This window comes from Neomonachus schauinslandi, chromosome 1 (assembly GCF_002201575.2).
Source record: "Neomonachus schauinslandi chromosome 1, ASM220157v2, whole genome shotgun sequence".
Classification (NCBI taxonomy): Eukaryota; Metazoa; Chordata; class Mammalia; order Carnivora; family Phocidae; genus Neomonachus; species Neomonachus schauinslandi.
In genome coordinates this window covers 212,713,083-212,781,383 of record NC_058403.1, presented here as the reverse complement: position 1 = coordinate 212,781,383, position 68,301 = coordinate 212,713,083, and the positions used below count along the sequence as shown (strand labels likewise).

Below are 68,301 nucleotides of genomic sequence, written 5' to 3'. Positions count from 1 at the left end.
GTCAGCTGATGGCTGGTAGGAGGGTAGGGACCCTGTGGCGTGTGCGCTTTTGGCAGCGACAGGGCGTATGGAGCTGGGGTCCCTGGAGCAGAGACGACCCCGGCCCAGATGAAGGGAGGCTACAGAACCTGGTGGCTCCACAATGACCCGCCCACTCAGGGAAAAGGCCAAGTGGGTGGAAACTTCCAGTTCCTGGGTGGAGTGAAGTGGGGGGCAGGCCGAGGCTGACAGCACAGGACACAATGGAAAGGATGATGTCCCCACACCCTGGGGGCCACTTTCCCAGCACAGGGCAGGGTGAGGCCACGTGGGGTTTGGAGATGGGTCCCCAGGACAAGTCCGACAGAAGTTTCTAGCATCAGGCCTGACCGTCCTGCAGCAACAGGGTAGGGGCAGGCAGAGCAGAGGCTGAGGCTCTCGGACACACATCCCCGATCCCCCTGCCTCTTGTAACAAAACTGAAGGAGGCCGGGGCGGTGGCAAAGGTGGTCACCCTGTGCTGGGAGGGGCTGAGTGGTGGCAGCAGGCCAGCCCCTGGGGCGCCCACGTGGCCCCAGGGCAGAAGGGGCCCATGCTCGGGAGGCCAGGAGTGAGGCAGAGGAAGGGGATCAGGGTGCTGGGAAGGCGCGCACCTGGGCCCTCGTGCTGAGGCTGCGAGAGCCGAGCCCAGCCCAGGTCACCGGCCCGCACTCCCCCGGAGCACCTCTGATGGCAAAATCCCCCAGGCAAGGCTTTCGGCCCAGGCTCCTATCCCCGGAGGCCCGCGTCGGGGTTGCTGAGACAACGGGCGAGTTGAACAGAAGGTTGCCAGGGAGCCAGTGCCCAGGGTTGGTGCCAGCCCCACACGCACCCTGAGGCAGCTTTGGGCTTCATCTGCATCTGCGGGGGCTGATTCAGGTGTGTGTCCCCTGCCCCACGGCCCTGGGGACTGAGAACCAACGGCCCAGCCGGCCCCTAGCCCTGCCTGCGCATCTCTGCATCTCTCGGGTCCACTGAGTGTATGGCGGCGGGGGGGTGGGGGGGACACACAGAAGGCAGAGAAGAAGAGGGAAGCGCTGAGGTCCCAGCGCCCCGCCCGTCCCCCTCGAGGCCTCAGGTGGCCCGAGTCAGGGCTTCCCTGTGTGACCGCCGGATGGACGCTCCATGCGACAGAGCCAGCTGGGAGCAGAGGACAGAAGTCTCAGGCCTCCAGATGGGCTCGGTGGCTCGGAGAAGCCACGGTCCTGTCCTGTCCCCAGGAGGGAGTGTGGGGGCGGAGGGTCCCAGGCCAACCCCCTGTGGCTGCCCGGCCCCGCCTCCTGCGTGAGTCATCAGATCCCAATGCCAGAGGATGACATGGCCACACAGCTTTGGTAAACAATTTTAAGAGAAGTATTTTTAAAAGTAGTCGCTGTGCCCCAGGCTCAGGGTGTCGGATCTGGGGCGCAGCCCCTCTGTGCACAGGTGGCAGCCCGGGGCCTGAGCTGCCCCGCCTGGGAGAGGGGGGACCACCTGTATCCGGTGGGCGGGCGATGGGCAGGTTCACCACTTGAGGAAGACCATGCCGGCCAGGACGGCATAACCCAGCACCAGAAAGAGGACTTTGAGCAGACGGTCGCTCTTCTCCTCCAGCTCCTTCGCTAGGATCTCGAAGAAGGTGACAAAGAGGAACGTGCCACCTGCCAGGCCCTGCAGCAGCACCGAGGCCACGCTGCTGGGCACCCCCTGGGCACTCTCGATGCCCAGGCCGATGCTGATGCCCAGGGGGATCATGGCACTGACAGTGACGGCCAGCTTGGCCGCGTCCCTCAGGGCCATGGCGCTCCTGGCCATGCTGATGCCCAGGGCCACGGCCACCAGCGTCTCGTGGATGGCCACCCCCACGAACAGGCTCACTACCTTCTCTCCGTCCTCCTGCAGGCCCAGGGCCAGGCCCTCGAAGATGGAGTGCGCCGACAGGGCAAATACCAGGCTGAGGAGCCGCAGCGGGCTGGAGTGCGACAGCTCTTGGACGCTCAGCCCGTGTGCGTGGGGGTGGGGCTCCGCATAGAGCGTGTGGCCCCGTGCACCCCCCATGAAGGGGCTCTCGTACTCCGAGTCACTGCCGGCGTCCGAGCCAGCATTGAAGGTCTCCAGGTCGATGAACGATGGCTTCTCCTTGCGGAAGGTCAAGATGAGCTGCTCCAGGAAGACAGTCATGAAGAAGCCCAGCATCACGATGGTCTCGGCCAGTGGGTAGTCGGTGCTGATGTGCCCGAGACTCAGAACTTTCTGGAGCTGGAGCAGAAGATGTGCAAGAGAGGAGAAGGAGGGAGAGGGGTTCAGAGCGGGCGGCCTGGACTCCTGCCACCAACACAACAGGGTTTGGGGGAGATATCACTGTTCAATTAGCAAAACACATTATATCCACTAAATCAGCCAAATATTAATTATGCTGTAGTGGGCTGAACTGTGGTCCCTAAAGATATGTCCACTTGGAACCTCAGAATGTGACCTTATTCGGAAGAAAGGTCTTTGCAGATATAATGAACGTGTGATGGGCTGAATTGTGTCCCCCACCAAAAATTCATATATTCAAGTCTCTGAACATCCAGAATTTCAAAACTAACCCTCCTTAGAGAAAGGCTCTTCAGAGAGGTGATTCGGTTAAAATGAGGCTGTTAGGGTGGGCCCTGCCCCACTAGGGCTGGAGTCCTTACAGGAACCACCACGTGAAGAGGTGGCAAGGAGAGAGGCCTCAGAGGGACCCAGGCCTGCCAGCCCCTTTCTCCTGGACCCCTGGCCTCCACAAGGACAGACAGCAAACGTCTGAGGTGTTTTGCTATTTCCCCAGCCCTGGGGAAATCCTACATAAGATAAGGATCTGGATACGAGACAGATCATCCTGACTTAGGGTGGGATCTTAATCCAGTAACGGTGTCCTTAGGAGACACAAAAGGAGGGGACACAGAGAGACACACAGGGAGACGGGCAGGTGACCACGGAGGCAGAGACCGCGGTGATGTACCTACAAGTCAAGGAACACCAAGGACTCTCCAGAAGCAGGGAAATGGCATGGGACAGACTCTCCCTCACTGTGCCATGGACCAGCCTCTGCCGCCCTGAAGGCCTGTGTGGGGTCTGCTTCCATAGGACGCCGGGTGGGGCTGTTTCCAAAGGTCTTCCTGGGTGAATATGCTGGGAATGCGTGAGACTCTGCACATCCACACCCCCCACCCACCGCCAAGGGGATCCTGCCAGCCAGCGCCACCCAGTAGCGCTTTCTGATGACGGAAATGCTTTCTATCTGTCTGATACGGAAGCCACCGGCCACACGTGGCCCATGAGGACCTTAAACACGGCCGGCGTGGCCAAGGACTGGCATGTTGACTCGTGTTTCATTTACTTCACTGAAACTCGACTAGACAGGCAAGGCGAGGGGCTGCCGCTCGGGACAGCCCAGGGCCGGATGCTGCCCGGCAAGGTGGGGGGTGGGCTCCTCAGAGCTGGGCTCGGTTTGCCCGTACTCCTGAGGTGGTGTGCACACACCAAGCTTGTCCAGCCTGGGGGCTGCAGAACGTGCCGTCAGCTGTCTGGACCGCTCCTCCTCCCGAGTGACTCACGGCTGGTCGATGCTCATGCTTTGGGTCTTGGGGTGCATGTAATTCCCAAGTGCTCTACCTGAGCCAGGCGCCCCAACGCTATGCTCACAGCACCCCTTCATGACAGCCCGGGAGCGCGCGCACACACACACACACACAAGCGCGCGTGCCGCGCGGCTACCCCGCCCCGCCAGGGCACACTGAAGACATTTTGGTCATCATGACTTGTTGGGGGGGTAGTGCTGACGTTGGGGCAGCGTCATTCTCAGTGGGGGGCCGTCCTGGGCACCAGAGGGAGGTGGGGGGGTGTTCAACAGCATCCCCAGCCCCACCCACCCGATGCCAGGAGCATCCCCCATCCCGACGACCGCAGGCGTCTCCAGACATCATCTGGTGTCCCTGGGGGCAGGACTGGCCCAGGTGAGACCTCCTGACCCAGTCACCTGCCCTCACTCAGTGTCCCCTGGGCACAGAGTCGACCTGCATGGGAACCCCTGCTGCGGAAGGCTGTGTTTCGCAGATGGGCCATTTCATTCATTTGCTAAGCATCTCCAGGAGGCCTGCATGTCCTCTGCCCAGGGGAACACCAGCCCGAGGGGAACACTAACCAACTCAGATCAGATCATCAGACACACAAAGGCCACAGCTTTCGGGGCTGCTATCTGTGGGGACACCAAGCCAGCAGCTCCCGGCTGAGCCTGGCAGGGGGCCGGGGGAGGGACCTGACCGCCAAGGCTCCGGTGTGGGCAGGGGTACAGCCCGGAGCGGTTTGGGGAGGACCCTGAGAGGGCCACAGGCACTGAAGGGCGACGGGGAGGAGCAAGGCCATCACAGCAGCCCCGGCCTGAGATAGGAGTGTGATGAGGGGTGACAGCATGAGAATGTGGCAAGTGGGGGGGCAGGGCTGGAAGCGGCTCTGGGGGTGCAGATGGCCTGAGAGAGGACTCTGAGGTTTTACCCCCGGGATGCCGTGTGAGCTCCCACGCCGTGTTATGAAGGAACACAAGGTGGGCAGCAGGGAACAAGAGACGCGTGTCAGAAATCCAGGCACTTCCTGATGAAGCAAGTGGCTATTCTGGGGGGGGCCACGTGGCAGGGACTGAGGGCAGCCCTCAGCCACGAGAAGCAAGGCCCTCGGTCTGACAACCGGGAAGGAACTGAACTTGCCTCACCACCACATGAGCTTAGAAATTGACCCGTCCCCGTCAAACCCCGAGGTGAGACCACAGCCCAGGAGACCTGGAATGCTGCCTGATGAGGGCCTGGAGCAGAGGGCCCAGCTAAGTGGTGTGCAGACCCCTGACCCACAGAAACCGCGACGTGGCAAACACGTGCTGTGCTGAGCTGCTAAGCTGTCATCACTTGTTAAGCAGCAGTAGCTGCCTGATACGGGTGCTGAGGAGAGGCCCACGCCGCCCGCTACAGGGCAAAGCACAGCTACCCCGCTGGGCGGTCTGCTCAGCGAACAACGGACCGGCTCACCAGCTGGCAAGCCCAGGTCTAGTTCAACCCCTTGTGTACCAGGTAAGGCCCAGAGAAGCAACCAACTCAGGGTCACACAGCAACCTCACTTCCTGTCACTCCTTTAGTGTCCCGGCTACCCCAAGCTTGGTGGCATCACTGAAAACACACCAGAGACCCGGGGCCACAAGGTGCCACGGGCTGCGGCCACCACCAGGGAGCCCTTACCTTCTCCCTCACAGCCGGCAGGAGAGCGTTGAAGCACGTGGCCAGAAAGACCCCACCTCCAAAGGTGTTGCAGAGTGAGAGGATCTTTTTGGAGCGATGGGCCTTCTCAAAATCCGTCTCGATGATCTTCACGGGGAGCAGGGAGCCAAGCAGCATGAAGAAGAACACGCCCACCATACAAAGGATTTTGGCCACCAGCAGCTTCATCATGGTGGCGGCCCGGGCTGCTGTGGTCGCTGCAGGGCCAAACCATGTGTGGGCGCACACTCCTGTCCCACGGCGTGCTACCGGGCCCAACCACGAAGCCGGGGGCTCATGCCTCCGTCCAGCCACTGTGAACGCCAGGGGCAACCCCGTCAGCTGTTGGAGGATTGAGCAGCTTTAGTGACCAAGCCCATCACCCCCCGTACTTCACTCCATTCCGGGCCTGGCCCACATCACTGTCTCCTGCAGAAAATTCGCCACGGCCGTGCTGTCCAATACGGCGGTCACGAGCCACCCTGTGCATCTGTTTAAATTAATTACAATTCCATAAAAGGCAAAGTTCAGCTCCTCGGTCACACTAACCACATGTCAAGTGCTCGGCAGTAGTGACCGCACTGGACGGCACGGACAGAGCCTTTCCACGGTTGCAGGACGTTCTACTGGGTGGTGCTGCTCCACTGGCTTCCCCCTGCCCTTCCATAAAACCCAGCACCACACCCTGTAGAGAAGGCTCCGCACCATCGGCCTCTGCTTCGCCTCACCCCACACGGGCCTCTGTGGTCCTTGAGTATGCCCAGCCCGTGCCTGCCTCAGGGCCTTTGCACCGGTTGCTTTCTCCGCCTGGAATACGTCTTTCCCCCAACCTCCCGATGAGGTCTTGTCTTTTGGGGTCACCGCCTTTAGGATCCCTTGCAAGACCTCTGCCCTATACTGTATGCCTCGTACCCACCAGGAGCCTGGTGCAGAACAGAGGCTCAGTAACCACTGCAAACCAACAGGTGAGCTAAAGCGTGTGGACCTCAGTGAGCCCAAGTGGAGCCGATTTCACCCTGGAAACCGCACCGTTAGTAGGAGGGCCCTTGGCTGCTCCTGCCCTGTGTTTCCCCCTCTACCCTCCCGGTCCCCACTGCCCACGCCCCACTTGAGTGAGGTCCTCAGGTCTCCGGGCAGATGCCACCAGCTGCAGAGGCCTCTCCCGCCCCCTTCCCGGCATTGAGTTCTGGCATCATTTGTGCGGGAAACTGCATAACCTGGAGTCATTGACTGAGCTCACGCGCTCGAGGCTGCGAGCTCCGCGGGGACTGGGAGTCTGTCTTGCTGAGGCTGGATCCCCCCGCACCACCCGCCGCACAGCCAGGGACGCAGGAGGGACCCAGGAAACACCTGCCGGTGTCCCGATGCCCAGGCTGTGCAGTGGCGGCAGGGGGTGGCCTGCACGCTCTCAACACCGGGGCTGATGGGCTGGGACGAGGAGGCAGGGGCTCGTTCATTCATTCCCCCATCGGGCACTTATTGAGCGCCTTCTGTGTGCACCGCGCTGCACCGGGCGCCCCGAGGAGGGCGAGGCCGAGCGGGCCCCACCCGAGAGGGAGCACTCGCGCTCCGCCTGGGGAGTCGGAAGCAAATCAGCACACATCTCGCCGCCAACGGGGGAACCAGCGGCGGGCGCCGCAGCCCGGCCTCGGCTAACGGGCGGCCCAGCCGCCGTTGCCGCGAACCGCCCCGCCCCGCTCCGGCGCCCAGCCCCGGCTCCCGGCCCCCGGTCCCGGCCCGCACGCACCTCCACCGGGCCCTCGCCCGCCCGCCCGCCGGCGCCGCCCGCCGCTCAACCGCCGCGCGGTCTCGACCCCACAGCCGCGGTCCTGTCCAGCCCCGGCTCCGCGCGCGGCAGCCCACGCCCCGCCTACGCCCCGCCCACGCCCCTGCCCATTAGCTACCCCGAGCGCCGCGGGGCCGAACGCGCCGTGTCATTGGCTACTGCGGCCGCCACTCAACCTGCGACCCCCCCCTCCCCTCCCCCGCCACCGGCACGGGAAAGTAGTTTCCTCTTGCTGAGCGGTAGGTACAGCCAGCAGGTGGCTCCGGCAGGAAACTCCGACCTTAGAGGAAAGGTTCCGACAGGACTTGGCTTCCAGAGCTGTCCAGGGGCGCCTGGTGCTGAATGCCGCTCCTATGGAGGCTTGGCCCGCGACGGGAAACCGTTTCCTGCGGGAGACTGTTCCTCCCCGAGCGTCCACCACGCCGATGCCCTTCCCGTCAGCTTAAGACGCAGATTCATCTGCTCAATATCCCTGCCTACTACGTATCAGGGCCTTTTCTAGAAGAACATCTGCGAGCAAAACAAAGATCACCCTTCCCGCCCTTTTGGAGCTTACATTCTAGGACAAGAGGCAGAAAATAATCAATACACATAATAAGTGATGGAATTATGTCGGAAGTGCTCTGGGATAATAGAACCCACAAGGGACTATGCTGGGTATGGGCTGCTATTTTAAGTAAGATGCTCAAATACGCCTCATAGAGAGATGTTTGAGCAAAGATGAAGGTGGAGAAGTTGGTTCAGTGGGTACATGGAGGCAAACCCTTTCACACATAAGGGACTGAGAGGCAGGTGTGTACAAGAACGTCAGTGTGACCAAAGAACAGTGACCTGGGGAAGTGTATTTGGAGATAAGAGGAGGTAGGTCACAAAAGGCTTTGGAGGGAAATAGGGAGCAATTGCAGAATTTTGATCAGAGACGTGACCGATACAATGTATTTTAACACAATCATTTGGTTATTGTATCAATGCTGCCAATAGGTCAATTAAGATTAAGACTGAAAATCGTTGATTTTTTTTGACAGAGAGAAGGTAACTAAAAAAAAAAAAAAAAAAAAGCGCTTGTTCCATGCCCTATAAAAGCAACCAGAGTTATGAAGAAGACTGTATTCATTTGTTAACTAAAATCTTATTGTCAGCCTACTATTGGGCCAGGCGTGGAGAGAGCTGCTAAGAATAAAGAGCAGGGAATGCTACAATGTGGATGGACTGAGGACACCATGCTCAGTGAGAGGAGCCAGACCCAGAAGGACACATCCCGCAGGACCCCACTCCCAGGAGGTCCCCAGAGGAGTCCTGTCCACACAGAGAGGAGAGGGTGGGAGCTGGGGCTGGGGCAGAGGGTGGGAGTCCGTGCCTCATGGGGACAGAGTCTCCATGTGGGCAGATGGAAAGTTCTGGAGACGGAGGGTGGGGGTGGCTGCACGACAGTGTGTGTGTGCTTCATGCCACAGAGCTGTGCACTTAAAGTTGTTAAAATGGTAAGTTTAATTTTATGTATATCTCACCACAATTTAAATTTTTTTAAATTAATGGAGTAAAAAACAAACAAAAGAATGACTTCTGTCTTCCTAGCACAACCTCTGCCTGCCTTGAAGAAAGAAGCTGAGATGTTGGAGAGCCCCCCACTGCAAGGAACTGAGGATGACCTCCAGGCAATAGTCAGCAAGAGACTAAGACCTCCAGTGCAAGAGCCTGCAAGGAACTGAATGCTGCCAACGACAACATGAGTGGTTTTGGAAGGGGGTCCTGTCCCAGGCCTGCCTTCAGATGGCTGCTGCCCAGTGGGCACCTTGATTGCAGACCTTGAGAGACCCTGAAGCTGAGGACCCAGAATGTATGAAATGCTATGAAAAGAAAGAGAGTTTTGTGTATGAATTAACCAAAGAAACTGGGGAGAAGTAGGGGCAGCAGAGCATAGTTGATGTAACAGTAGAAAAGAGCTGCCATGTTGGAGGAACTGGAAGGCTGGCTGAATGTTAGCGAGCAACAGGGAGGGGAGAGATTAGCGACAGTCCCACAGACCACGTTAGAGTTTGAGTTTTACCGTGAATGCAGTGCAATTCATTGAAGGGTGTTAAGCAGGTGAGGCTTGTAATCCAGTTTATCTCTTAAGGTGATACTAACGTCTGTGTAAAGACTGAATTGTAGGGAACCAGGAGACTGGTTGAGTCATTTGGGCGAGGATTGGTACTGGTTTAGGTAAGGGCGCTGGCAGCGGAGATGGAGAAGCCAGGATGGAGGGTGAGTTGACAGGACGTGGCACTGGTTTGTCTGGGCAGGTTGCAGGAGTAGGAGGTGTCAGGGTGACTTCTAGTTCTCTGGTTTGAGCAATTAGATGGCGTTGTTCACTAAAATAGGAAAGACTGGAGGAGGTACAGATATTGGAGGTGCTGGAAGACTGAGCTGGGCTTTGCAGAGATTAAGTATGTCCGTGAGTTCTTAACACTTAATGCCAATTTCTGCCTTCCTCATTGTAGGCACAAAATATGGGGTGGCTATTTGTTATCATTAGACAATTCATTATTATATTGTCTTTTCCTGGTTTCCGTAATTCACAACAACAAAAAAAGATTGTTTGTAATAAGTGCATACCAGGTAAATGCCCACAGGGTGACACCTTCCTATAGAAGAATTCATGATGCGCAATATTTGTTCATAGTTATTTAGAGAATGAGGCTGCTTGGAGAAGGATGTATTTTTGAAAACTTCCTAGGCTCCAAGACCTATGTATGAGCAGATATCTTCAGGGTACCATAGGAAAAAACCTGACACATCTGACCGCATTGTCTACTTCAAAAATCTCCCCTAGTGGAAGACACTGTGAATGGGCTTAAGAAACAAGATACGGACCAGAAGGAAATGCCGACGACAGACGACAGAGCGCTTGATAGAGAACAAACATACTAGAATAAAAATGGGAAAGGAGATGAACAGATGATTCACAGGAGAACAAATACAAGAGGGGAACAAATATTATGGAAACATGAAATAAAACCATTTTAACAGCTTTATTGAAGGATAATTGACACAAGGAATGACACATATTTAAAGTACGCAACTTGGTGAGTTCTGACGTATGTGTAATAAACCTGAGAAACTACCCTCACAGTCAAGAGAGTGACCATGACCATGACCCCTGCAGATTCCCTCCTGCCCCTGACTCCCAAGCATCTAGCATTCTGCACGGAGGCTCATTTGGGTAGTTTCTGGTGTTGGCCCTTGCTTAGGGCACTGCTCTGAGCATGCCTCTACTTGCCTGTGGGTGGCCATTCATATGTGTTGCTGTTGGGCATACGTCCACAGCTCGTATTGTACATCGGGGGCCCCAGGGGATGCAAACCCTTGCTTTTAGGACTTAATACAGCCAACTTTTCCCCTTTGGTGCAGGAGAAGAGTTAACACAGCCGACCTGAGACTGCTGTCCTGGGAAAGGCCAGCTTGCAAGGTGGGCCCTCAGTGGCAACTGAGAACCATACTCCAGGGGCTTCTGCCCTCCAGGGGGCTCGGGTCCCTGAACTGTCTGTGCAGACACGAGGTTCAGGCTGAGCGCCTGCTCCCCTCCCGGAGTCTGGGGTCCGGGCCCAAGCCGGGCAGAGGGGCCCGCGAGACCAACCCCCCCAGAGAACCGGCGCTGGGTCTCTGCCGGCCCCCTGGAGACCACACCTCACACACGCAGTCCCATTGTTTGGGGGAGCTAAGCGCGTCCTGTGGGACACCCCCGGAGAGGACTCTGGAAGCTCGCGCCTGGTGTCCCCGCCCCCGCCCCCAACGCCTCTGCCCTGAGCTCATTTGGCCTCCTGTCCTCTCTGTATAAACCACGGCCGTGGGGTCGACCGTCTGCTGAGCCTGGGGGTCCTCCTGGCACATCCCCGCGCCTGGGGTGCTCTTGGGGCCCCAGATGCAGCTCTTATGAACAGCACTTGCTTTGTTCATTCTAACCGCTCTGGTGTATTTGCCTTACATTATGGTTTTAATAGTGTTCCTCAGATAGCTAATGAAATCGAGCCTCGTTTCATACACTTACTGGCTAACTGCATACCCTGTTTTTTTTTTGAAAGACCTAAGTGTTTTGCCCACTTAAAAAATTGGGTTCAGGCGCCTGGGTGGCTCAGTCCGTTAAGTGTCTGCCTTCGGCTCAGGTCATGATCTCAGGGTGTGGGATCGAGCCCGGCATTGGGCTCCCTGCTCCACGGGAAGCCTGCTTCTCCCTCTCCCTCTGCCTGCCGCTCACCCTGCTCGTGCTCTGTCAAATGAATAAAATGGTTTTTTAAAAAAAGCTCTTTGAAAAATTGGGTTCTATTTTTCTCATGGATTTGTAGGAATACTTTATATTTTTGTGAAATATATATTGCAAATGGCCTCATCCACTCAGGCAGGCTGGAGACCCAAGGGAGAGTTGACCCTGTAGCTCGAGTCCCAAGGCCATCTAGAGGCTGAATTCCCTTGAGGAGAATTTCCTCAAGGGACCGGTCTTGTCTCTGAATGCCTTCAACTCGTTAGGCGAGGCCCACCTGCATTATGGAGGGTCCACGGTTCTACTCAAAGCCAACTAATTTAAATGTTACTCTCATCTAAAAAAAACACCTCCCCAGCAACATCTAAACTAGTGTTTGACCAAATATCTGGGTATTGTGGCCTGCCCAAGTGGGTGCATAAGATTAACTATCACAGTGTTGTGTTCTCTTTAAGAAAATTGGCCTTGGGGCGCCTGGGTGGCTCAGTCGTTAAGCGCCTGCCTTCGGCTCAGGTCAGGATCCCAGGGTCCTGGGATCGAGTCCCACATCGGGCTCCCTGCTCAGCGGGAAGCCTGCTTCTCCCTCTCCCACTCCCCCTGCTTGTGTTCCCTCTCTCGCTGTGTCTCTCTCTGTCAAATAAATAAATAAAATCTTAAAAAAAAAAAAAAAATTGGCCTACCCCAGGAGCACCTGGGTGGCTCAGTCGGTTAAGCGTCTGCCTTCGGCTCGGGTCATGATCCCAGGGTCCTGGGATCAAGCCCTGCACTGGGCTCCCTGCTCCGTGAGATGCCTGCTTCTCCCTCTCCCTCTCCCCCTGCTTGTGTTCCCTCTCTCGCTGTCAATTAAATAAATAAATAAAATCTTAAAGAAAAAAAATTGGCCTACCCCAAATCATATCCTAAATTTTCTTCTATGGTTTTTATAATTTTACCTTTTCCCCTTAGATTCCATTTTATCCACATCAAAACCAGGCACAACTAACCCATGGTCCTAAACACTGGGGGAGTGTTACCCTTTAAGGTGGTAATGAGTGTGGGGGCATGATGAGGGTGCTGGGTGGGCTCTGTTCTTGGTTCGGGTGCCAACCTTTGTGGAAATTCATCCAGCCATTTGCCCATACTCTGCACTTACACGTATGTATTTATGCTTTGATGAAGTGTAAGAAGCACAGTAACGAGAGAGGGAAGAATGGACCCCCCCCCCCCCAAGTCTACATGAGCTTCCAATAGCCACGAGCGGAGCAGAATCTGTGATTCTCACCCCGGAGGGGATTCGCATTCTCCGACCCCAGGATGGTGGCCCAGCGTCCTGGCTACAGCTTAGAATTCTGAAAGGACAGCCAGCTCTGAGAGCACAGCCCTGATCCCTAGGACCATGGCCATTTCTAGGCTTGAACCCCGAGTGGTTTCAGGATTAGATTAACCTCATTCTTTCTAGTCCTGATGCGGCACGCCGGCCGCCAGGGACGACGTGCCCGGGAGGCCACGGTGCTGCCACGCCACCTGCTGGCCCCAGCGTCTCCCAGTCCAGGGCCACTTTGGAATAGTTGATTTTCAGGATGGAGGGGGCGTGTTGGGAAAGCCGTCACCCAGCCTGGGGCAAAGCCTTGCTGCAGAGATACGGAGCCCTCCAGAGCGGGTGAGCAGATTGTTTTTGCTGGTGGCAGAGCAGTTTAGGACGTCTGTTTATCGGACACGTTTTTCTAGGGCCTACTGGGTGCTGGGAATGCCGCAGGGTGCGCGCTGCGGGGGGCTGAGCAGCTCCCTGGCCCCAGCCTCTTGATGCCAGGAGCCCCTCTGGCTGTGACAACCCCTGATGTCCCCCAGACTCAGCCCAGGCCCCTGGGGTCATAACTGACCGTGGGGGAGACCCCTTGCTTTTTCCTTCCTCGGTGTCCTGGGACTTAATCTGGGTGGGGCTCGCGGTCCAGGGCCGGGCTACCGTGCACAGAGGGTGTGGGCACAGAGGACAGACCCTGTGATTCCATCTATGGTAGCAGCAGCAGCCTAGCATCTCAAGGCCCAGCCTACTCCTGGAAGCTTTCTCCAAGTCACGACTTATGCTAACTCCGTCTTTAATTGCCGTTTTTTCCTTCCCCCTCAATGCACCTGACAGGAATATTCAGAAAGATCCTATTTCTACCTCGTGTGGGATCGAGCAGTAATTACCCACGACACACATCTCGTCAAGTCACACGGAGAAGCCACCAGCTTCGGGGATGAGACGTTGACAGCTACTCTTTTCTTCCCCTCTTCCCACTCCGCCAGCAGCTCCAACGGAAAGTTTCTGGATCTTTCCTGAACACTTAGGCTGGGTGTGGGGCAGAGGCCCTGCAGGGCTGCTCAGCGATGGACACGCAGGGTGGAAGGAGTGAGAGAACCTGGGCAGACCTGTAATGCACACGGAGGGGTTTCTGGAACACAGGGCTCGTGGCCCCGTGCCTCCCAGTGCTTCTGAGTGTGGCTCTCCAAACAGGCGCATCAGCACCACACGGGCTGCTCGTGCCAAGTGCAGAACCGACGGGGGCTGCTGAGCGCACTCAGGAGCACGGAGACCGGGCCTGCAGGGGCTGAGCCGCGTCCCTGGCCCCTCACCCCCGGACGCGGTCACGACGGTCACAGACGTCCCCAGAACCGGGACTGCCGGTGAGCCTGCTGAGGAACCCCACACGCCCCGCGAGACACACGTGCCTGCTCCCCCCTCCCCGGGAATCGATTCCTCGTCTGTAGGGGAGCGGGCGGCCCTCACACGCAGGCTGCCTGCACCACGTCCCTCAGCGCGGCAGGTGGCCCTGCAGGCTACCCCAGGGGGCGTGGAGGTACCCTCACGGCTCTGCCCGAGAGGCCAGGAGTCCAGGCTGGTCCCTGGAGTGAGTGTGGTGGGAAGCGAAGGTGTGGGAGAGACAAACTCCAGGAGCAGCCCAGAGGTTTGCTGTTTCTGGAATCATCCGCGACCCGACATGGGAACGGCTTCCAGCTGTGTCGTGTCAGCCGTCGACATGACCGACACCCGGCATACGCCTGAGGCGGGAGCCCCAGGCTGGGGGTTTCTGGAAGCTTGGGCAGGAGGGCCGGGGTGGCGCGAGAGGTCGAGGCCGAGCGGAGCAGAGGTCGTGATGTCTATTTATTCCCCACACGTTTTCTTGTCACCATGGCTAGCACTCGTTAGGACACATCTTGCCAGACGTGGGACGGACTGCGGGTGGCTGGCAGTGCCCGTCTTCCTACTAGTTACCTACGACACACACGTACTGGGTCTACCTCGCAGACGGCCCGGACCACCAGGGAACCTCACACGATCCAGATGCCAACACTGGCGCCCACAGACCCGACCCCCCTCGCCCATCCTGCCTGAGTAGAAGCCATGGGCACATCCAGGGTGGCCTCGTGTCCTGGGCAGGCTGGCATGCCTGCTCCCCAGAAGCTCTGGTGGCACCCGGGGCCCCTGCTGGCTCCCCAGCCCTCGACAGGACAGGAGAGCCTGCCAAGGACCCAGACAGGCCGGCCGGGCAGAAGGGCAGTGGGCTGGACTCCCGGCTGGAGACAGGCTGAAGGGTCACGATCTGCCCCTTGGGGTCTGTCGGTCATGAGTACTGGGACAGGAGGACCAGAGATGAGACACGTGTCCATCAAAATGCTCGACTGGAAGAAAAGTCCCAGTACCTGGTCCTGTGCGCCCCAGGTTGGTCCCACCCCTGCTCCCACCCGGGTCGCAAGGTTACGGGAATCGTCCTTTAGGAAAATGTGTCTGAAGAGCTCCTCACACGAAAACCCGCGGTCCGAGGGGCATGGCGGCCACCGGTGCCCAGACCGCGGCTGGCAGTGAGCTCACCCGAGCAGGGCGCGGCTGGGGAGGCCGAGGTTGGCCTACAAGTGGCTTCTCACGTCTCCTCTGAAGACAGACCGCGGGGGCTGCAGAGAGGGGCTCTGGGAGCCATGGGTGTCCCCAGCATGGCTCGACACAAAACGGGCTGCTTCCTGGAGAGTGGCCTAGGACGACCCCCGCCCCGGAACAGTCTAGAAAACACTTCCGTGACTGGGTTTTCAGGGGCTGGGAGAGATCAGTGCTGGTCTGCGTTCACAGCTTGCTGGCTCTGTTTCGAGAAGGGTCTGGGGGCCGTGGGAGACTACAAACAGGGAGGGGAGGGTGAAGGGAGTAATAAAAATCCATCTTAACATGCAGGTCCAGTTTCTGTTTCTTTTTCTCTCTTGGGTGGTCCGAGGGGAGAAGACAGCAAAATGCGAGACGGCTTCCAGTCGGTGGGAAGAAGCTGGCGGCACTGGGAGGGCTGGGGGGAGAAGACAGGAGGGCGGCGAGTCAGGTCGCTGGCCAGGCGGCCACGTTCACAGGCTGGGGCGGCCCCCGGGGGCCACAGCACCGCATTAGCGCGGACGCAGAGCATCCCCGCGGGCTCTGGGGCCGAGGATACCAAGTGCTGGCAGAAGTGTTTTGCAGAGAAGGTTACGACATATGACAAATGCAAAACTGAGGTCAACTAGGTTTTGTTCTTTTTTTTTTCTTTAGGAGTGCTTTGGGGGGGAAAAAAAAACGTGCCCAAATAATTAACATTCGTTGCTGCAGGTAAAGAGATCAAAATTGTTTTTCCTGCTGCTCAATACTTTTGGCTTTTAAAACTCTTAAAACTATTTTTTTAAGTTTATTTTTTTTAGTAATCTTACATCTAACACGGGGCTCGAACTCACAACCCCAAGATCAAGAGTCGTACCCTCCATGGACTGAGTCAGCCAGATGCCCTGTCCTTTGAAATCTTTAACAGAAAATCACGGTCAAAGGAGAAAGGAGAACAATGATGCCCAAGTCTCCTGGGTGGGAAAACCACGGTGCCAGGAAGCACATCTCCCAGGCACAGGATGAGTTTAGGGGCCCTGGGGGGGGGGGGGCGCGCTGATCCAGCCACGGCCACTGGGGCCCCCCAGGGACCCCCACTCTGTTTGCCAGCAATCCTGCCTCCTTAACAGCTGCTTCCAGCAAACACACACCCAGGGAACCCCGAGCGTGCAGCGCGAGGCGGGGCGGGGCAGGCCTGTCGGCCTCCCTCCCAGGGACCTCGCTGGCCACCGCTGTGGCTGCCCGGAGACTTTCCGCACAAGTGTGGCCTGGGAGCCGTGGGGGCTCAGCCCTCGTCTATACAAAACCTGCCGGAGTGACGAGCCCACCCACAGACGGCCGCCCGGAAGGAACAGGGTGTGAGTGGAAACACCTGGGAAGGGGCCTGATGATCCCCGACACGCCCCACCACGGAGGCCCTCCCGACCTCACGGACCCACGGCCCACGGGGACTCACTCACATGGCTGGTCACTCCTGCTGGTCGTCGTTGCTGGCACTGGGGGTCCGACTCCGGATCTGACTTCGGAGCTGTTCTATCAACTCTGGATTTTGCTGCTGCATCTGCTGGGCGAACTGCTGGCCGCTGCGGGACAGGCACGCCCAGGCTCAGTCGCGAGGCCCGGGGCATCCTCCTGGCCACTTCCTGGGCGCGCCCCCACAGGCAGCACGACTACCCGCTGGAGGATGCAGGGTCCAACGGAGAGCCCAGGGACATAGCACCTCCGTTGCTACGCTCATGGGTGGGCCCCCACCCCACCCTCGAGCCCCACTAGGCAGGTCTACTCACGCCTGGATGAGACTAGCCAGGTCATTCTGTGAGGGGCTGGTGCCGGGAGTCCCCAGGGGGTTGTGGCCACCCGAAATCATCCCGGACATGCTGCAAGGAGAGCCCACGATGTGACAGACAGCCCAGCCCGCCCATTCCCGCCAGGCCCTGCCCCTTCACCCACACGAGCCCCCCTGGGACCCAGGGCCTCCCCGGCCCACCCCTCTCTCTGATGGCGGCTGCTGTGAACTCCACCAGCTCACTTGGGAACAGCCTCTGTTTTTGGCTTAAAGACAGGGGTCTTCATCCAGGGTACATGAGGCCGTGTCTGGAATTGCTGGCCTGCCCCCACGGCGGCCTGGATGCCCCCGAGAGTGACCCGCCCTGACTTCAGCAGTGCTGTGGATGAGAAACTGTGCTTTAAGATTTGACCACAGCCTGGCAGTTCTTCAGTAAATTAAACAGAATCACCATGTGACCCAGCAATTCCGCTCCTGGGCGTAGACCCAGACCTGAGCCCACTACGCTCAGGGAGGGAACCAGACACAGAAGGCGACGTGGAGTGTAAGTCCACGTGGGTGACACGTCTAGAACAGGCTCATCCGCGGACGGGAAGGGGGCTTGCGGGGGCCGGGGGGGCTAGAAGGTGCCCTAATGGGGATGGGGACTCTTTTTGGGGTGATGGAATGTTCTGGAACTAGATGGTGGTGATTGCTATGCAAATGAATGTACTTAATACCACTGCACTATAAACCCTAAAATGGTTAAAACGGGTAAGTTTATGTTACATGCATCTTATCACAGTAAAAAAAAAATTCTAACCACAAGACCCAAAGGAGGCCGGCTGTCACTTACAGCTGCTGAACTTGGGGATTGTTCATGAGGTTTGATGCCTGCAGAAGAGAATCCGTCATCAGACGCGTGAGCGCCCGCACCCATCTTCTGGCTGCACACCAGGCCTGGTCGACGGCTTTCCCCTCCATCTCATCTCCCACGTTTTACCACTTTGATCCTGTCTGGGTCTTGTCCCTCCTTAGGACCCGTTTCAGGAAGAGGCCGAGCGGGACGGGGAGAGGGCCCCACCCGGCGTGGCTCACGGGGGCCTGGCTAACTTGCGTGAGGCGCCAGAGCTGAGGTGCTCACGGGCCAGCGTCTGCCCCGACCACCCCCCGGTGCCGCCACAGGCCCATGGCGGGAGCTGTGCGCTAACAACTACAAAACCCAGCCTGCGTGCCGACCCCAGGCGCAGGAGGTCAGAGGTGTGAGCACTACCAGGCTGAACCCCCCCCTGCCCTGTGCCGGCTCTGGTCCCTGGGGGCCCGGCCGGCCGTCCCATCTGCAGACTCAGTGCGGCCTCTGCCGATGCAGGAGGCAAGACGCCCCTTGTTGCCCTGAGGGGATTTCTCTCTTCCTGACGCATGGAGACCCTGGACCCTGAGGTGCGGTGAGACCACTCGGGGACATGCGCATGCGGGGACCAGCCCTGCACAAAGCTAGCGCTTCCGGCCTTAAGTCTCAGCGCCGGGAGGTGGTGCTTCCGCCTCAGGGGCATCCACCCGAACCTTGGGAAGCAGGTGCGGTTCTGCTGCGGCCAGGGTCTCCGCAGCGGAGGAGGAAACCGAGTGGGGGGAGGGCAGGCCGTTTCCCTGGGTTAGTTGGCTGGGGGAGGCTCGAGGGTCCTTTGTGCTCAACACTGGGTGGGTCTCACTTGGGGCAGTGTTGCCCCGGGACAGGGGGCGGTGTCTCGGACGGCTGTGGTTGTCACACGGGGGGGCGGGGGGGGGGGGCGCCGGGCATCGGGGGGGGGGGGCTGGGGCTGCTTCTCTGTCCCCCACGGCGCCCCGCTCAGGCCCCCAGAGAACGGCCCGGCCCAGAGTCAGCAATGCCCAGGCTGGGCAGCCCTGGCCCGCAACAGGCGGCCCCCATGGGGACGAGAGCGGTTACCATGCTCATGAAGCTGGGGTTGTTGAGCAGGCCGGCGATGTCAAAGCTGCCGACGCCTCCTGTCTGTGGGGATGAGAAGAGCCCTGGTGAGTGGTCACAGGACCATGGCGCTGGCCCCCAGAACAGAGACAGAAGATCCCACAGCGGGGCGGCTGGGATCCTAAGAGGCCGACGGCTCAGATGTCCTCATAACCCAGCAGCCAGGCCTTGCGGCCAGACGGTGCTTCATCAAGGGCATGAGCCACGGCACCGACCGCTTAGGAAAAGTACCGTGGGATGCTCTGATATCCTGGGCCCCTGCAGAGCCTGGAGGGCCCTCAGGGGTTACAAATTCCCAGAGAACCATCACCCACCAGTCCACGGCCCACACCCCCAGCCCTCCTCCATCAGGCTCTCACACTCAGGGCCACCACCCCCTGCCCTGACCGCCCCAGAGCCAGGTGTCCGACAGCGAAAGCTGGCCCCTGTGCCACGGACTCTGCTGAGAAGACGCATCTAGCCTGTCCTAGGCCTGCATCCCCTGCCTCACCCGTTCCTTCCTATGGAAACCGCAGTAAGAAAACTGGCCCACATTCCCCTGCTCCCACCCGCTCCCTTCCCCAGGGCCGCTCACAGGACTGGGCGTCTCTCTCAACTTCAGCTCGGCTATCTTGAGGTTCGACTTGTAGGTCTCGTTGTCAGGATCCAGCTCCAAGGCCTTCTTGTAATAGGCCACGGCCTCGGTGTGCTTGTTCAAACTGGAGAGCGCGAGGCTGGGGGAGAGACACCAGCGCATGGAGGGGGCCTGGGAGGCTGCCCGCCACTCCCAAACTGCTCCAGTGGTCACTGTGGCCTAGCGTCTGGTGGGGACGGTGGGGACGGCCCACAAGGGCTGGGGGCGCTGAGAGGATGGGTGTATGAAAAGAATTCAAGGGCACAAGTCCACACAATAGGTTTGAAGGCCCAGAGGAGGGGTGCAGAGCAGAGAGCAGGGTGGTCGGACGTGGCTGGTCCTGTTCTTGGCACAGACCTTCTAAAACCCGAAACTGCCCAAATCACAGGCATCTCCTGGTTTTCATAATGACCCCCTTTGATCACACCCGAGTTTATGCCTAGGAGGTGACTCAGGATGGGGCTGGTGGCCAGGAAGACCAAATCTGGGATTTGAGGGGGGACCTCGTTACCCCCAAAACTCCGGGAGGGGAGAAGGCTGGAGAGCAGGCTGTAAACTGAACAATGAGATGTGGAGAATGTCCCCATTGGTGAAGGCATCACACCCCACTCTAGGGGGCCAGACAGAGCTCCCACCCGGGGACCCTCCTGGACCCTGCCCTGTGGAGCTCTTTGTCTGCATCCTCTGCGATGAACCGGTACGCACAGGTGTATTTCCAACAAACCACTGGGGCACAGGAGAGCGAGCGGTGGGAACCCGATTTACAGCAGCTGGGTCGGAAGGAGGGGAGGCCCAGATTTAGGACATGTGAGTGGGGCCGAGTCCTGACTCTGTCTAGGCAGAGGATCAGGACTAAAGCAAACTGCTGGACACCCGGCAGGTGGTGGGGCTGGGCGTGTGGGAAGCACCCTGAATAGGAAAAGGGGTAACAGCCGGATGTGGGGGGTGGGGCAGCCCAGGAAGGTAGAGACGGTGTGGCCCCTCCCGGTCCCCCCGGGGCACTCACCCCATCCTGCCGTAGGCTTTGCTGTAGGACGGGTCTATGCAGATGGCTCGCTCACAGTCCTGCACGGCCCCAGTGTAGTTCCCGAGTTTGCTGTAGGCCGCCGCCCTGGGGAAACAAAGCAGGGCAGGCAGGGCTGCGGGGCTCACTCGCTGCTGAGGAGGAGCCTTTTGGGGAGGAGCATGGGCTTCCCCATGTGTCAGGCGGGGGTGGGGGGGGACAGGCCAAGGGCTTTTGTCTGCAGAGCACCTGTGCTGGGGACTGGGACAGCCTTCTGGGGAAACTGAGGCTGGAGGCAGAGCAGCTTGCCTCAACGATGCTGCAGACACCTGGCTGTGATGGGACGAGGATCTGAACCCCAAGTCCACGGGCTCAGCACCCAGGCTCTGCCCCTTTTCTACGCCAGGGAATAAAATCGGTTAGACAGTAACCGATCCGTGAGACCCGTCCAAGCTCTCAAGGGTCTCCTCCCATGCGAGATGGGTTTTTGGACAGTTTCAGGTTTTAATATTGTACTTTGCATTTCTCCCAGGTTTTGAAGTGCAGAAAGGCGTCTGATAGAAAACACTGAGCGGCCGGGCTGGTGGAGGGTGTACGGGATTCTCGAGGCTATGTGTGCGACCTTCCTGTCAATCTGTTTGTGTTACTGCCCCAGAGAGTCAAAATAAAGAAACCAAAACGACAAACAGTTCCAGCCTGGCGTCAGCGTGGATGACGTGCGGCACCCCCCTCCCCAGTATCCACCGCTGGGTCCCGGGGCCACCCTGCGTCCCACGTCCCACTCAGTCCCTCTCGTCAGCACAACGGCCCGTCCTGGGAGGCCGCGGGAGAGCGGAGGCAGCTCTCCCTCTAAAAGGACCAGCCGGACGCGGCCCCTCGCGGCCAGCAGCCGCGCCGCTGTGAACGTTGGCGTGGAACATCACCTGTGGTCTGGCTTATTTCCTTGCCGCAGCATCCGTGCAGAACGCGGCCCCGATTTTAATTCTAATGCCATGCTCAGCTCCTGTGGACACCAAGCTGGCCGCCTGCCGCTGATCTGGGGCTCTGGCTGAACAACCCCCAAGTGACAGTACAAACGCTTCCCCCGTGTGCGCCCGGCCAGTACCTGTTACAGAAATAGACGGCGTTGGCCGGGTTCAGCTCGATGGCTTTCCCGTAGAAGTGCACGGCAGCTTCAAAGTTCTCTACTTTCATCTGCTCGTTTCCTGAAGAGAGAGAAAGAAGAGCGTACGCCCCGCTGTTCCCGTCAGGCCCGAGGGCTCCGAGGCGTCAGTCAGGCCCGGCTCTCCTGGGGTTTTCTCTGAAGATGTGAGGAGACTCTGGGGGGCAGGTTGCAACACTCAGATGTAGGCTCGGGGGTGGGGTTTGCGTCCGGCATCTTGTGGGTTCTGGCCTGAGCCACACTCTGATGACTGTCACTGCTTCAGTTGGGACACTTGGAGACACAAATCTCTAATACTGTCGTTTTTGCTCCTTCTTTCGGAAGTAACCAAGTTGCATGAAATCTACTTCAAATAATTCAGCAGTTTTTAAATATTCATAGGTGTCTATCACCACGATCTAATGCCAGAACATTCCACTTCCCCAAAAAGAAGCACTGACCCTATCAGTAGTTATCCCCCACCCCCTCCCCAACCTCTGACACACACTCACTCATTTCTGTGTCCGTGGACAAGCCCGTTCTGGACGTGTCACCCACGTGGACTCACACCCCACATGGCCTTCCGTGTCCGGGTCCCTCCCTGAGCGTCCCCGCCCCCATCAACGGTCACTCCCCACCTTCTCCCCAGCCCCCTGCCCCCCGAGCCCCCTTCCTGTCCGTGGATGAGCCTGTTCTGGACGTGTCACCCACGTGGACTCACACCCCACGTGGCCTTCCGTGTCCGGGTCCCTCCCTGAGCGTCGTGGGCTCGGGGTCCGTCCCCGGGGCCGCGTGTGTGGGCGCCTGGCTCCTGCTCGCGGCCGAGGGACGCTCCAGAATACGGATAGGTCACATTTTGTTTATCCTTTTTGCCACTTTAGGGACATTTGGGCTGTTCTACCTTTTGGCTTCCGTGGACACACGCCTGCATCTCTCCTGGGCCCACACCTGGGAGGGGAGCGGCTAGGCCACGAGCCCACCATGTGACCACCTGGGAGCTGTCAGGATGCCTTCCACGGCGACTGCCCCGGCCACGTTCCCACGGGCTGCACGTGGGGCTCCGCTTGCGGCACATCCTCGCACCTGTGTGCGGTGCGCAGCTTCACAGCAAACCCCCCCCCCGCTGCCACATCCCTACGGGCCAGCCCCCCCCGCCCCCCTCCCCGGCAGTCCAGGCGGGTGAGGTGCCTGGTGGGGATGCAGATGGTCTTGCCTCACCTTCAGTTTTGAGGCGCTCTGCCTCAGCCGAGTCCTCCTCTGAAGGTGGAGTTCGCTCGGGGCTTCTCAGGTCCTGCAGCACTTCCTGGCCCCAAGGCAAAGACGAGCTGTTTAAGGGGCAGCGGGCAACCCTACCGCTTTCCTCCTGCTCCAGGGCTGCCCCAGAGGGCAGCTGAGCTCCAACGGGGAGGACCTCAGGCCAGGGTGGCCGGGGCGGAGCCCCCCACTTCCCTGTCTGCAAACCGGGAACCACGCTCCACGGCGCGCAGCCTGGGAGAGAGTGTGGGCCCCACACAGGTGCTCCGGAGCCCTCGGCCACTCGTGCTGTTACTTTTGTTCTGGGAAGCCCAGAGACTCACCTTGCCCGCAGCAGCTGCTTCAAATATTTCCGGAAGAGTCTGAGGGAGAGCGAGGTCGCGGTCTTCAACAGTCACCCCAAAAGCAGTCTCCAGGCACTGGATCGCAACTGGGAGGGAGACAAAGGCATTTTCTTCTGAACGCAGCCCAGACTTTAGGACTTTGGGGCTCAGAGGGAGTCCCTCCCCTGAGAAACCCAGGTCAACGGCCTGGCACCTGCTGCCGAAACGCCACCTCCCACCGTGTCACTGCGAACTGAAGCAGCTGGATGCCAAGGCGCTGGTGGCGGGGTCCGGCCTGGGCTCCTAGCCCACCCAGCCCCATGCAGGTTCCAGCGGCCGTGGCTGCCCCTCCCTCTTTGAAGAGAGAGCCTTTCCCCTCTCCTCAGTGGAGTTGCACACGTGCAGTGGTGGAGAAGGTTCCGGAACTGCCCCTCGACGAAAGATGGGGAGATGACCAGAACACCTGCAGGATGCTGGGCCCGAGGTGACGGGGGCTGGCTACGTGTGGCAGGAAGGAGGGAGGGCAGTGGGCCCACAGGTACCTTCCAAGCTCTCCTGGGCGTCGGATGAGAGCCCCCCATGCCGGAGCTGGTCGTGCAGGAACCGGATGATGGCGTAGGCCAGGCGCTTCTTGTTATCCATCTTGAGACAGGAAGAGAACGCCCTGGGGTTTTCACGATCTGCGGACCCAAGCCAAGGGCGTGAGAAGCACAGATGGGGGGCATGGGTGCTGCTCAGACAGCACCCCTGGACTGCTGGGCCTGGCTCACCAGGCCTGCGCCAGCCCCAGCCCCAAGGAAGCCACTTTAAGCACAAGTGAGGGCGGTTATGACCCCATTTCACAGATAGACACTGAGGCTCCCTCGGGCAGGTGGAGTGTTCCCAGCCATCCTGCCTCCTTACGCTAAAGAAGGCCACGTGGCCTTGGCCGTCACCACCCCTTCACAGATTCAGTGGCACACAGGGACTCCCAGGGATGCAGAGGGCCAGCCCGCAAGTGCTAGTCCTGCAGGTCTACGAACCCCAAGTTTTAGCTAAGCACAAGCCAGACCCCAGTCCCACCTGCTTCTCCACTCGGACTGAGAAAACAAACTGACGGTTCTCCAGGTCCTGATACCCCCGAGGGACATGAGGGGGTTGGACAAGTATCGTGGGGGGGGGGGGCAGGAGCGAAGGGGCCCAGAGTAGACCAAAAGGCCCCAGAGGCCCCGAGCCCTTTCCAGGCCGTCCGAGGGCCTTCTCTGGGTCCCTCCCAGGCCAGGAGTGATCCGGCCTCAGGGGCTCTGGGCCATGTCTGGGTACGTCTGTGGTGCTCTTGGCATTGGGTGGACCTGCTGCTCAGCCCCCGGCTCCCAGGATGCCCACACAATGGAGAACTATCCGGCTCCAGCGTCAGCAGTGCCCAGAGGAGAGCCCTGGTCTGGAACATTCCGGGGGTGAGGGGGGTCTGCCACCTGAGGGTCCATGATGGATCAGGCACGTCACGACACCGTCTCATCCCCCTCCACACCGTGACCTCCACGGCCACTCCCGCTGACAGAGGCAACAGGTTGGCGTGGGGGTCTGGGAGAAGCGGCTGGCCCAAGGCTGCTCAGGTCCACCTGCACAGCCGGAACCTGCAGCAGGAAGCACCTCGGTCTCCCGAAAACTCCTCCAGTGGGGTGAACAGCCTGTGCCCCATAGAAAACGAGCAGCAGGCCTCCTGACCACATTCTCATGAACCTGTTACCAGCCACGATGGTTAAACGAAGTCGGGAAGAGTCCGTCATGCAGCCCCAGGCTCTCCACCCTGAGATGGGGTCAGTACAGGGCGGGGTCACCGCCACTGGGCAAGGGCAGTCAAGACGCTTGGTGCTGGCCGTGTGCAGAGCTCGGTCTCTGGTTCACGGGAATCTACGTCCATCGACAGCTGCTTCTTAAAGTGAGGGAACCAGGCACAGAAGGCCACACGGGGTGTGATTCCACCGGGATGTGGGACATGTCCAGAACAGGTTCATCCACGGACGGGAAGGGGGCTTGTGGGGGCTGGGGTAGAGGTGGGGAATGATAGCTGATGGGTACAGAGTTTCTTTTTGGGGTGATGGAATGTTCTAGACTTAGAGAAAGGTGTCGGTTACACAGCAGTGTGAATATACCAAAATCCACTGAATTCTAAGGCATGTGAATTATACTTCAATCTTAAATAAGGGAGAAACTTAAAACACCTGTGTTCCGTAAAGCAGGCAAAGTAATTAAAGCTCTTTGAGGATGGTAATGTGCTTCCCATTTCTGGACACAAAGCCCCTTTATCTAGCAAGTGCCTTTGGCCGGAGAGCCTCCCTAGAACTGGAAGGTCTGGGATCAGGATGGGCCAGTGCCCGGAGGACGAATGGCCAGTCCCAGACCACAGGACCTTAGGGGCAATAGAGGGGCCCACAGAGATCAACCACCACAACCCACTTCTTTTGGGGGAAGCAAAGCTCCAAAAGGAGTCCTGGTCCCCAGCTGAGAGGGTATAGAGAGTAAACCAGTCAGCCTGCTGACCACCAAACCTAGGAGAACAGACTAAAATGTCAAACTGTTCACATCTTAGATATCTGTTTCGGCAGCGGCATTATTTACAGCAGCTGACAGGCAGACACGACACCAGCGTCCGTCCATGGATGAATGAATAAACACGGTGCAGTCCGTCCCCACGCGGGAACACACTCCAGCCTTAGAAAGGAAGGGACCCTGACACCTGCCACGACGTGCAGGGACGCTGAGGACACTGGGCTCAGTGAGAGGAGCCAGACCCAGAAGGATACATCCCACAGGACCCCACTCCCAGGAGGTCCCCAGAGGAGTCCCGTCCACACAGACAGAGAGGAGAGGGTGGGAGCCGGGGCTGGGGCAGGGGGTGGGGAGTCCGTGCTTCGTGGGGACAGAGTCTCCATGTGCGGAGATGAAAAGTTCTGGAGACGGAGGGTGGGGGTGGTCGCAGGGCCATGTGAGTGTGCTTCATGCCGCTGAGCTGTGCACTTAGAGATGGTTATGACAGTAAATTTTGTTATGTATATCTTATTAGAAATTATAATTAGGCGCCTGGGTGGCTCAGTTGGTTAATCATCTGCCTTCGGCTCAGGTCATGATCCTGGAGTCCCAGGATCGAGTCCCACATTGCATTGGGCTCCCTGCTCAGTGGGGAGTCTGCTTCTCCCTCTGACCCTGCCCCCTCTCGTGCTCTCTCTCTCTCTCTCAAATAAATAAAATCTTAAAAAAAAGAAATTAGAATTTTTAATTAGAATTAGAAAAAGTTTTGTTTTCTTTTGTTTTCTAAGTCTGAGGTCCTCCCCTTCAGATGTACAGTCCCAGGACCCTTTGTATGTTGTGTTCTAAGTTAGGCCTTGAGGGTCACATCTGGGCAGCTGCCTGTGGACAATGAATCTTGCCTTCTTAAGTCATGTAAGTGCCTACACCCCACCTACGGGTTCCAGGCACCACTTCTGAGCCTGGTTCCCTTCCCCTCCCCTCCCATGGGTCACTCACACTGGGCTTTGTGTATGCGTGTGTGTGTATGGGAGGACAGGGCTTGGTCTTCTCTCCCAGGGAATGAATGCAGGTCTTGATGGTGATGTGTGCTCACTTAAGAGTGGACTGAGAAAGGAAGTCTGGTCTTCAGCAGACGTTTCCTGCCCTCCTGGTCTGAGTGGTGAAGATGGGGGGAGGGGAGTGTATGAAACTATTGAGGTTCATGGAGGCAAGGGTTCAAAAAACTAAAGACCAAGTCACGCTCCTTTCTGGCATACTTCCAGTCCTTCCCATGCCCCCAGATCTTGGAGCCTCAGGGCATTTGCACATGAGGATCCCCTGCCCCCAAAGGACTTGAAGCACTCTGGCCTGATTTCCCCAGCATAAGCTCTCACTGCCTGCTTCCTGGGCTTCTCCTGATCTGTTGCTTGGTCTTCTCTCAAATGCCAGCCCCTCCAATGCAATTCACTGTCAATAAATCAGAGTCCCCTGGAGCCTGCCCTGGGCCTGGCATAGTGATGACAGGCCAGAAAGGCCTGATTTGCCTGGGTGGACAAGAGCCTGGAGTCATGTCTTAGGGCCAGCCATCTTTGCCTGAGGCCGGTTCCACGTCACCTTCCCCACCCTAAGCTAAAGAATGCTCTTTGTCCCATCTCAGAGAGTTGCAGCCAATACCCTCATTTTTCTCTTCTATAAAATGGGATAACAGAGGTGTCCTTACCAGCTGTTACAAGAATTCGTGACTTAACGTAGAGTTTCTCTACCTTGGCGCTACCAACATCAGCGGCTGGATCATTCTCTGCTGGTGGCGGGGGCGCATCCCTGGTCTCCGTCCAGTGTGCCCTGAAGCAAGGGGCAGAATCTCCCCCCCCAGGGTGAGACCCCTGGGTCAGGGGGTTTCACTGACCCCCAGGAGACTGTGCTCTGTAACCATCTGACTCCTGAGGTCCTGGGATGCTGCACATGTTGAAATATACACACTGTGTCAGAGGGAGAGAGGGGGTGACTCACAGACGCTGGGGTCGCCCTGGTTTGTACCCTCTGACCCCGGGGGATTTACTCTGGTGTCCAGCGTGAGCAGGGACCAGACTCAATATTTTTCCGAATAATCACTGCAGGGTCTCTCCCACTTGGCCCTAATATTGGAGGCAGGTCACTCTCTGTGGGGGCGTCCTGAGCACTGTAGGGGTTCAGCAGCATCCCTGGCCACACCCCTTCAATGCCCCTCCCCACAGTGGTAACAACCACAGATGTCCCCAGACATGGCCAAACCACCCAGCTGAAAACCACTGAAACTCCAAGTGAGAAAAGTAAAGGCTCTAAATCAGTACAAGTCAGATTTTTCTGGCCCAAGAACTTTGATGCAAACTTTCTGGAAACTTTCTGTTTGCACATTTTGGGCTTCAGCCCTGCAGCAGAGGGAGCCTGGGTCCACAGCCGAGGACTATGTCCCCAAGGTGTGAGAAGGAGCCAGCAAGGCATTTCACACAGGTGGTCCCACAGAAACTCTTGCTTCCTTGCGAGACAGTTTGTGAATCTTACTTCCACGTATGGCTTTTGAGATGAACCACCTTCTGCTCTCCACAAAGCTGGGCCCAACAAAACACGAAGACAGCACTTCTCCTCGACTCCTACCAGGCACCCGGACCCTTCTGAACAATCACAACTTGTAGGGTTTTGGCTGCTGGACAAAATTCTCAGAGAGGGCCCACTCTCTGAACAGTGAGTGCTTTATGAGCTCTCAGAAAGCACCACCGAGGTGCCAGCCGCACAGGGTGCTCGGCAAGCCTAGCGAGGGTGGAGTAGGGGCTCCTGGGGCCAGCTCCTCCGGTGGTCTTCACAATCCCTCCCGGATCTCAGTCCACCTTTTCGTTTCCACATTTAAAAACAAAAACAGCCTCTGCTTCTTTTATTTCCCTGCCCAGAACTGGTCAAAGGGAAAAAATGGCATGCCTCACTAAAATGAGCGACCTCTCACCCACCTTGGACGGTGGAGCGCCCGCTGCTGAGGGCTGCCTGCCTCCATCCTGAGCCCGGACCTCTGCTCACAAACAGCAGTGTGCGAAGCCTGGGCTCCAGTCCTCTCTCTCATCCTAGCCCGCCCCTGGTGTCTGAGCAAGGACTGTCCCGAGGCTTGAGCCCACGACCCCCATCAAAGCCTGTTTCTTCTAAAATGCCGCCAGAATGCTCTGCATGCTTAAAAACCATCAAAAGTTCCCTGAAACTTCATGAGTGTGCATGTGATGCCTTTCACCAAACTCTCAGTGGCTCCGCTCAAACACAACTGCTCACCTTTCCTCCAACCCACCTGGAAACTCTTAATTCCCTTCAACACTGAGCTGCAAAGATATCTCAGACAGAGCTAGCTGCCCGTTATTTTTTGGCAAAGTCCAAGTACCAGCCTTATCAGCAGCCCAGAAGGCTTTAAAACTGTCATCTGTCTCCCGCCCTCACCCAGACTGTGAGCACTGGACAGACATCTTCCCTTTCAACTGCAGCACTCAGCAGTGTCTGATCCATATGGTCTTGGGAAAACATTAGATCCCTGTCAAATTGAGAGCCACCCGACCAAGTTCTCTGGGAAGACCAGAAGAGACAACAAACCTTGGGTCTTGCCTACCTACCAACAGTTCCCTTTATTCCTTCAACCCCCTTGCTGAGCATTTCCCACAGGGGCTAGCGTTGGGTCTTGGTAAAAAAAAAAAAAAAAAAAAAACTGGGGCGCCTGGGTGGCTCAGTCGTTGAGCATCTGCCTTCGGCTCGGGCCATGATCTCAGGGTCCTGGGATCGAGCCCCGCATCGGGCTCCCTGCTCGGCGGGAAGCCTGCTTCTCCCTCTCCCACTCCCCCTGCTTGTGTTCCCTCTCTGTCAAATAAATAAATAAAACCTTTTTTAAAAAATTAGTTTTGGGGTACCTGGGTGGCTCTGTCGGTGAGCGTCTGCCTTCGGCTCAGGTCATGATCCCAGGGTCCTGGGATCGAGCCCCGCATCAGGCTCCCTGCTCCGTGGGAAGCCTGCTTCTCCCTCTCCCACTCCCCCTGCTTGTGTTCCCTCTCTGGCTGTCTCTCTGTCAGATAAATAAAATCTTTAAAAGAATATGTAAGCTCAAAGTTAAGACTATAGCTCACAAACTGGGGCAGAGTTTAACCCCGTTTACAGTTGCTCACCCTTCCTGAAAGACTGAATTATAAACCTCAGGTGAAATCCTTGGCGTGCTGAGCACTTTCCAGGCCCCGAGCTCAGTGCAGTGCATGCAATCACTTATGGAGGGGGTCAGTGATCATTTTCTGAAAAGGGCCACAGGGCTTTTGTGGAAACCACTCAACTTTGGTTTTGTGCAAAAGCAGTCACAGGTTTTGTGATGAACTGCGCCCACAAAACTTCATTTACAGGAACAGGCTGCAGCTGGATTTGGCCCCCTGCTCACAGTCGGCCGAGTCCCTGGGTTGTTTATGACAAACCCCATTGTACAGAAGGAAAAACTGAGGTTCAGAAAGATGGGGGTGCTACCCGAGGTCACCCAGCTTAGAAGACACAAACCAGGAATTTTGAGCCCAGCAGTCGGGACTCCAGAGCCTCCTAAACTCCGAAGTGCCCTTTCCTCTCCCCACAAAACCTGTACGTTTTCTTGAGTCCATACCCCACCCCCTTGTGCGCAGCTCATGCCGGTGAAGAAGCACTGGTCTAGAGGAAGGTTTAACTTCCCCACTGTGGACACTGCAGACGGTTCTCTGCAGGGAAGTCCCAGGCACTGCCTGGTTAGGCAGCATCCCTGGCCCCCACCCACTTGCTGCCAGGAGTATACCCAGTTGTGGCCACAACAAATGACCCCCAGACATTACCCTGTGTCCCCCAGGGCGATAAAACCACTGGTCTGGGGAGAAGAAAAGCAGACAGACCAATCAGAGATAGAAAACCAAAGGAAATCCTACGGGATGCAGACTGCACGTTTTCTGACACCTAATAAACCAGCCATTCTCTAGTAAACTCTTAACAAGCACAAGGAACCTGAGCAGAGAATGTTCTGCTTATTTAACTTCACAGAGAACCTAGGAAGCACGTTCTTCTAGGGTCCCTGTTTTAGAAGAAAAGCGCTGCTCAGAGAGGGAAGCGATCTGCCCCAGCTCACACAGCCAGTGAGAGGAGGTGGAGCTGGTCCTCAGCCCCAGCTCCTCCCCACCTCTAGCACAACCGACAGAAGACCCGAGCTGTGAAAGACCTAACAGCCGCTATTAAGCTCTCACTTTGCGGGGGGCCCTGCCGCTTTAATCTTCCCAAGACCCCCACCTCCCACCCCACTCAATCTGGCAAGGACCGTGACGACGCCCGTTTTACAGCGGAGGAAACTGCGGCTCCGGGAAGCCAAGAGGCTGGCCAGGTGGAGAGTGGCGGCTCTGGGACAGGACCCCGACCTGCGCCCCACGAACGGGGTCCCCATTCAAAGGGACTGTGTTTCTGGGCAGCAGAAGACACCCTCACTGCTTGCGGGGCGTTTTCACCTCCCGCTGTCCACCCACGGGCCTGCGAAGCAGCATTTCCCGGGCCTGGGGTCCGGGGGAGGTTGACCAGCGCCGGCGAGGGCCTGCCCGACGCCACCCTTCCTCAGTTTCCCCTTCGCGCCGCCCACTCACAGCAGCCAGCTGATCGCGGCGACCCCAACCCCAAACCAAGCTCTCCCCCCGGCCCTGGAACCGCGAGAGCTCCGAGCCGCGGACCCCAAGCCCAACCGGCACAACGCCGGGCACCCCCCTCCACGACTCACCTCTGAAGCGGCCGAACGCCGACCCACCGACGGCTGCGCCTGCGCACCGCGGCGCTGCCCGGCCCCGCCTCCGGCCGCGACGCCTGCGCGGAAGGAGCCGGCTCCCGTTGGGTTTTATTCTGCGCAGGCGCGTTAATTATCGAGGCGGTCGTGGGGAGAAGTGACGTAATTTAGAGGTGGGGGGAGAGCTGGTCGTTAGGGCAACTGACCTCTGCGACCGAACGGAGGCCGGAAATCAGGAGCGATTTCCCCTCTCGAGCGGGAATGGAGCGGTGCATGGTGGGACGGTGGCGGACTCCGGCGCGTTCCGCAGAGCCGGTCACATGGCACCGAGCCGGCCACGTGGTGTTGCTGTGTCCGGGTATCCGGCGCCCGGAGCCGCACAGGCGCTCTGTGAATGGGAGCGACTGTTACCCGCAATCTTTTACACTTACCCAGCCATCCACCCACAAACGCATTCTTTCATTCAGTCAACGCACAAGACGTAAAGGAACGCAAACATGTATGTTTAGAGCAAGTGCTTAATAGCGAACAAGTATTTACTGCAAACCAACTGTAAAAACCAGGAAAGTGTTCGCTCCCATTACCTTGTACCGGGGTCGACGAACTACAAACTAGTACACTAGGACGTAGACGAACCCTTTTCACCTGATGGCAAGCTCTATAAAGAAAAAATGGCGTGCCGGGACTATGATTGGGGAGGCAGGTGGGCCGGGATGGTTAGGGAAGATCCACCTTGTCGAGGTGGATTTGGAGGATAAGGGAAAAAACTCCAGGTACGGAAAACGGCGAAAATGAAGATTAAGTAGGATAAAGCTTGGTGGGCTTAATAGAGGGTGAGTGATGAGGAAGTTCCCTAGGATGACTCACAACTGATCACCGTTAGTGTTGAAGTTGCAAGAAGGGTTCTCCTAATTCACTTTTATCCTATTTAAACGCATGCATGTTTAAAGCCTGGTGTTCTTTAATTTCTTTTGCAGAAATAAGGGGAGTGGGTGGTTTTTTGGCCATTTTGGCTCTAGTAAATTTTCCTGGGCCCCTTACTTCAAGATTTTGTTTGTTTTAATGGACTTACGATAGTTACAGGGTAGGATACTGCACCGTTTAAAAACACCTGTTGTTTGAAGTCCCGGATTCATTTATTGAAGCTTTCTCGATTTTTTAAAAAACTGCCTTTCATTTAATTGATTCACCGGATTCTGCTGATATACGTGTCCTGCCTATATTCGTTCGATGCTAGAAGTTGGGTAGGATGCTGGTTGGGAAAATCTACAAAAAGCGCCTGAGATCTGGACGGTAAGGGGTTACTAACGTGACGCCCTCAGGTGCGGGAGAAAACCTGCAAAATTAGCGCAATACAGTTATAAAAGTAGAAAGGGGGCAAGCACAAATTAATACGAGAGCTAGAAGCCCAGGCAGAGAAATCCAGGCAGAAAGACCCGCAAGTACACAGGATTCTGGGCGCCAGCTGTGTGTGGTTTCCATGGAAACGTCCCTCCCGGGCCTCCCCGAAGGTTCCGCCCCCCTCGCCGCCAGAGCCAATGACGGACAGGGAGGGTTCTAGCGCGTGCGTAGAGGGCGTCAGCCTTCCAAAGCACCGCCTCGCGGTGTGGGCGGAGCTGGGGCGCGCGTGCGCCCTGTCCTTCGGCGCACGCGCCCTCCCAGCATTCAGCGGGCGCGCGGGCGGCGGGCACCTCAGTCCCGGCTGCTGCGGACCGTGAGCGGACGGAGGCAGCCGGCCGCGGCAGCTGAGGCACCGCGACGCGGACCAGGTGGAGGGAGGGGCCGCCGGTGCACACCCGCCCGCCATGAAGCCCCCCGCAGGTACCGGCTGCTCCTCGGAGCGGCCCCGCTGCCCGGACCCGGGCGTCCCCTCCATCCTCGCGCCTCCCGGGGTCGCGACTCGGGCCTAGGAGCGGAGCCCAGTGACCCTCGAGGGGCTGGAGCCTGGGGGGGATGGGTCGGCGAACCCGGGACCCCGCCCCCTCGGCGGCCGAATGAATGAACCAGCTTTTCCAGCGCTTCACTCATTCAGCCAACTCCGTGCGTGTGGCTTCCGCTGAGCACCGGTCGGGCCCTGGGGGCGGACTCCGGGGGAGACCGTGAGTTCTCGGCGGGGTCCCACAGCCCGAGACAGCCGGCAGAGAAGCGAGCCAGGGCTTTAGGGAGTGGTCGGTGGTGGGGCTGACGGCGCTCCTCTCGAGAGGGCGGTCCCTGAGGGGCTTCTCGGAGGAGGTGGCCTATCAGCCCCGACCCAGCGCGGGAGAAGCAGCTGTGCTGCCCTGACCTGCGGGAGCGCCTCCCCAGGTGGCGGGAACTGCGAGGGCGAAGGCGAGGAGGCAGGTGCACGCGGAGCGCGTTTGGGTAGCAACAAGTCATTTCGGGGAGAACGCAGCTGGGAGTCCCTTTTATTCTAAGGGCAGAGGGGCGTCCTGAAAGGGTTTTCGTTATGGGAGCGATGGGGTGTGCGTCCTGTATTTAGAAAATTGCCCAGGCTGCTGTGTGGTGCCTCCGGAGTTTTCTCTTGCTGGTCTCTCCCCACCCCCCCCCCAGGTTCTTTCTCCAGCCGACTGTGATGATAATTGCATTAATGATAATCATAATTAGGGTTATTCAGGCCTCAGGAGGGCAGGGATGTTACTGGGACAGAGCATGTAGTGGCAAGCTGAACTACACAGGATGAATGCGTCCGCTCCAGTTTTCAGGTCCTAGCTCCTGCGGGAGATTTTGCTGACAGTTCTCAGCGTACACGCATCTCCTACCTTGTCCGAGCTTCCGGAGCCCTTGTTTGCCACCCGATGTAACACAGACCCGCATCTTTCTTCTGCAGTTCTGAAGTCCGCAATGCTCTGCAAGCGGAACGATTTTCCCCAAGCTCGTGGCAGTCAGTTGGCCAGAATATCCGGCCTGCCCTGGCTCAAGAGCCTTTCTTTTTCCCACTTAGTGTATGTCAGTGGTCCTCAGCTGGGGTGATTGCGGCACGCCAGGGGACACTGGGCAGTGTCTGGGGACATCTGTGGTTGTCATGACTGGGGGTGCTCCTGGCATTGAGTGGCTGGGGCCCCAGGGGTGCTGTTCATACCCTACAGTGCCCAGGGTGGACCCCCACCCCAGAGAGCAACCCAGCCACAGATGTTGATAATGTCGTTAAAAAAAACACCCTGCCCTAGAGACGCCAAACACGGGTCCCAGCCGGCAGTACCCTGCAAAGATCCCGTCCCTCTTCAGTATTCACAAAAAGGCGGGTAGTCCAGGACTACTGTGGCCCTGGTCAACTCCCTGCCATGCCAGAGGGGAAAATGGGGCACAAGTGGGTGTTTCCTGGAGCAGCTTCTACTTATTCTGCATTCCATACTCTACTGGGGGGTCACACAAGCCTGTGTTCATTAATTGAAGTAATTTGGGGCAGGTGTGGCCATTTGAGACACACAGGTGCCGCAGGGATGCCATTGGGATGTCTGAGGAAGGAGCATGGAACAGAGGATTGGTAGGATTGGGGCTCAGGGCAGAGGGGACAGCCTGTGGGAAGGCTTGGGAGATACCTTGAAGAAAGCGGGTGTGGCTAGGCACAGACCAGCCGGCCAGACCTGCTAAGCAAGACCCAATAGAGTGTGGATGGTGTAGACCAGGGGTCAGCAAATCAGTCTGCAAAGGGCTTGCTAGTTTAGGCTTGGTGAGTCACTTAGTCTCGTGCAACATCATTTTGACCCTGTGGGCTGTACAAAAACAGGGTGTGTTTTGCTAATCCCTGGTATAAACTCCAGTAAGGGTTGAAGCGGGGTGGAGCCCTGGAAAGGGGGCAGGAAGATCTGACAATCAGATATTTACAAAGGTGGGCGGTGCACAGGATACACTGGCTCACAGGGTTGGAGCCAGGTCAGACTGCACAGGTTTGAATCCCACCTCCGCCACTTGCTGGTGTGAGACTTGAATTCTCTAAATCTCCGGACCTCCATCTGTACAATGGGGGCCACATAGAACCCAGAGTTCAGAACTGCGAATCAGTGAGGGAATGAAAGTAAAACATCTTTACCCCGAACACTGCACAGCAGTTTAAGCGACAGATGTTTTTATAGACCACGGTCTCTTATCCAAAAAGTCTTGGGTGTAGGGACGTTTTAGCAATAAGGAATTTTCCCTATTTTAGGAAAGCAATACAGTGTAAATGTCACATTACATCAAGGGACGTCAGGGGTAGCGCCCTTTAATCGAGTAAGTTAACTCAGATGGAGGTGTATACCAAATATCCACCCCAGCACTGCCGATGTTGGGGCTGGGTCATTGTGGGGTGCCCTTGGGCCTTGCCTACCTGCATGGGGAAACCATGCTCCTGTCCTTGCCCTCCAACCCCTACTTAGTCTAATCCTACTTCTGTCCTTGAAGCAGACACATTCAGTGTGGGGCTCTGTCTTCTCTGTCCAGCCTGTGCAGGAGATGCCCTGGACACAGCGGCCCCGTGCTCCGTGGTGAACTACCTAAGATGGGACCTGAGCGCCCAGCAAATAGGGGAGCTCACTGTGGAGCTCATTGAGCAAACTAAGCGTGTATATGACCAGGTGGGCTCCCAGAAGTTTGAAGACGTGTCCTATGAGAGTACCCTCAAGGCGCTGGCTGATGTGGAGGTGTCCTACACAGGTAAATCCGGGTCAGGATCCAGGCAGGGAGGCAGAAGTGCTCAGGCCTTGGAGCTCCTGGACCCTGGCCGTGGGTGAGGCCTCCTCCTCCCCAGGGGGATGGTGATGGATATAGGAGCTGCCTGGGGGTAAAGGCATCTGCTTGGCAAGAGGCAGCCCGGAGGGCCGCTGGTTCCCCTGTGTGCCCTGCTGCACAGCCTGGCGGACTTAGTTCTCACGGGCTGCGTCATCTGAGGGTCCAGAGCAGGACAGCCTGTCTAACAGCACTCCTCTCTAGGAGCCAGCTCCCGTGCCAGCCTCAAAACCGCAGCCACTCCTTGCTCCTTCTCTCTGAGCAACTGAACTTGGCCCCCTTTGCTTTTCTTCTTCCCCCTGCACTTTGGTAGCTTGATGCCATTAGGTGTCCTCATCACCACCCAACTGGATCCTTCTCTCCTTGGGGTCTGTTTGCTCCCTTTGTGAGGGACGAGGTGCTCAAATAGATGCAGAGCTGCTTGCCTGAGTCCACTCTGTAGAGGTTGATGGTGTGGGGACAAAAGACCAAGACGGGTCTTGCAGCAGAGAACTCTGAGCTGAGGAAACCCTTGCTCCTGGATCTCTAGCAAAAGTCCTTTTTCTGGGAACCTTTGAGAATCTCTGCTGGGGGGTTCTCACGAAGCCTCCCTGTGCCGCGTTTGCTAGATGCCGTGGGTTTCTGTGCTGCCTTCAGGTGGGTGCGCCTCAGTCTTCCCCCCTCATCTCTTTCTAGAGAGGCTCTTGGCAATTGCGTGATGCTAATTCCTGCCTATTGGGCATAGCCCTGCCAGACACCAACTTCACTCCTACAGCCTTTTTTTCTGTCTCCCCACAGTAGCCCAAGGAATTTTATTTTATTTTTAAAGATTTTATGTGTTTGAGAGGAAGAGAGGGCACACGTGTGCATGTGTGCATGACGGAAGAGGGGCAGAGGCAGAGGGAGGAGCAGGGACCCTGATGTGGGACTCGATCTCAGGACCCCAAGATCATGACCTGAGCCGAAGGCAGACGATTAACCAACTGAGCCCCCCCCCCCCCCAGGCTCCCACCCCCCAAGGAGTTTTAAAGGAAACTAAAATTGAATCATGGCATTCCCCCCCGCCAGCCCCTCAGTGTCTTTCCACTGCCCTCCGGACAAAGGCTAGAGTCCTTGATGTTGCTTTCGGTGAGGTTCGCCCCTCTCTGACCTTCCTCAGAGGTGTGAGTGCCTGGCCATGTGGCTGCTTGCACTTGCTCACACTCTCCTGTCTCGGGGCTTCACACACCCCCTGCTTTGGTAGATTTTGGGCTTCTCTGTGATCACAGATTAACTCCCCTCGGCAGCCCCTTCCCGGGCCCCCTCTGCTCTCACGGGCTGCTTGCAAACATCCCACACTCTGCGCGATTTTGTTGTCACACTTGGTGCAGTCACAGGCGCTTGTGAGCCTGTAAATCCCAGACAGACGGATGCTATTTCTGTCCTTTTCACTGTCCTCTCTTGGGCATCCGGCAGCAGGTCTGCCCTGGGGCCACGGGAGCAACCAAGCTGTGATTTGAATACAGGTCTTTCCAATGCAGAGTGTATGCTTTTTAAAACTAAATGCTCCGTGGAGATCTGATTTACATATCATAGAATTTGCTCAAAGCATACATTTCAGTGGTTTTTATATTCAGAGTAATCCATCACCATGTTCTAATTCTAGAACATTCCATCACCCCAAAGGGAAATCCTGTCCCCATCAGCAGTCACTCCCCATCTCCAACCCACCCCCCCATGCCCTGGCCCCCACGAGCCCCCTTCCTGTCTGTGGATGAGCCTGTTCTGGACGTGTCACCCACATAGACTCACACCCCGTGTGGCCTTCTGTGTCTGGTTCCCTCCCTGAGTGTCGTGGGCTCGGGGTCCGTCCCCGGGGCAGCGTGCGTGGGCGCCTCGCTTCTGTTCACAGCCAACTGACATGCTGGTGTGTGGGGGACACGTTGAGTTTGTCCGCCCACCTGTCAGTGGACATTTGGGTCATGTCCACTTGGGTTATTCACGGTCCTGTTGCTGTGAACACATGTGATTTTTGTGTGATTGCATGTAGGCACCTAGTGGTATGTTGTCCGGTCAGGCGGTGATTGTTAAAGCTTACATTCTCACAACCACCCATGCTTCCTCTGTTTAACGAAATGCGAGTGTGCTTTGTAAGTTAGAAAATTGTTTATGAATTTAAAATGCTGCCATCAGCAGCCGTGGCTCTTTTTCTGGAATCGAGTTATTTTAGCCTCTCTAGATCTTGTCACACTTCTCTGTTACGGTCCTTCTTTCCTTGGAGTTTGGGAGTTGAGTCTGTTTCCATTGGACTATGAGATCCCCGAGGACATGGATGACCAACCATGCCCCTTTCTTCCTTCCGGCACCCAGCCCAGGGCCCAGTGTGGAGAACGTTCACTGAACAGATCGGCAGATGTGGATGAGCTACGTGCCTGGCGGGGTGAGGTTGGTATGTGCCAGTTTCTACCTGGGGCCTATTTTCACACCTGTCCCGTTCTCCCCCCGTTTCAGTTCAGAGGAATATCCTTGACTTCCCGCAGCACGTTTCTCCATCTAAGGACATTCGGATGGCCAGCACAGAGGCGGACAAAAAGCTGTCTGAGTTTGATGTGGAGATGAGCATGAGGCAGGATGTGTACCAGAGGATTGTCTGGCTGCAGGTGAGGATGCAGCGAGGTACCAGGCATGTTGGAGGTAGACACCGGGGGGTACAGACTGGCGTCCAGATGGGCACTACTGGATCAGAATCTCTTTAGACTTGATCATTCTGTTCCTCAGACTTTGGAAGGTGGGGAGCTGAGGGGCCCTGGGGGTGGCCGGTGGGGACCACTGCATGGCAGGGCACGTGCACTTAGGGCCACTGAACCATGCGTTTAAGAACGGCTGAGGTGGTGAGTTTTGTGTTTTGTTTTACCGCAGTAAAGAAACATGAGAGAATGACAGAGATAAATGCAGAGGAACGCAAACAATAGAGCCTAAAACGCGTAGGACTTTGTAAGCCTTTCCTGCACCCACCACATGGTTTCGTTTTCCTGACCTCGAGGGGTGCTCCGTAGGGCTGGTGCCCTGCCTCCTGGGTCTTGGCCGCTGGTGTGGGAGTGAGCCGTGGAGGTGGACAGTGGCGCTCCTGTCTGTTACCTTAGCGCTTGCGTCTCCTCGGTCAGGAGAGCCCACCAGCGTGCTCTGGTGCAGGCCTGGGCGGGCGGCCTGTGGAAGCACCAGCAGCATTTTCTGTATTTAGTTGTAGCTTTGAGACTTTTGTAGGTGTGTGTGCAGTCGTGAGAAAGAATTCAGAGAGCACCTGTCTATCCTTTGCCCCATTTCCCCCAGCGTAACGCTTTGCGAAACCAGTCACTACCACCACCAGGATGATGACCTTGAGGCCACCCACCATTCTCCTTCCCATTTAACCATTCACCTGTGGGAGGTGCCCCGGGCCGGCTTTAGTTTGGGTTGTTCCCAGGAAGCGCGCGCTCGCGGACAGGTTTTGTGTGAACGTAAATCTTCATGTGTCTGGGGCGGACGCCCAGGAGTGCCCTTGCCGAGTCGGACGGTGGTCGTAACTGGTCTCCCCGGCGGCCGCACCGTCTCACGTTCCCTGCAGTGAGGTTTGCGCGTGTGCCTCGGTCTCCTGCCGCCTCACCAGCACCTGGCGGCGCCTCCGCTTTCCCTCATACAGAACTGTGGTTGTCTTGCTCTAGGAGAAAGTTCAGAAGGACTCACTGAGGCCAGAGGCCCTGCGGTACCTGGAGCGACTGATCAAGCTGGGCAGGAGGAATGGGCTGCACCTGCCCGAGGACACTCAGCAAGTGAGTACCAGCTGTCGGGGCTGGGGTGGGCCCCCCTGCTTGCGCGTGGCGTCAGAGAGCCCAGCCTATGGCTGGGTGCCCACCTCTCTGCTGCCTCCGTTCTGGGGAGGGAGGTCTGTCTGGAGTAGGTCTGCCTTTGCACCCACCTGCTCTGGATTCTCCAGGGTTATGGTGTGCGCTCCCTCAGCCACAGAGAGGGCGCGGTGCAGGGGGCACACCTCATCGGTCCCCTCCGTGACTTCAGTGCGGTGGCGTTAAGGAAGAGCTCACTGTGGCTGGGGGCCTCTGTTCTCCATACCCGCTACAACGGCATGGCTTCCCTCTGACACCACACGTGTGGGGGTTCCCGCATCACTCACCACTCTGTGACACCAGCAGGTGTCCTACAGTCAGACTCGAACACACTTACCTGGAGGCGGTGTGATCCAAGTGGTTCTCTCGCCTTCTGACTGACCAGTCTGGGTCAGAGGTTCCCACCACCTTTTCCTCACGCTCAAGTCATTTACTAGAGCCGCTCACAGAACTCAGGAAAAGCTTGCTTACTACTGCTGACTTACCGTAAAGGGTATAACCTGGAACGGCAAGGTCTGGGGGGTAGGCACGGAGCTCTGCCCCCCTCCGTGTGCACCACGCCGGAAGCTCTCTGAACCCCATCCTTTAGGAGTTCTATGGGCAAGGTCTGGGGGAGAGGCACGGAGCTCTGCCCCCTTCTGTGTGCACCATGCCGGAAGCTCTCTGAACCCCGTCCTTTAGGAGTTCTATGGGGGCCTCATTGTGTACGCATGACTGATTAAACTACTGGTGATTGATTGAACCTGCAGCCTCCGGCCCCTCTCCCCTCCCAGGGTAGCAGGGGGTGCCACCAGCCCCCATCCTCAGGGGCTTTCCAAAAGTCATCTCGTTAATATGCATTCGACTGTGGTTGAAAGGGGCTGGTGGTAAGCAACACGATGGGCCCCACTCCTCTGTCACTCGGGCTGTTGCAGTTTCTTGTTACCACAGAAGAAATTCCAAGGGTTTTAGGAGCTGTGTGCCGGGAATGGGGACGAAGACCAAATACACATTGCTTATCGTAAGTCCCAGCCTCACAGATGGCATCTCCTGCGTTCTGGCCTGGATCAGCGGGCGAGCAGGGCCGTGCCTGCCCCCTGTCCTGTGGTTAATCACTGAGGATCTTTGTTCCCCCCATTCCCTCCCCGTTTTCTCTGCCAGGCAGCCACGTAAAGGAGATGGCTGGGCTGTGGGCTCTGGACTGGCTCGTTGGCACATAACAGGTGCCCTTAAGGGTGAGCTGTTTACCATCCCCAGGAACTGGCCACCCCTCCCGGTCAGCGAGACCCCCAGATGGGAAAGCACCAAGACAGGAAAGACACAGTTAATGCCGACACTAGGTCCGTGCCCAGAGCTCAGCGACTGTCCCTCTTGTCACTTAGAACGGACGCCAGCACCTCTAGCTTGTGGTTGAAGAAACCAGGACTCCAAGGGCTGAGGCATGTTTGTTAACACCAGTGCCGGTGAGGGGCGCCCGGCTGGCTCAGTCGGTAGAGTGTGCGACTCTTGCTCTTGGGGTCATGAGTTCAGCCCCACGTTGGGTGTGGAGGTCGCTTAAAAAGAAAAATCTTTTTTTTTTTAATACGTTTCTTTTTTTAATTAATATGTTTTTTTGGGAGAGAGAGTTGGCGTGCGCATGAGCCAGGGAGGCGCAGAGAATCTCAGGCAGACTCCCCGCTGAGCATGGAGCCCTGCATGGGGCTTGATCCCAGGACCCTGAGATCATGACCTGAGCTGAAACCAAGAGTCAGACACTCAACCAACTGAGCCACCCAGGTGCCCCCGTAAAAATAAGAAACTTAAAAACAAAAACAAGAAAACCAGTGCCAGTGGGACTGGAGTCCGATTCCATCGCGGGACTGTGGGACCCAGAGCCCAGTGCGGCGCCTCCGCTCCAGCAGGTGCAGGTGCTATGCTCGGCTAGAGCGACGGCAGCAGAGCTGCCGTTTTCATTTTTTATAAAGTAGGCTCCACACCCAACGTGGGGCTTGAACCTACGACCCTGAGATCGAGTCACGTGCTCCCCTGACTGAGCTGGCCAGGTGCCCCACAGTTCTTACAGCTCCATCACGTTGTTGAAAGGCCGGCGTGTGTGCATGGGGGGGCCGCACAGACGGTGACTTGGGGGCCACCTTGCCGGAAAGGACACGGAGCACCATGTGGAGCCGGGGCAGGGGGCTGGGTGGGGGCCCCGGAGCGTTGTCTCGTTCTGCGAAGGCACGTGCTGTTTCCCTGCCGCATCTCAGAACTGTAAGTGGCTCGGCTTCGGTGAGATGAGCAAGTGAGGGCTGGGGCCAGCGAGGCCCAGTGCGCCTGTGTGGGCTGGTTCTGAGCCAGGGTCTCGCCCAAGGAGCCCCGCGTTGCCCGCAAAGCTGTCAGGCACACTTGCCCTGCCCCGCCCCCCTGTCCTGCTAGCGCAGAGCCTCTGTCGTCAGGCCCAGGGCTGGGCTCGGCTCCAGGCCCCCCGGAGGTGGCGGTGGGCCCACATTGTGGCCCCATGGCACCCCCTCCTGCGCCGCGCCTCGCCCCCCTCAGAAGTTTCCACGTTGAGGCTTAGCCCTGCTGCTCTGTCAAAATGTCCGAAAGCCTAGGCTGCGGACTCTGAAGGTAGTAGGGTCCAGAATGCTCTTGGCTGGGGACACGTAACCGATGGGGACGCTAGCCGAGGTCCCCAGGGTCTCCAAGGCCGCTCAGTATGGAAGCCCGTGTCTGTGTTCCGTTGGCGCCATGCACAGCAGTGTTAGAACCTGATGTCTGTGTCTTTTCCGTCCCTCTTCTCGCCTCCCTTGTCTCTCCTGCCCGTAGGGAGGGGGCCCCCAGCCCTGGTGGAAGCACTCCACTCACAGCTGTGCTCCTCCCTCCAGAAAATCAAGAGCATTAAGAAGAAGCTGAGTCTTCTGTGCATCGACTTCAACAAGAACCTGAACGAGGACACGACCTTCCTGCCACTCACGCGAGAGGAGCTGGGTACTGGCGGGGGATGCAAGTGGGGGCGGGGGGCTGATTCGCGGCCTCAGGACCCTTGCAGGCCGTGGCCACTACCCGCAGGCTTCCGAAGTGCGGGGACGTCTGTGTCCCACCGCCCTGGGCGAGGGGCTTTCTTCCCTTGGAGCAGTCAGCACTTTCTAGATCCTTCCTCGAGCAGTGCCCGAAGCGCTGGGTCAGGCCGCTGAGTTAGCCAGGATTTCCCCTTTGAGGCCCACGCCCCCACCTGCTGCTTTTCTCGTTTGAATCTTGTAAGAGGATCAGATAGACTCAATCCCAGCTGGTTCTTTTTCCCACACCTGGCTGTAGGTGGGAATTACGAAAGGTTGGGGCCGAGGTGTCTTTTTTAATTTGTAGTCTTTGCTTCTCTTGCCCCAACTGTTTCATTTAAAAAAAACTTGACACTGTGGGGAAAGTTGTAAGGACCGTATCGTGGGAAGCCCTGTGCCCTCGGCGTCCCCAAGCTGACGGTGCACCTTCTGTCCTTTCCGTGGACACTGCCACACATATGTTCCGCCCGCTGTGGGAGAGTCGTGTGTAGGCCTGTGAGCCTTCCCCAGGAGTGCACCTCGCACTCGGAACGGCCGCATCGTGGAGAACACAACCCGTGTCCCCCTGCGCCGCCGGCCCGGGGACAGTCCTTGTATCCTCTCCGCCGTCGCGTCCGCTCACGGAGCACCCGTCACATGGAGTTTTCCTGGCTCTTTAGGCTCCTTTTCCGATGAGCCGCCCCTCAGCCGTTCACACAAGTGTTGTCATCTCTCCTGACGTGGACGCTTTTGAAAAGCCCAGGCCCCGGTTTTGCTGCTGCCTGGGGGCTGGCCGTGCCGGGCCTCGTGGCCAGAGCTCCCCCGCCCCGCCCCGCACCTGGAGGCCCCCGAGGGCAGCTGGCTTGCAAAGGGGCCCACAGCGGCGGGCCTTCCCAAGCAGGGGCTTGCAGGTCGGTCAGTGCTGCCCTCTGCTGCCCTTTGTTCTGGTTCGGTCCCTTCCGTGCCTGGGCCTCAGGCGGCACGTCCCCCCACGTGGCTCCCCGTGTAAGGACACGCGCCCGCTGTGTTTCCTGGCCAGAGGAGGATCCGGGTCTCGAATTCGGCTGACAAATTTGCTTGCCCACACCCTCGCATGGGCCGGCTTTTCGGCCCATTTGTCTAGCTCAAGGGGCCTCCTGTGGAGCAGAGCGGGGCTCAGAGGGCAGAGGCGGTGACCGCGGCCAGGACGGCCTGGGCGGCCGGCCTGTGGGTCCTGCTGAGCAAGGGTGTGGCGCGTGTTGATTTCCTTCTGCTTGCCAAAGGGAGAGTTGGTGTTCCTTTACAGGGTCTCGGACAGCATGTCTCTCACTCTGTCCCCTTCCCCCTGAGTCTCCGCTGCTCGGGGAAGGCGCTCCTCTGCCGGGTGTCTCCCTGGGCTGCAGCCCCTCCCGTGTGCTGCTGGGTGAAGCTCCCGCTAATGGTCTTCTGACCCCGTCGTTGCTGTGCGTTTGTGTGCTGGTCTCTCGAGTCAGCACCTCCCCCCAATAGTGGATTTATCTGCAGTGGCGGTGTGGACAGAGGCCCCGTTACTCCCGGGGTTGTGGTCTCTGCTGTCCCTGTTTTGATGCTCAGATTGTCCCAGTTCCACTTCAAGAGCCTCTGCAGCTTGAAGTGTCCCTGTTACTCTGTGAGCACTTTCTTTGAGACTTGGGTTCCAGGCTCCTTTTGTCCCCACCCTGGCCTGGGCGGCTGTTTAGAAACCGCGATGTGGGTACCGGGCGTGCCCGTTGCTGCTGTGGGCCTGTCGTTCCCAGGCCCTGTCCCAGAGTTAGGAAACGGGCATCTGCACACGCGCACACGTGCACACGCCCGTGCACGCAGCGAGCACTGCCCACCCTGCCGCCCAGCATCCCTTCTCACCTGTCCGGAGGGCCCCGGGTGAGCTGGCCTTGGAAGGAGCTGTGGGCCAGGTCGGAGCCGGGGCTGTGGTGGCCCCTGGAGGTTTTCAGTCTGAGGTGATGCACCCGGATCTCTGTCTTAGGAGGACAGTTCGGCGCAGGGAGCCGGGTGGGGGCCTTTGCAGAAGTTCGGCCCATCAGGAGGGCGAGGGTGGCATCTCTCCACCCCTGGTGTCGCTGTTGGGGGAGGGACGAGGGAAGAGACTGCAGTTCCCGGAAGCCCCCTGTGTCGGGGTTGAGCCGAGGGGAGCTTTTCCTCCCTGGGAGCCCTGGTGGGAAGGGCAGCAGCACTCCGTCTTCCCAGAGGGGCTCAGGGCAGAGTGGGGAGGCCGTGCCCGGCGCCCTGTTCCCCGTAGGCTCCCAGTCCTACGTGCTGGGAGCACGCATGCTTCCAGCCCCAGCTGCACGGGCCTGGCAGCTTCTCGGGCCTGTGGCAGGCGTGGCTTTGTTCCCGCAGGAGGCCTCCCGGAGGACTTTTTGAGCTCGCTGGAGAAGGCTGGGGATGACAAGTTGAAAGTCACCCTCAAGTACCCACATTATTTTCCCCTCCTGAAGAAATGCCACGTGCCTGAGACCAGGAGGAAGGTGGAGGAGGCCTTTAACTGTCGCTGCAAGCAGGTGGGAGGGCAATGCCTGGAAGTCGCGGGGCCTGTCCTGTCTGCCTGGTGCCTCCTGGGCCGGGCTCGGGGGTCGGCAAGCCCCGGGCGAGCTCAGCCTGCCCCTCCCAGACTTCCATGCCGGGGCTGGCTCTGGCTCTGGGCCCGGGGCCACAGCTCAGGGTCTTAACCCTTCCCCAAGCCAGTTCCGTGTCTGTGTGACCATCCGCTGCTCCCGCGCCTTAGCTTCGGTCATCCCCTCTCTCTCTCTCCAGTGGCGTTGCTGGGGCTTGAGCTGGGGTCTGCAGACGCGCCCTCCCCTTTTCTGTGTCTTGTGTGGTGGCCTGGGCCCTCTAACTGCGGCCTGGGGCGTGTCTTCAGCGCACAGACATCCATTCCCACACAGACGCTTGTGTTTGTGTCCACGCCGCAGTGTGGCCTCGCTTCTCCTGTTCAGTGTCTCCAGCAGACGGGGGTGAGCTCCCCGTGCACAGTGCCCCCTGTGGCTCACCTGGCCCCACATTGCTCTCCACTCACGGCCTTCAAACCCTTCACGGTCACACCCTTTCTGGATCCAGAAGGGACCTGAGGATTAATAGATGCATGTGTTATGGCAGGACCACAGGGCAGCCATGGAAACCTAGGCCATGGGAAGGGGGGGTGGGGACGAGATGCAGCTGGCTGGGTCCTGGCATTCCAGAACTGTGCTGGCCACGGGACCCAAGTGGGAGGTGGTGGGCCTGGCGCCCACAGAGCTGGTCGTTGGTCGGTTCCAGGAGAATTGTGCGATCCTCAGAGAGCTGGTGACCCTCCGGGCCCAGAAGTCCAGACTGCTGGGATTCAGCACGCATGCCGACTACGTCCTGGAGATGAACATGGCTAAGAGCAGCCAGGTGGTGGCCACTTTCCTAGGTAACCCTTTGCCTCCCCCAGCCTCCCGCCGTGGGTTCCAGGAGTGGGGTTCAGGTTATTCTTGCCTGCAATGTGGTGAGGCCTCCGAGAGCCACATTCTGTCCACCCTACAGTGGGAATCCTAACACCTCCCTGACCCCTGTTCAGCCTCAAGGGGCTCGAACCTGATGGCCAAGCGTAGGGCTCTGGGGTGAGCCTGCGTCTGCCCCTGCGCTGCTGCATCCTGGTGTGAGCTCTGGGCAAGCATCCCCACTCTGGCCATCCTTTCCTGCTCGTGGAAGGAGACCGAGGGGCCCCTGCCCGCACCCCCACCTGCTGCAGGGCGATGTCTGTCTGGCTTGTGCCGGCAGTCTGGCCTTGCAGGTGGGATGCTGGCGCCATCGTGCTGCGGACCGGGGCTGGCGGGGGAGCCGCCGCAGGGTAGCCTAGCCGCCTCCTCTGCCCTCCCCAGATGAGCTGGCCCAGAAGCTGAAGCCCCTGGGGGAGCAGGAGCGGGCCGTGATCCTGGAGCTGAAGAAGGCCGAGTGCGAGAAGCGGAGCCTGGACTTTGACGGGCGCATCAACGCCTGGGACATGCGCTACTACATGAACCAGGTGGAGGAGACCCGCTACAGCGTGGACCAGAACCTGCTCAAGGAGTACTTCCCCATGCAGGTGGTCACCAGGGGCTTGCTCAGCATCTACCAGGAGCTGCTGGGGCTGACCTTCGACCTGGAGGAGAGCGCCACCGTGTGGCATGAGGACGTGAAGCTGTACTCCGTGAGGGACTCGGCCTCAGGGAAGGTCATTGGCAAGTTCTACCTGGACCTCTACCCAAGGTGCGGGTGAGCCCGGAGACCCTTCCTTGCACCTCAGCGTTCCCGTCTGTGGAACGGGTTGTGGGGCTGCCGCGGTGCAGGGCCGGGTGAGGGGCCCGGAGTGCTCACTGCCCAGGGAGGGGGGTGCCCAGGAGGTTCCGCCTGAGCCGTGGGACGGAGTGTGGGGCAGGCCCCCGGCTGCCGAGGAGCAGGTTTGAGCTGCTCTGTGCAGGTGCCTGGGCTGGCAGATGGGTCGGTTAGGGGCTCCGGGGGGTCAGGAGCCCTGTGGGCCAGGCGGTGTGTGCCGCAGATCCCTGGCTGGGCCCGACCCTGCCTCCGTCCCCAGGGAAGGGAAGTACGGGCACGCGGCCTGCTTCGGCTTGCAGCCAGGCTGCCTGCGGCACGACGGGACCCGCCAGATCGCCATCGCGGCCATGGTGGCCAACTTCACCAAGCCTACCCCAGACGCCCCGTCCCTGCTGCAGCATGACGAGGTGGAGACCTACTTCCACGAGTTCGGGCACGTGATGCATCAGCTCTGCTCTCAGGTGGGTGCAGGGGCCTCGGGGACGGGGGCGGTGCTGGCGGTTGGTGCGTCTGGAGGCAGCCGCCTCCCTGGACGGCGCCCTGCTCCCTGGGTCACCACCGAGCCCTGCAGACGGCTGGCTCACTGGATAGAAATGTGTCTCAGCGGGGCTGGGGGTCTGCAGTCAGGGTCAGTGGTGCCCGCAGCCGCTGTCTCCTCACGCCCTCACACCATTGTCCCTCTGTGTGTGTCTGTGTCCTTCTCTTCTCCCATAAGGTTGCTGGTCATTGGGTTAGGGCCACCCTAACTCGTTTTAAGCTGAATGTTTCAGTGATCGTTAGTTTACCAAGTCACGTAGCCATCACTGCTACCCAGAATTTTTTTTTAAGATTTTATTTATTTGCGAGAGAGAGAATGAGAGACAGAGAGCAAGAGAGGGGGAGGGTCAGAGGGAGAAGCAGACCCCCCGCCGAGCGGGGATCCCGATGCGGGACTCGATCCCGGGACTCCAGGATCATGACCCGAGCCGAAGGCAGTCGCTCAACCGACTGAGCCACCCAGGCGCCCATACCCAAACGTTTTGAAACATTTCCGTCACCAGAAAGAGCCTTCATCCCTTGTAGTTGTCCCCCCCCGGCCCCCCCGAGCCCCCTTCCCGTCCGCGGATGAGCCCATTCTGGACGTGTCACCCACGTGGACTCACACCCTGTGTGGCTTCTGTGTCCGGTTCCCTCCCTGAGCGTCGTGGGCTCGGGGTCCGACCCCTGGGCCGCGCGTGTGGGCGCCTCACCCTTGTTTTTGGCTGAGTAACATGCCTGTGCGTGGGATGCGCTGAGAAGTGTGTTTTGAGCAGAGGGTTTGACTTTGGTGTTCAGTGCACTGCCTTTTTTATTTCATGGTTTTCACTTTTTGTGTCTTGTTGAAGAGATCATTTTCTTCTAATTTTCCTTTTCTAGAAGTCTGGGTTTTAGCTCTTTGTGTCTGTCTATCGTCCACTGTGCGATAAGTGTCGTCTCAGGGTGACGGCGCTCAGCGCTCCTCAGGGCAGGGCGGCGTCTGCAGTCCTGGGGCCTGTGTGCCCTGGCCGCCTTGCCCTGTCCACACTCCCCTCGCCTCTGCCTGCCTCCGCGCTGCATGCCCACGGGGTATGTCCCGGATCTGGAACGTTCTTTTGCCAGTGACTCCCATGGCTCCCTCATTTCCTTCAGGTCTTTGCAGAGACACGTGCTCACTGTTGGCAGTTCTGTAAAGTCGCCGCAAGCACAGTTCGCAGATACCGAAGCAGGGCTCCCGTGGGAACACAGGGTTGGGTCCCTCGGGTCGTGCATGTTTCTGTTTACAGACACCTCCGGTAGGTGCTGCTGGTCTGTCACACTGAGCTCCCAGCCGACCACGCTGTAGCTCACGCATCTGACCGCGGGCTGTCCCTGCACATCACGGCCTTCTTGCCCTCAGGAAAGCCGGAAACCACTTCAGCGTGGCAGTTGGGATCCATTTTATTTGTTTTTAAAGATTTTATTTATTTATTTGAGAGACAGAGTGAAAGTGAGCACAAGCAGGGGGAGTGGGAGGGGGAGAAGCAGGCTTCCCACCGAGCAGGGAGCCTGATGTGGGGCTCGATCCCAGGACCCCGAGATCATGACCTGAGCCGAAGGCAGACGCTTCACCGCCTGAGCCGCCCAGGCGCCCCTGTTGGGATCCGTCTAAACAGCCCAATCGCTTACAAAAACATAAAAACGGGGGGGGGGGGGGCTCTCAACAGAGCATGAAAGGACACTTGTTCACAGAGCTGAAGCTCAGAGGCGGAGCGTTAAAGGACCACGAAGCGCCACAGGTGTTGGTCTTGGGTTGGGAATTTTAGCAAGTAGGCGAAGTCACAGATAAGGCCTGTGCGTAACGAGGCCCAACATTCGTCCTCTCCCGTTCTGCCCCCCTCCGGGCCTTGAAGGGACGTGCCCGGGTGGCCCCCAGAGCTGAGCTCTACACGGCTTCAGGAGAACGGCTGAGCTAACAGTGGAGAAAGCACAAGGTGCCTCCAGCACCACCATCCACATCCTGTGGCTTCCAGGCCCGCGCCTTTGGGGTCTAGGGCTTTTTTGAGAGCGTTGGCTTTGTGGATGAGGAAGGGAACCCAGGTGGCCAGCCGGGGATGGGCGTGCTCCCCGCCTCCGTGTGTCCTGGGCTGAGAAGGCTGTTAGCAGCGCCCAGGAGCCTCCGCTGCCCCCCGTCCCAGGCCCTGGGGCTCGCGCAGCCTGTGCCTGTGAGGAGAGCAGAGCGTATCCCGTGCCCCGGCAAGGCCGGCAGCTGGCAGCTGGCCCGGCAGGGTCCAGACCTCCCTGCAGCCCTGCCCGCCCCCACAGGCGGAGTTTGCCATGTTTAGCGGGACGCACGTGGAGCGGGACTTCGTGGAGGCACCTTCTCAGATGCTGGAGAACTGGGTGTGGGAGAAGGAGCCGCTGCTCAGGATGTCCCAGCACTACAAGACGGGCAGCGCCATCCCCCAGGAGCTGCTTGAGAAGCTCATCAAGTCTCGGCAGGCCAACACAGGTGCCCACTGGGGGCCGCCCAGGGCCCGCCCTCCCTCCCTCCTACCCGGGGCCGCCCTCCTGCCCGGGGCCTCCGGGAGGCCTTGGCCCCGAGGTTGGGGGCGCGGGGGAGGCCAGGCGCGTGCCTTCTTGTGAGGGAGTACAGAGCCGGCTTCCCTGTCTCCATCCGCCCGTCAGGTCTCTTCAACCTGCGCCAGATCGTACTGGCCAAGGTGGATCAGGCCCTGCACACCCAGACGGCTGCAGACCCAGCGGAGGAGTACGCCCGCCTCTGCCAGGAGATCCTTGGGGTCCCAGCCACGCCAGGTAGCCGCTTGCAAGGGTCCCAGCCGTTCCCGGAGGCAGAAGGATCTAGTGACGTGTGGAGGGAGTCAGGCCAGTCTCTAGGTGGTGGCTGAGGCCCGGGAGGAAGCAGACGGCCTCTGGCCCCCTTGCCGCTTGGTGTTCCTGGGCCTGTGGGCTCCAGCGTGTGGCTGGCAGCTGGTGGGTGTGAGCAGCTCCATCCCTTCTTGCCGTCCCTCCTTCCGCTCAGGCTGTATGCCGCTTCCCTCCCCGCCAGCCCCCGAACTCCCTCAGCGGTGCCCTCCCGCACCCTGCTCTGGAATAGGCCTGGGAGGTGCCGCAAAGAGCAGGGATGTCCTACCCTGGAGGCAGAGAGGAGATCAGGTTGTGATGCCTGTCCTTGGGCGTTCTTGAAAGTGCTGGGTGAACACGTGTGAAAATCGGGATTTCAGCGTAGGGGGTATGGCGTTGCTTTATTCTACAAGCACTTAAAAATCCCTTCAAAAGTTTAACCAGGGCGTGCTTTCCACCGTATGGGCGTGCCTTGATTTATCCTTTTGTGTGAACTCTTCAGCGTCAGCAGGTAGCTGAGCCAAGTTGTCCAGCTACCACTTTCTTGTGGGGCCCGTTCCTCTCCTCCTGGGTGTGTGGGTCACCTCTGATGGGGCTGATTTGAGGCTCCCTTCTCCCGGCAGCGGGCACTGAGGGGGCTGGGGGATGGGGGGCCGCAGTGAGAGCCGTGCCACGTCTGTCCCAGGGACCAACATGCCTGCGACCTTCGGCCACCTGGCAGGTGGCTATGATGCCCAGTACTACGGCTACCTGTGGAGCGAGGTGTACTCCATGGACATGTTCCACACACGCTTCAAGCAGGAGGGCATCCTCAACGGCAAGGTGAGGGCAGGCCAGCCACTCAGTGGGAGGGGGCACCCGCCTGCGGAGGGAGCAAGTGACCTTTCGGCACTGCTCCCTGCTGCCCGGGACCAGGGGAGGGGAGCGGGGACACCTGCTGGTCTTCGCTGGGTCCTCCTGGGGCTGGGGCTCAGCCAGCTCTCCAGACCTGTGTTCTGTCACCGCAGAAGCTCAGCCGCCTGTGCCGTGGGCTCGGCTGGGGCTTCAGCCTCTGTGACGTGAAGGGCCTCGCGGTGTTGTGAATGGGTGGGGTTCTGCACGCACGTGCTCGTGCACATGCTTGTGAATAACACTCGTGTGCTTGCGCGTGCATGTTCTCTCTGATGCTGATGCAGGCACCCACGAGCCCACTTGTGGCCGGGAGGGGATGCTCGAGGACTGATCACCCCCACCCCATTCCCAGCAGGTTGGCATGGACTACAGAAGCTGCATCCTGAGGCCCGGGGGTTCCCAGGACGCCAGCGTCATGCTGAAGCTCTTCCTGGGCCGAGACCCCAAGCAGGACGCCTTCCTCCTGAGCAAAGGGCTGCAGGTGGACCGCAGCGAGCCAGCAGCCTGCTGACGCACCAGAGCCCTGCCGGCCCCGGGCCAGCCCACCCCAGCCCCACCCTAGCTCCTGCCGCCCTGTTGCCTTAGCCCCCAGTCGGGAAACGGGGTGGCCTGCAGCTCAGGGTGGGGGGTGGGGGCAGGGTGAGGAGAGGGGGTGTTCGTCCTCCCCATTCATTCCTCCTGTCCAGTCTCCTCGGTGGTCGGCCTGGGCTGGTGGGGTCTTATCCTCGAGATGCCTGGGAAACTGTCCCGTCAGGCCCGCCGATTTGTTGCACTAATCCATCCCCTTCTTGGGAAGTTTTCTGAGTGAAAAGATGGTGGTTCTTTGAAATGCAGCCATTAAAAAAAAAAAAAAAAATGAAGGAAGAGACTGTTGGCCTGGTCTCTGACTCTTGTGCTTCTACCGCAGACCAGCGGACTATCCGTTGTCACATGGGGGTGACGTGCCGGTGAGCCCGTCACCCCCGGATGTGCTTGGCCATCAGCCCTCAGGCCAGGGACATGGGGCGGTCGAAGGCTGGCGCGTTCTGGATTGTGACGGGTTGGGGTCTCTGGGAGCCGGCTGAGCTGTCAGACTGTGTGCAGGGGTGGGGGTGCCGATGGGAATTGCGGAACCGGCGTGCCACTACCGCTCACCAGGAGGGGTCTGTTTCCCGCCGACCTCCCCCCTCCCTGTGCGGCCCCGGCCCACGTGGACCAGGCTCAGCTCTTCCAGGAAGCTGGGAGGCCACGCCCGCCCTGGGGCCCTGGAGCCCCCCCACTGGGCACAGCTCCTGTCCCGGCCCCTTGGCCAGGCCTAGGGATTTGTGATTTGACGGTTTGATTAATGGGCGCAGCTGCTGGACGCCAGGCTGGGACCTTTCTGGACCGTGTGACCTTGAAGACTAAGGCACGTGTGGTCCTCTTGGCTCAGCTCCCTCTGGCTGGTAGCAACGCAGCCAAGTCTGGGCCATGGGGACAGGCGGCCTTCCTGGGTCCTCTGATAATTCTTCAAAATGCCTTAGGTGATACTTTTTGGTTGTGGAAATTCGGAAGGGGTTCTTGAGCAGCACCACTTCCTTTGGTCTGGGCTGTCCCGTGTGTTCTGTCTTCCCTGGTCTTTGAGCTCTTTGGGAGCTCTGCCACCTGCCCTGGAATTGTCCCTACCAGTCCGTCATCCCCCTCCCCTCGAAAGGGGACCGATCCATGATCCGTGGAATGAGGAACCGCACAGCTCCCTGACCCTTCTTCCCGAGGCAGGTGGCCATGCCTGTCAGGCTGGCACCTCGGGAAGGTCTGCCTCCTTGCCCAGCCCTTGTCACCCTCAGGACCGGGGTGGTGTCCACTCCTTCCCGGGCACCCTCATCCAGCAGTGCCAGCCGGAGCCAGCAGCCTGGCAGGACCCGGCTTGGTGCGGCCTCGGTGATGAGCACAGCTTTCTCGTTCTGGGAACCCCCATGTGGATCCTGGGTTCAAGTCTCAGGCTTGGCTTGTGGGGTGAGTGGGGCCCGGGGGGGACTTCCAGCCCAGGCTAGGCCAGGTGGGAGCCCACGTGACCCAGGAAACCGAGCTAATCTTGGCCGCAAAGGGGGCACAGGCTGGTGTGGTCTCATCCTCACCACCCCAGACCTTCCCTGGGCTTTCCAGCCCGCCCTGCCACGCAGGAGGTGGGGGCACCGCTGAGTCCCAGAGGGGCCCACGGTCCCAGGCTAGGGCGGGCACTGCGGGCCATCTCTCCAGCCAGAGCGTGGTTCACCGTGACACGTAGCCTCGCTGGGCTGGTGCTGTCAGGCCCGTGACTCGTGTTGAAACTGGGAGTAGAAGTTCGGTGTCTCCTGTCCCCCCACCCTGACTCGGGACTGGGAGAATATAGGCTGTGGGGTACACGGAGCCGCGCTCGGTGACCCGGGGGGACCAGAGCCATGAGGAAGGCTGCCCCGAGCTGTGCACTGACGAACCCTGAGTTCCCTTTCCTGCTTCAGCCACTCTGAGCAGCCCTTGTCACCCGCAGCGCCCTGTCCCCGGCCCTGTCCCCGCCGGCGCCCCCGGGATACGTGGCAGTTGAAGCTGGGCTCGCCACAGCACACCGGCCTCTCAGCCTCTGGGACTGTCGGGGCCCCCCTCCAACTGGGGGTGTTGAGGTAATCAGGGCGGGCGGGCGCCGGGGGCCCGGGGAGGGTCGTGTTGGTTCTGGTCCGGGAGGGACTTAGCAGTCCTCACCGCCCCTGAGCCCAGAGAACGGCACCGGCCCCAGGCCCTCCTGCGGGCTTCTGTCCACGCCTCTCAGGACAGCAGCCCCGTCTGCGGGGCTGTGCGCGTGTTTATGGTTAATAGCTTCGTGGAGGTAAAATTTCCATGAAAATCACATGTTTAAAGTTTCGACACTCGTTTGTCCTCGTGGAAGCATCACCACACTCAGGACGACACAGCGTGACTCCCAGTTTCCTGGTGGCCCTGCCGCGCCCCACACGGCTGTTCACCTGCTTCTGTCACTGCAGGTACGGTCCGTTTTCTTACGGCTTGCGCGAACCGCCCCGTAGAGGATGTCCCCGCTGTGGTTTTGTCTGGCATCCTTGCGGGCCCCTCATTCTTGGTGCATGCGATTGCATCGTATGTGAATGTTTGTTCATTCACCCGGTCCGCTTTGGGGTTGGTTCCGGTTTGGGGCTGCCGGGAGTAAAACTGTGCACGTTCGTGTGCCTGCCTTTGTGTGGACGTGGGCTTTCAGCTTTCTAGAAGTGGATTTCAGCTCTTCGGACAGGCGTGAAGTGGCCTCTCACTGGGGGTTTACTTTGCTTCTCCCTCATGGCAAACGATGTCCAGCCGCTCTTGACACGCTTGCTTGCCGTCCGTGTGTCTTTGACGAAGAGCCTCCTACCCGTGTCTGCTAGCAGAAGTACTTGGAACCGGAGATAATTATGTGTTTAAAAGATTACTAGTTGTAACAGCGTCAAACATTAAACACGTGGGAATGAGCAAGACAAGAGACGTGCAGCTCTCTGCCCTGAGAGCGCAGACTCCTGTCGGGGGAGGCGAGCAGAGAGGGGTTGAGCTTGTTCACCGAGCAGAGAGGCTCGGGAGACGCCTGCTCTCCCCCAGCCAGTGGGTCTACAGACACGGCGTGATCCCGATTAAAATTCCAGCAGACTTTTCTTTCTTGTAGAAACTAATTGATGATTCTAAAATCTATATTAAAATGCAAAGAAGCTCAAGTGGCCGAGGAGGCCTTGAAATCTGGAGGACGTTCATCGTGCGTGACCCAAGACTGCTAGAAAGCCACAGTCGTGAAGCCGCGGTGTGGTTTGGGCACAGCGATGGAAGAATCCCTGGGTGGAGCGGAAGAAACCGAAGTCCAGGAGCAGACCCACACGTAGGAGACGTCTGCGTTTGCACTGAAGGCATCGCGGCAAGTCGGGGGGAAGGAGTCCCTTTCCAGCCGGCGGGCCCGCATGTGCTGAAGACTGAGCCTCGATCCTCCAGCTTACACTCCGTGCGAAAATGAGCTTAAAATGGACCCTCTAAACGTGAAAGGCCAGCAAATATCTCCGGTATGTTCTCCCAGCCCCCATGCGGCCTCTCACCCGTGGGAGTCGGTGGTATTTGCAGAATCAGTGAAGCCAGCAGGCAGACTGCAGTGCGGGTATGTCCGCAGAGTGGCAGGGCCTCGCCACACGTAGACATTCGAGGCTCTCTCCTCAGAGAACGTGCTAGAAGGTCCCTGGATGGAAGTCCTTCTGAGATGTTGGACAGGTGTCTCGATCTCCTAGACAAGCCTAAAACTAAAATCGAACAATATTGAATATTCTATTGATGACCGGAGGAAAGTGCCCCGGAATGATGCATCCAGAGAGGGTCGGAAGAAGCCAGGGTCCCGAAGTATGACCAGTGGCTGAGCAAACACTCTTGACTACAGAGTTTTAGCGCTCGAAGACCAGTTTCCTGAAGTAGGCCCAAACTGGCCATGGTCTGAGGATTGCACTGTTGAATCACCTGCACATCTTCCATCGTATAGATTCAGGAACGCTGCTTTCGAGCTTGTGTATCAGTAGACTGTGGGGAGGGGGGTCCGGGGTTATGGGGGGCAGTGTCCAGTGGAGAATAAGGAAGACAACCGTGTGGCTACAATGGATGTCACTCAAATTTCCCACATGAAAACATCTTCAGGTTATGGTTTTTGACAACAATACAGTAAACTTTGTCGCAAATAACAGAAACGTAAGGGTGAGAGCGCTTGCCAACAATGAAAGCTTAGGCAAATAATGCATCTCAACCTTATCTGTAATGTCTGAGAGAGCCAGGCCAGGGAAGGAGGTCAGGGTCCCTGTGCTTGGGAGTTTCAGCTCCCAGGGGTGCTGTTCTGGAGTCTGAGGCCTAGAGAGGTTCCCTGAGCAGGGGAGGCAGCGATGTGGGGTGGCACGGTTGGGGGTGGTTTCTGCGGCGCCGTGTTGTTGAGCTAGATGCTGGTGCCTGTCCCCACTGCCCATCAACCCGTGTGAGCAAGAGCAGACTCAGGGCCTTAGGAAAACTGAAAACCGCCTGGCCCGATGAAGGCAAAGTTAGCTCATGTCAGCCGCTGGGACTCTGAGACCTCCTCTAGCCGAAGTTGGGGTCTGCCTGTCTGTCTGGGTGGTCCACCCAGGAGCTCATGTTGTGACCGCGTTACTAGGGAACTCCAGTGATGACAAGCATAATGGACACCCGCGCCTAGGACGCAGCCCGGTGACCAGTGGCTGAGTGGCTGCCGACGCTTCCGCAAAGACTTTGAAGCCTGGGATATGGCGCGCATCCCATGTGCACGGCAGGTAAACTTGGGCGGTCTTGAGAAATACGTGAGAGGATGAGTGGCTACCGGCCTCAGCTTCCCTCATCCGGTCAAAGTGGAGTGGGATACGGTTCCCGTATCCGCAGTGGCTAGGGTCGGAACCAGAGGGCGGCCGGCTGGGTAGTGCCACGGAGCCCACGGGACCGCAGGGCAGGGTTACCGCACCATGTCACTGGGAGTGGGCAGGCCCTGGAATGCTTTGGCCCCGGTGAGGAGCTTGTGCTTCAGGCAGCATCAGGCAAAAACCAAGTGGTCCCCGGAAGGCTGGGGCATAGGACTAAATCTCTTGCCTGGCCATAAGCACATCCAGACAGTGTCTCCGAGGAGAACGGACTCTACGTGTCCTGGAGTAGGTCGCGGTACTAGTCAATCTCGATCGTTCTCTGTAGGATAAAGACCAACGATCCAAGGGCTGGGCTTACAGATGGGGTTGGTCTCCCTGGAAGACTGGAGAAGCACCGTGTCTCCGCCCCCCATATCCTGCCCTGTCCCCCATCCTTCCATCTCAGTGAGGGGCCCGTCTCGAGCTGGTGGGATGACGATGGGAAGGGCAGGAGGCTCGGGACATGAAGGCCACGGACCTCCAGCCTTGGTCCACCCCAGGGGCCATGGCGTGATGTTTCGGCTCCTGGATGGAGACCAGGGAAATCCAGTCTTTACTTAAAACATCGCAAGTACCTCGGGAAGTGTTGAGATGATGAGATTTCAGTGCTTATTCTGTCGAAGTGAAGAAATCCAATGGTTCAATGAAACGGGCAAGAAGAGAAGTGACGGTTGTGTTAATGAGGACAAACCTCGCCTCGTCCAACAACAAGCGTTCCTACCGCGTGCATCCGTACCAGCAAGACCACAGCAGGGTCCGGGGACAAAGAAGAACCTTCTGAGCTGGAGTCCGCTCTGGCTTGAGAGATTTAATCAAGTGAGCGCTCCACATACACGGTCCCCCCCCACATACACGGACACCCCAGGGGTGTCTGGAATGCCGGCTTCCCAGGTCTTTGTTTTACTTAACTGTTGATGCATCACGTTATCCCCGGACTTGAGACAGCAGTAAATAGGATCTTACAGTTTCTTTGGATCAGGAATTTAGAAGCTGCTTAGCAGGGGCTTCTGGCTGGAGGTCTGTCATGAGGTTAATGCGGTCTGAACACCAGCCTGAGGCAAGGGATCCACTGGCGGGCTGGCCTCCCGCATGGCTGCCCGCGGGATCCTTGGCAGGGCCGAGCGAGTATCCGCGGGCGATGAGGCGGCTGGCTTCTCCCAGCACGCGTGATGGTGTATGTGGGAGCTACACAGGGCGTGAAGGGCGGGAGGAGGGGTCGCCGGGGGCCGGTCTCCCCAGGTTCTCCAGGCTCAGAACTCTCCCTCTTTGTTCTTTTTAAAAGGAAAATATATAAGACCGACTTAGCCGTTTGCATGCGTCATTTGGTTCCCAGGCTAGAGAGGTGGTTGGAAACACGGGAGAGAAGATGAGAAAAGTGAGCCATGGTGTACATGATGAGGGGTGACGAGCCGGGATTCGCGAGTAGATTGAAAGGGCAGGGGTTACCCAAGACAGCGGTCACGTCCCGGAAACTGCAGTCCGACTTCAGTGGTTTCCACTACATACAGGCAGTCCCCTCTGTACCTGGGTCAATAGGGTTCATCTTTTTCTCAACAAGACTTTGTGGAAAAGTATGATTTATTGGTTAAATGTCATTCTTTGATCCAAGATGCTTATGGCCCTCAGAACCTTACTCCATACCCCTCGCAGGGTGTTCCGGCCAGGCCTCGGTGTGATAACGTGGCCTGGGGGCAAAGCAGCCCCGTGCTGGACGCCGGATGGAGACGGTCTCCCCGGCCACCACGACCTTGCTCTCGGTCCTGCGGCAGGTGGGGAGGAGGGAGCCCAGATGCCACAGAACGCCAGCATGCTGGACATCAGGAACTCGGCTTCACCACCGTGAAGCTGCTCGGGCCTGGGGGGCCTGGGCATCCCGGGACGCAGTAGAAGGCAGTGACTGAGCCCTGGCTGCACGTGAGGAGGACGTACCCAGGCTCGGGGACGGGGGCGTCTCTGTGTCAGTGAAGGGGGCGAGGTTCCCAGCCAGACCTCACAGGGAGCCGGGGATCCGGGAGCAGATGGGAATGACGGTTTGACAGCCGATGAGGCATAAGGAGCAGGAAAACAGAAGGTGAAGGAGGTGAGCAAGACGGAGCTGAGGGTTCGGTAGTTGGCCTTGACTGTGAGAGGGCTCGGTGCTCCACGGAGACCCCAGGACCACAGCCGTGAGCCAGAGCCGTCCCCAGTGGTCTCTGTGAGCTGGGAAGCTCACCCCCTTCCGGACACAGCAATCCCGCTCACGGTTGGGGTCCCGGGGTGGGGGGGCGCTGGGCACCTCACACGTTTCCCTGCGTGCGATGAAAGAAGCAGAAACCACCACCTCCACGCAGCATTTTGTCCTGATTCCCAGGATGAAGATAGGCCCGTCTACCCAGTAAGGCTGTATGATGTCCATGTCGTGCACTCACACATGGTTCTATCAACAAAACATTTCCTCCCCTTTCGCTGTCTGTGTGGACGGTGGCCTCTTCTTCCATTGTCTCTCATTTTGAAATAGTTTTGGAAATTATCCTCTTAGACCTTAGCTATTACTTCTCTAGGTCACACACCATATATACACCCTTCCCTGATGAGGATTATTATTATTTTTTTCCATAAGAACACACCCTAAAAAAACAAACTAAACTCAGAGACCACATTTGTGGTTACTGTAGGCTGGGTGGGGGGTAGAGGCAGTGGGGCAGGGATGAGATCAATAGGCCCTGGGGGTCTGATACACAACAGGACCAGAGTTCGCACCCCTGTGTGGTCTACAGGGAAGTTGCTAAGGGTTCTCATCACAAGTGAGATGGATGGTGACTGCTCATCATTGCACAATATATGCCTTATACCGCAAACTTACACACCGCTCTACACAAACTTACGCATCCTGGGATCGAGCCCCGCTTCAGGCTCCCTGCTCCGTGGGGAGCCTGCTTTCCCCTCTCCCTCTCCCTGCTGCTCGCCTTGCTCATGCTCTCAAATAAAATCTCTCTCTCAAATAAAATCTTTAAAATAATTTTTTAAAAACTGGAAAAAGAAAGTTCTCATAACCAGAAAAAAATTGTAACTAAGTGGGATGGTGAACGTGTTAACTAGTATTACTGTGGTGATCATTCGTGTGTCTATAAACATGCATATATGTGTGTGTGTGTGTGTAGACCACTATATATATATATATATATATTTAGACCACTATATATAATATATATATATATTATATATATATATATATAATACATGTATGGTGATATATACATATCACTATGTATAAAATTACTACGTTGTACACCTTGTTTTTTAAAAGATTTTATTAGCATGAGCAGGGGGATGGGGCAGAGGGAGAAGCAGAAGCAAACACCCCGCTGAGCAGGCAGCCCGATCCGGGGCTCGATCCCAGGACCCTGGGACCATGACCTGAGCTGAAACTGGACGCTTAACCGACTGAGCCACCCAGGCGCCCCTGTTGTACACCTTAAATTTACACAGCGTTATATGTCAATTATATTTCAGTAAGGCTGGGGAAAAGAACAATTTATTAGATATTAGGGAATTGTTTGTTTTTAAAGGTGCTCATGATATTCATATTAAAATGGTATTGTCATTTAATGATATTTTCAGAGTTACATGCTGAAGCATTAAAGGGTGAGATATTATTAGGTCTATAATTTTTTCAAGAGAGTGTGTGTGTGTGGTGGGGGAAGAGGCAGAGGGAGAGAAAGAGAGAATCTTGAGCAAGCTCTACACTCAGCGCAGAGCCCAACACAGGGTTTGATCTCATGACCCTGAGATCATGACCTGAGCCAAAATCAAGAGTCAGATGCTTAACTGATGGAGCCATCCAGGCGCCCCTGGTCTATAATCTACTTTAAAATATGTCAGAAATACAGGGGCGCCTGGGTGGCTCAGTCATTAACTGTCTGCCGTCGGCTGAGGTGATGATCTCAGGGTCCTGGGATGGAGTCCCTCATCAGGCTCCTTGCTCAGTGGGGAGCCTGCTTCTCCCTCTGCCCTTCACCCTGCTTGTGCTCGCTCCCTCGCTCTCAAATAAAATCTTAAAAAAAAAAAATTAAGGGATGAGGTTTTTGGTAAATAGGTACAAGAATTTGAAAGAGCAATTTGGCCTGGTGATGGGTATTAAGGGGGGCACGTACTGCATGGAGCACTGGGTGTTACATGGAAACAATGGATCGTGGATCACCACATCAAAAACTAATGATGTATTGTATGGTGACTAACATAACATAATAAAATCTAAAAAAAAAAAAAGCAATTTGGTAAGGTGTGTCAAAGCCCTTAAAATGCAAGTATATGCATATGCAGGTGGATCAGTATCCATTTCCAGGCATCTGTCCTGCAGAAATACTAGCCCAGGTGTGGAAAAGTACATACACGAGGATATTCACAGTGTCCCTCCCCTTTGCAGTGGATTTCTAGGTGGTATCCCACCTTCAGTTCTGATCCCCTCCTACAGGAGCACCACTAATGAAGTGACTACTTAAGCATGCAAATCTGATCATGAGACTGTTTAAAATTGATCACATGTGCTCTGGATAAAGTCCAAACTCTTTAGCCTAGCAGGAAATGCACTTTTACCCACTTGAATTCCATAAATGCTCCAAACTCCCAGTTCTCTGCGCACTTGAGCATATTCTTCCCTGACCTGAGTATCCCTCTCTGGTGGTAAGGGTGTTATGGAAATTGGATGGCACCCTCAGGGAATGATGGAAGAAAGTTCAACGAGAGAATAGTCTCCAAACGTGTGGGTGTGTTTAAAAAGAGCCAAAAGAGATCCTGCAGCATTCTGCAAGACTGGGAATTGTTACCACCTTTGACCTGAAGGGAAAAGAGGAAGAACCAATCCCGGAACCCAGCACGAGGGCAGTGCAAACCATGACCCAGCATCCTAATCCTCTTCCCCCTACTTGCTGATCTTGTGCTACTGCTCCAACAGGGTCAGACCCAAATAGAAGCCAGAAGGCAGAGCTCGGTTGGTATAATCCATGAAGGTCAGTTTCCCAGTGCAGAGGGTGGGGCAGAAACTCAGCTCAAGCATCATCTCCTCTGGGAATCCTTCCCAGATCCTTCAAGACTGTCCTGTTCATTTCCTGTGTCCTTGTCCAGCTCCCTGTACAAGATTCTCCTACGGCCCTTCACAACGTGGCGAAGGACTCTGTTGATTTTCCAGCCTTCATTCATTAGACTATGAAACCCCAGTGTGATATCATTGAACCAGAAGGCAAGTCTGAATTCATGGGCTCAGAATTAAATCTTGGCTCTGTGGCTTACAAAGCCTTTACTCTTCAGCACATCTTCAATTCTTTTAGTAAAGTCGTGGTCATGATCATACTCCATGGAGTTGTCGTGGGGGTTGAAAGCAAAAGTTTCCTCAAAAGATCTTACACGATAGAAGAGACTCGGTGTGTGCTAGCGTATTGGATATGTTCTCTTGATGGCTGGGCGTGACTTTGGGATGAACCTTCCTATGTGGAGAAAGTTACATCTCATGGATACTCTACCTTTGAAGCAGGACTCAGAACTCCCATTAGAACGCTTCTCTGCAGCGTGCAGGCATGTGACCCCTGAACCAGAGAGTCCTCAGCGGAAAGCTGCTCTTTGGAACTGAGCAGGTGGGGGGGTCAGGTGTCATGTGGCTCTTAGTCCTGACGTCAGTGACGACATCAGCTTCCTTTAGAATTTTGTCAAGGTAGCAACAATGGCAACGTTTTTCTTTTCATGTCTGCCCTGCAGTGTGCCTGACTTAGATCTGCTGACAGCTTTCTGATCCCTGCTGTGTCCACTGAAAGCACAGATACAGTTTATTGCAATGTAAAACGATTCTTAATCGGTGCCGGTCTCCCTCCATTATCTTGTTTCAGCACCTGGACAGCTCATCTTCATCTGTTTGCTGTGTGGCTCCTTTCTCTGAAACTTGAGTTTTGGCTTCTTAAATCAAGTTGCTGAATTGCATTCGTGTTCCGTGGCATTTCGAGAGTAGGGAATTCCTGATTAGCCATTAGGTAGGATTAGCTGGGCAGTGGTGAGGGCATTCCAAACAAGTGAAAAGTCCAAATAGTTATGATGGGTTGACAGAATGCGTTTCTCAAGAGGATGAAGGAACTCACGGTATAAGATAAAGGGGCACGACACTGCAGGTCCACTGGACTTTCTACAGGTGCCCACCTGTCCGATTGGAAGTCTCCCTGTGTGGACAAGGGGTGCAATCACAGCAGTAGGCAGGCATCCCCTCCTGAGGGTTTTTCATAAACCCAGCCAGGACCACAGCCCTGGCTGCGCACAGAGCGGGCAGTCTGAAGATGAGAAGTTCTGCCAATAAACACGTGTCTAATTAGCAACAGACAATGTGTCAATGGCTCACGAAGATAATGATAGTGTTTTTACATAGACAAAAAGTATTGTGTTGCAGACCCGATGGTCACAATACCTATGATCAGGGAAATAACGTAAGTGAAAATGGGTCCATACTTATGGGCAAAAAATGTATGCCAAACCATATTCCACAGCTGGGTGGAAGCCATATGGGCCAAGTGACAATTAAAATCACACTTCCAAAGCACAGGAGATGTGGGTAGCATGAAAATACGTAATTAGATCACACAATAAGACACCCATCAGATTGGAAGCATTTTAAAAAGTGTGATAATCAGGATTGGGATAAAGTATGAACTGATAGAAGTCTTAATGGAGAGCAATTTGATATTATCTATCAAAGTTTAAGATGTAAATACACAGCACCCCAAAATTCCATATCTAGGGATCTGATAGAAGTACGTGCACATTTGGTTAAGTTGTATGTAAAACGTTCATTGCAGCATTATTTATAATAATGGAAAATTTAAGACAACTCAAATGCCCACCAATAAAGAAATGGTTAAATTAGAACAAAATATGTAACTTAAATGTAGGGGGATGTTCATTTAACATGATACATGGTCTAGCCCTGTGTATCTGCACATTCATACAGTTTAGTTTAAGAATGCAGTCTATTTAATCTATAGGAAATCATAAGGTTCCCCGCAGGATGCTATCTTAATAAAAATTAGAGAAAAATGTATCTGTATGTTTGAGTGTGGTATTTCTGTAGCCGCTGCACAATGAGTAAGGAAGAAGTCTATAATTATATAAATTGAAAGTTTTTTTTTTCATAAATATGGACCTTGAAATGAGACACAGGAGTCGGCTTGCTGTGATGAGAATTCTCTCCTCAAATGTGTGCATGAAGTATAAATTCAGCACCGCAAGGGCGTCCAACCTCGGGAAGCCTCACGGCCCACTCAGTCACGTCTTCCTGGACGGTCAAGCCTTGACCCTGCGGTGCCGGGGATCAAACCGCCTCGTTTCATCTCAAGTCCCAGTCCTGGTGGAAAGTTTCCATGGTTAAGAATATCATATCATGGGGAGCCTGGGTGGCTCAGTTGGTTAAGCATCTGCCTTCCGCTCAGGTCATGATCCTGGGGTCCTGGGATGGAGTCCTGGCATCGGGCTCCCTGCTCAGTGGGGAGCCTGCTTCTCCCTCTCCCTCTGCTGCTCCCCCTGCTTGTGCTCTCTCTCTCTCAAATAAATAAATGAAATCTTAAAAAAGAATATTGTATCGTTCCACATATTTTCTTTTCTTTTTTTTTTAAAGATTTTATTTATTTGAGAGAGAGAGAATGAGAGAGAGCACATGAGAGGGGGGAGGGTCAGAGAGAGAAGCAGACTCCCTGCCAAGCAGGGAGCCCGATGCGGGACTCGATCCAGGGACTCCAGGATCATGACCTGAGCCGAAGGCAGTCGCTTAACCAACTGAGCCACCCAGGCGCCCCACATATTTTCTTTTCTGGTCCAAAGAAACCTGGTCACCAGCACTGTTGTTAAAATGGATGTTCTTCCGATGGGGATGAAGCTAAAAGATAACCATTCAGCAATGGAATATGAGCTTCCCGGGGAAATATCTTAAAACTATCTTGGCCGCTAGACGTGGGGGAGGAAATCCTGTACCTCCTTCAACCTCAAAGTTCATCACAAATTTTGTGTGTGTTGTGTGTTTTGGTATCAACTGAGATAATGTATGAAAACAGTACACAGAAAATCACGCACATATGTACATTTTTATTAACATGTATAATGCTAGTTGAAAATGCCAGTCATCCCCTGATGCTTGAGGACAGCGATCGAAGACATTCTCTATGCATTAGATAGATTCAGAAAATCCAGACTACTCCAGGACTTAGGATCTGGTGTGTTAACCAGGCCTTTTATTTGTGATGCTTTCACATCTGCGACCTCCCTGACCCTAGAGGGACAGCCCCTCCCAGGGCTAACTAATTCCTGAGGCTAAGTCTCCTGCAGTGCACCTTTCATATGCAAACCAATCAATTCAGAGTCCCCATCCCATCCCCTCCTATTTGGGGCTCTCACACTCTGGGTCACTATCCCCCTGCCCTAATCTTTCCAGGGCTAGTTGCCAGACAACTAGGGATGCCCCTACCCTCCAGACCCCACTGAGATTATTCATGTCAGCCAATCCTAAACCTACTGTTTCTAATTGCCTCACCTGTTTCTTCCCAGGGAAACCACAATAAAGGCTCCCGCCCATGTTCCCCACACCCCTGCCTCTTGACGGACCCTGGTGCTTCCCAGAGTGCTCCCCACCAGTGGTGTGCCCCCTCGACTAGGGAAGTGTCAGCAATAAACTATCTTTTCAATGGCCGCTGTCTCCTGATCTGTTGGCCCCTCCATACCTGAGTAACAATAAAACCTACATTTAAAAACTCCTGGGTAGGTGAGCCTTTAAGAGCTAATGTCTTGGGGCACCTAGGTGGCTCAGTTGGTTGGGCATCTGCCTTCGGCTCAGGTCATGATACCAGGGTCCTGGGATTGAGCCCCACATCGGGCTCCCTGCTCCATGGGAAGCCTGCTTCTCTCTCTACCTGCCGCTCCCCCTGCTCTCTGTCAAATAAATAAATAAAATCTTAAAAAAAAAAAGAACCGATGTCTTGGGGCGCCTGGCTGGCTCAGTCGGTGGAGCATGAATGAGACTCTTGTTTTCAGGGTGGTGAGTTTGAGCCCTATGTTGGGGGTAGAGATTACTTAAAAAAAAAAAAAAGAACCAATGTCTTAATTTGTTAAAAGGAAAGAGCCATAACTAACCATGTACGTGCTCACAGAGTTAAAGAAGAAAGTATATAAACTCTTCTTTAGAGGAGTTGCACAAAGGGGGACTTGGATCATTTCAGACCATCAGTAAAAGACATCATGGCTGGGAAATGCATTCTACCGGCCAAAGTAGATTTGGGTGGTTATAAAGACTCTGGGCAGCAAAGGATAGACACTGAGTTCTGCTTTATAAGATCTTCTGCACCCAGAGGCACCATCTACTCCATGGCCATTTCTGCATCAAGCATTCATTGTCCTTGCCTAGAAAATACAACCACAGATACTCCTACAGCTCTTGAGAAAAATACCAGTTCACGAAAACCGAGCCCCCTTTGTCCTTCTGGGGACAGAGTGTCACCGCAGGTATTCTCGAGGGACTGTAGGTTCTGAGGCTCTAAAGGCCTCGGAGGCAGTTTTGTAGTTGGGACAACATCAGCCTCTTCGAGTTCCCCACAGACCCCATTTCCGGTTGGGGGAGGAGCGTCTCATGGGGGGCATGGGCCACGGCATGCCTGGCATGGTAGACATGGTAGCTGGAGCCAGACAGGGTGCTGTCAAAGAAGTGCGAATCCTCCAAGGACACATGGCGTGGGCGTCCCTCCAGAACCCTGCGGGCAGATCCTGGGGGTGAGCCCTTGAAATAAAATCACCAGAGTTTACTAAGGACAACATCTTCTGGGTATTTACAACAGTTAACTGTCTGTATAAAACGTGAGAAACCAGGGACTTCGTGGCTCTGGTGTGAAAAGGCGAGTCCCTTGGAAAGCGTCAAGCATGGAGTCTTTCCCACTGGTGGTGAAATCCCACTGGGTGACCCACACCTTCTGTGTGGTGACAGTATTCAACCCAGCTACGCGGAGGTTTGTCAGAGAACTGTGTCCCCATAAACAATAGTCGTGACTGTCAAATCGATCACTCTGGAAAGTCCATTCTGAGGAAGGCTGGAATTGCTCTGTGGTCGGCATCCTCTCTGTGTGGGCTGTGCAGATAGCTTTCCTGACCATTTCCTCTTCCAGATCCCAGAGGAACCACTTCCCTTTCATATCATCTGAGACAAACAGCCCCACACAGGTCTGGCCAAAATGCAGCAACAACACCACCATGCCCAGGGCCAGAGCAGCATCCCTGGAGGCCATCTGATACAGAGATGGAAACTGACCTTTGTCACTCAAGGGCAGATCATAAGGCCATATGTGATCTGAAGGGGAAGAGAAAAGTGGGGTCCATTTTTCACTCAATGGAAGCAACATGAAGGAGAACACTGTGTGGTATACATCATTAACCAATCACACATGTTTTGTACGACTTGAATCCTTTTGGATGTATCAAAAAATTTTTTTAGGGGCTGGGTGGCTCAGTTGGTTAAGCGTCTAAATCTTGATTTCAGCACAGGTCTTGATCTCAGGGTTGTGAGATCAAGCCCCGAGTTGGGATTCTCTCTCTCCCCTTCTCCCTCTGTCCCTCCCCCCACTCTTTCCCTTTCTTAAAAAAAAAAGTTTATGGCTCAGAATATAATGTATCTTAGCATTTGTTCTGTGTACATTTGGGAAGAATGTGTGTTCGGCTGGTGTTGGGCAGTGTCTCATAAATAGCAGTCCAGTCAAGTTTGTTGATAGGGTTTATTTTTATTTTTTAAAAATTTTATTTATTTATTCATGAGAGACAGAGAGAGAGAGAGAGGCAGAGGGAGAAGCAGGCTCCCAAGGAGCAGGGAGCCCGATGCGGGACTCAATCCCAGGACCCTGAGATCATGACCTGAGCCGAAGGCAGACGCTTAACCATCTGAGCCACCCAGGCGCCCGATAGGGTTGTTTAAATCTACACCTTTGCTAATGTTCTGCCTAATTGTTCTACTAATTATTGAGAGAGAGGTGTGATGATTAATTTTACCTGTGCTCTTGGCTAGGTTATGTTACCCATTGTTTGGTCAAACATCAGTCTAGATGTTGCTGTGGAGGTAATTTTTATTTTATTTTTATTTATTTTAAAGATTATTTGAGAGAGAGAAAGAGAACGAATGAGCAGGGGGAGGGGCAGCGGGAGAGGGAGAGAATCTCAAGCAGACTTCCTGCTGAGTGCAGAGCCCAACATGGCACTCGAACTCATGACCCTGAGATCATGACCTGAGCTGCAATCAAGAGTTGGACACAACCCGACTGAGTCACCCAAGTGCCCTGCAGTGGAGGTAATTTTAAATTAATATTTAAATTAGTCCACTTTGACTGAGG

At 56.7% G+C, this 68,301-nt stretch overlaps 3 protein-coding genes across 6 annotated transcripts; 1 reads left to right on the top strand and 2 right to left on the bottom strand.

The window, feature by feature from the left end:
* Nucleotides 1-1,354: 1,354 nt before the first annotated feature.
* Nucleotides 1,355-5,572, bottom strand: SLC39A3 (solute carrier family 39 member 3). Its single transcript, XM_021705379.1, has 2 exons — nucleotides 5,250-5,572; nucleotides 1,355-2,256 (listed from the first exon to the last, which is right to left on the bottom strand). The coding sequence occupies exons 1-2, from the start codon at nucleotides 5,457-5,459 to the stop codon at nucleotides 1,522-1,524; spliced, it is 945 nt and encodes a 314-aa protein (XP_021561054.1). The 5' UTR covers nucleotides 5,460-5,572; the 3' UTR covers nucleotides 1,355-1,521.
* Nucleotides 5,573-14,407: 8,835 nt separating this feature from the next.
* Nucleotides 14,408-31,757, bottom strand: SGTA (small glutamine rich tetratricopeptide repeat co-chaperone alpha). 3 transcript variants are annotated; one of them, XM_021705095.1, is made up of 12 exons: nucleotides 31,684-31,757; nucleotides 23,766-23,903; nucleotides 23,224-23,330; nucleotides 22,865-22,949; nucleotides 21,611-21,710; nucleotides 20,509-20,613; nucleotides 19,464-19,602; nucleotides 18,851-18,913; nucleotides 17,762-17,799; nucleotides 16,928-17,017; nucleotides 16,601-16,723; nucleotides 14,408-15,579 (listed from the first exon to the last, which is right to left on the bottom strand). In XM_021705095.1, exons 2-11 carry the CDS (start codon nucleotides 23,863-23,865, stop codon nucleotides 16,609-16,611), a joined length of 942 nt encoding a protein of 313 aa, XP_021560770.1. In that variant the 5' UTR covers nucleotides 23,866-23,903; nucleotides 31,684-31,757; the 3' UTR covers nucleotides 14,408-15,579; nucleotides 16,601-16,608. The 3 variants fall into 3 exon arrangements, with proteins under 3 accessions (XP_021560770.1, XP_021560768.1, XP_021560771.1); XM_021705093.1 differs by lacking the exon at nucleotides 31,684-31,757 and adding an exon at nucleotides 31,475-31,542; XM_021705096.2 differs by lacking the exon at nucleotides 31,684-31,757 and adding an exon at nucleotides 31,475-31,513 and having other exon boundaries at nucleotides 16,597-16,723.
* A 1,417-nt stretch (nucleotides 31,758-33,174) lies between these two features.
* Nucleotides 33,175-52,370, top strand: THOP1 (thimet oligopeptidase 1). Of its 2 annotated transcripts, none has more exons than XM_021704973.1 (13): nucleotides 33,175-33,298; nucleotides 35,897-36,109; nucleotides 38,651-38,799; nucleotides 39,841-39,948; nucleotides 42,864-42,966; nucleotides 45,369-45,529; nucleotides 46,284-46,419; nucleotides 46,871-47,237; nucleotides 47,563-47,764; nucleotides 50,103-50,289; nucleotides 50,466-50,594; nucleotides 51,328-51,464; nucleotides 51,889-52,370. In XM_021704973.1, the coding sequence occupies exons 1-13, from the start codon at nucleotides 33,283-33,285 to the stop codon at nucleotides 52,042-52,044; spliced, it is 2,064 nt and encodes a 687-aa protein (XP_021560648.1). In that variant the 5' UTR covers nucleotides 33,175-33,282; the 3' UTR covers nucleotides 52,045-52,370. The 2 variants fall into 2 exon arrangements, with proteins under 2 accessions (XP_021560648.1, XP_021560647.1); XM_021704972.1 differs by having other exon boundaries at nucleotides 51,886-52,363.
* The last annotated feature ends 15,931 nt before the right edge of the window (nucleotides 52,371-68,301 follow it).

Bases quoted from the DNA above. Each gene is read 5' to 3' on its own strand.
- THOP1 (XM_021704972.1), top strand. The intron at 45,530-46,283 runs GTGGGAGGGCAA...GGTCGGTTCCAG, and splicing joins TTAACTGTCGCTGCAAGCAG to GAGAATTGTGCGATCCTCAG. The intron at 50,290-50,465 runs GTGCCCACTGGG...TCCGCCCGTCAG, and splicing joins GTCTCGGCAGGCCAACACAG to GTCTCTTCAACCTGCGCCAG.
- SLC39A3 (XM_021705379.1), bottom strand. From the start codon at position 5,459: ATGATGAAGCTGCTGGTGGCCAAAATCCTTTGTATGGTGGGCGTGTTC. The intron at 2,257-5,249 runs GTAAGGGCTCCC...CTTCTGCTCCAG, and splicing joins TGCCGGCTGTGAGGGAGAAG to CTCCAGAAAGTTCTGAGTCT.
- SGTA (XM_021705095.1), bottom strand. From the start codon at position 23,865: ATGGATAACAAGAAGCGCCTGGCCTACGCCATCATCCGGTTCCTGCAC. The intron at 23,331-23,765 runs GTACCTGTGGGC...TCTCCCTCCCAG, and splicing joins CGCCCAGGAGAGCTTGGAAG to TTGCGATCCAGTGCCTGGAG. The intron at 19,603-20,508 runs GTGAGTGCCCCG...TCTCTCCCCCAG, and splicing joins AAAGCCTACGGCAGGATGGG to CCTCGCGCTCTCCAGTTTGA.